The sequence below is a fragment of the Vigna umbellata genome, chromosome 1, assembly GCF_029865625.1.
Source record: "Vigna umbellata cultivar VRB3 chromosome 1, Vumbellata_1.0, whole genome shotgun sequence".
Lineage (NCBI taxonomy): Eukaryota > Viridiplantae > Streptophyta > Magnoliopsida > Fabales > Fabaceae > Vigna > Vigna umbellata.
In genome coordinates, this window is record NC_142165.1 from 71,655,924 (window position 1) to 71,728,012 (window position 72,089).

The 72,089-nt window shown below is 37.0% G+C and overlaps 3 protein-coding genes and 2 pseudogenes across 10 annotated transcripts in view; 3 read left to right on the plus strand and 2 right to left on the minus strand.

Annotated features, from left to right (window-relative positions):
• LOC124845085 (RING-H2 finger protein ATL46-like) overlaps positions 1-380 on the plus strand; it is a 2,358-nt gene extending 1,978 nt beyond the window's left edge. Inside the window, exon 2 of the mRNA XM_047322124.2 lies at positions 156-380. Within this exon, the coding sequence (XP_047178080.2) occupies positions 156-187 (32 nt within the window). The 3' untranslated portion in view covers positions 188-380. The remainder of the gene's footprint in view (positions 1-155) is intronic.
• A 4,574-nt stretch (positions 381-4,954) lies between these two features.
• LOC148206222 (AP-1 complex subunit gamma-2-like) lies at positions 4,955-53,262 on the minus strand. 8 transcript variants are annotated; one of them, XR_015783533.1, is made up of 19 exons: positions 52,914-53,262; positions 51,626-51,928; positions 51,362-51,503; positions 40,056-40,229; positions 38,987-39,166; positions 36,454-36,608; positions 31,301-31,391; positions 31,033-31,196; positions 30,493-30,547; positions 29,984-30,106; positions 29,796-29,891; positions 19,442-19,569; positions 18,162-18,266; positions 17,820-18,055; positions 11,136-11,399; positions 10,883-11,058; positions 9,816-9,864; positions 5,702-5,806; positions 4,955-5,606 (listed from the first exon to the last, which is right to left on the minus strand). XR_015783533.1 is itself a non-coding variant. In XM_088104163.1 (18 exons), exons 1-18 carry the CDS (start codon positions 52,943-52,945, stop codon positions 5,514-5,516), a joined length of 2,622 nt encoding a protein of 873 aa, XP_087960289.1. In that variant the 5' UTR covers positions 52,946-53,261; the 3' UTR covers positions 4,955-5,513. The 8 variants fall into 8 exon arrangements, 5 of the variants coding, with proteins under 5 accessions (XP_087960289.1, XP_087960290.1, XP_087960288.1 ...); XR_015783532.1 differs by having other exon boundaries at positions 4,955-5,609; XR_015783534.1 differs by lacking the exon at positions 4,955-5,606 and adding an exon at positions 10,101-10,692 and having other exon boundaries at positions 5,717-5,806.
• Positions 23,509-24,522, plus strand: LOC148206223 (uncharacterized; annotated as a pseudogene).
• A 3,181-nt stretch (positions 53,263-56,443) lies between the features above and the next one.
• LOC148206224 (uncharacterized) lies at positions 56,444-57,418 on the plus strand. Its single transcript, XM_088107265.1, has 2 exons — positions 56,444-56,589; positions 56,689-57,418. The coding sequence occupies exons 1-2, from the start codon at positions 56,444-56,446 to the stop codon at positions 57,416-57,418; spliced, it is 876 nt and encodes a 291-aa protein (XP_087963391.1).
• A 5,493-nt stretch (positions 57,419-62,911) lies between these two features.
• LOC148206225 (uncharacterized) lies at positions 62,912-63,490 on the minus strand (annotated as a pseudogene).
• Positions 63,491-72,089: the final 8,599 nt, after the last annotated feature.

The following is a 72,089-nucleotide window of genomic DNA, read 5'->3' on the forward strand; positions in this document are numbered from 1 at the left end:
CAATTTCTTGGCACGAGTAGGAAGATTAAAAAGTGAAGTCAAAATTGGGTTTTGCTTTTTGGATGCTTTGGTTTTCTGTGGAGGTTTACTTTAATCAAACATATGGATTAAAAAGAAGCAAAAGAAACAAGAACACACTCTCTCTGTCTCTGTAGAAGCTGTCCTTTTTGGTGGGTTTAGCATTTGATTGCCAAGATGACAAGATCGGTGAAAAGTGAGGTGGAGACATTTTCTCATCAGTTCAGACATGATTACAATTTTTTCCTGTTAGTGCTCCAAATACAATTATTCCACATTTGTCTTTTGCAATTTTGCTAATGATTTCATATCAATGCGTATTTCATAATCAAAGTTACTAGTTTTACTGTTATTAATTTTTCTGTTAGTCGTTGAAATTTATACTAATTATTTGTTCTTATAGTGTAATTTTCCTTTTAACTACGTTCTTGAAGAGAAACTTGAAAGTAGTGAAAAACTGTCGTAAAATATTTGTACCAAGAAAACATAAAGAATAATGCTATCAAATGGCCCATGAATTTGATTTGATTTGACTGTGTGATATTATACTATCTGGTATCAAGTGCAGGTTTCAAAACTACGTTATAAATCATAACTGTATGAAAAAGTGTCGTGAGCACATGATGAAAAGATGTTTAAGTTTTATATCAAGAGCTTGCTACATCTATATGTATTAAACTAGTTCATTTCATAAGTTTAGTTTTATATTATACACTGAGATTTACATCACTGGTTTCATATTTTTAAGATTTTCTCTTTTTTCTCGTTGATATACATTTCATACGTATTATTTATTTTTAATGTGTGTTTCACGCTATTTACGGACTAGTCAAATTAATTTCTCACAATCATCTCATTTATTATTCTTTTAATTTTATTAATATGTTTCACTTTTTCTTAGCCATATATCTCTTTTAAACATGATATCTTTTCACCTTTCTCTAAATTAAAATTACAAAATAATTTAATTATTCATGTAATTAAAAAATATAATTATAAATTTTTAAAATATGTTATTTTATCAAATTTTAATCGTAATATATTTATACATTAAAAATATATATTTGCTATAAAATCTAATCATACAAAATTAAATATCTATTATGTGAAACAGAGAAATTAAAATTCTAATTAGGTTATATGATAATGCTCAATCACTTAATTAGGACCTTGTATTTAAGATTTGAATCTGGTAGAAAATCTTGAGTATTAAAAGAGAAAACAAAATTAATTACATAATTAAATTAACTTTTAAGTTAAAAAATTACAAAAAATATAGATTTTATAAGATTTTATTATTAAAAAAAATTAAAATAATATGGTATTCTGGGGCATAAGATGTGGTGAGAAAACAAAGTCTTGTTTGAAACATAAAATGTTCCCTTAAATAAATTAAAAATATAAAACCAACAAGTTTTTCCACACAGAACCATCTTAGTTGTGAACGAATACAGATTGGTAAAAATAATTATCTGTCTCAGAAAATAACACGTTTAAGACTTGTAAGAAACAGATTAGGAATTGATGTAGAAATGCTTAATGTTTGGAGAAAATATAAACAGATCTTGCAATTTTGTCAACATGTTGGACCAACTAAAGGAAACAAATTAATGGGCCTTGGTGTTGGGCCCATGCAAGACAATTAGAAGGTTTTCAACCACAAAATTTTTGACATATAATGTGCCACATTTGTTAGCTCATCACCAACTGAACAACCTAAAATCATGATTCGACAAAATAGAATTAGAAATTATGACTAATAAAACGAAAGAAAACGACTTAATTTAAAGATCGGTTGTTGGATTTGCTAAATCTAAAACTCATAAAGAGAAGATAACAACTTTGAAAGACAGAGACCCCAAATAATATATATATATATATATATATGGGGTTTGCTAACGCGCGTACGCCTGTTTTTAAGTTGGTACATTTTAGCAATGTGTACCGGGTTTTAGTAGACAAAAATATCCTTATATACCATGGATTATAAGTTTTAAGGTTAAGGGTATTTTAATAATTTTCATTCTCAAAACTAAAAAAAAAAAAAAAAACCCAAACCCTTACTCACCTCTCTCATTCCTCTCAACCCTTTCTCTTTCATCTTTCTCACTCCAATCTTTTCTCTGTCAAACTTCCCAATTGAAAAAATCAGAAACAGCCTACTGTAGCCCCAATTTGAAAAATCAGAAACACTTGTCGTTAAACAATCTTACAAAAAAATGATTTTATAATGAGTTTTGATCTTATAATTTTTGTCTCATCTAATTTTATCCAATTTTCACAAGCATAAAGGAATTGGTAATTGACCTGGAAAAAATCAGAAAGACTTGTTGTTAAACAATTTTTTACAAAAAATGATTTTATAATGAGTTTTTATTTTATAATTTTTGTCTTATCTAATTTTATCTAATTTTCACAAGCATAATGACATCCGAAAGAATTGGTAATTGGCCTGGAGGGTTTTTTTAGAGATGATGATTCAACATATGCAGATGATGAAATTAGAAAAATTAGTGAAGATGGTGAAATTGAAGAGATCTTGAATGAACCTTTGCCTGAAGGTGAATATGTTAATGACTCAACTCTTTACAAAGGCAAATTGTTTAAAGACAAGTGTTTCTGATTTTTTCAATTGGGGCTACAGTAGGGATGATAGAGAAAAGGTTGGAGTGAGAGAGATGAAAGAGAAAGGATTGAGAGGAATGAGAGAGGTGAGTAAGGGTTTGGGGGTTTCTTTTTTTTTTTTTTTAAGTTTTGAGAATGAAAATTATTAAAATACCCTTAACCTTAAAACTTAGAATCCATGATATATAAGGGTATTTTTGTCTACTAAAATCCGGTACACATTGCTAAAATGTACCAACTGAAAAACAAGCAAACCCCATATATATATATATATATATATATATATATATATATATATATATATATATATATATATATATATATATGTTTGTTTGTTAAAGAAAGTTACAGTGTGAAAGAGAATAATATTTGGGAAGTTTGAGGTGGGTGAAGGATAAGCAAGGGTTTGGTTGATTATAATATTTTAAGATATGATTTTTAACAAATTTGATAAATAGTAAATAAAGTATGTTATTTTTAATAATATAACAAATATTAAAGAGTGTGTTGAAGATATACTATCAACATTTCTCGTACGATCATAACACATCAACATTATATTTTAAACTAAAGCATACAGTATATATTTAATATAATACTGAATATTTTTGAAGTAATGATTTTATTTATGGATTTATATTTTAAAAATTACTTGATAGAAATATGAAAAAAGTGTGTAATTTAAGCACACCAGTTCAACATGCAGCTGCATGGGTTTAAATTTTTATAATAACTAAACAAAGTACACTAATATTGTCAATATATTAATTAATACATCCACTTGTATTGAAAATAAACGAGTGTCTTATCAATTAATATTGTGAATTATGACTTGTTTAGGCTGCCAAAAAGAAGAAAATTGGTGTAGAACTATTTATGGGCATATTGAAGAGAGTGGTTAGGTGTTTTTGGTCGAGAGCCAGGTTTTGTATGGTGAGATTTTAAAACAGCAAGTTTAGGAGTAAACTAGAATGTTGGAGTGAGTTATTTGGTGTATTATGACTTGTACATGATGTTGGCTTATGGAAGTTAGAAAAGGTGAAATTGAGTTTAGGTAGCTTAGGCAAGTGATATTGGGTTTTGAATGGTCATTTTGAGTTAGAGATGTGTTTTATAAAGTTTCATAGTGGTTAGAAGATCTTAGGAACCTTTCAAAGTAGTGGAAGAAGTGTACAAAGTTGTCTACAAAGGGTTGGAGTTTCCACTGGCGCCAGCATTGAGCGCCAACCCTTAGGCGTTCGAGTGTTACTAGGCGTCACTTCATCTGTTTTTTAAAGGGGGGGGGGGATTAGGGTTCTGTATATCCGTTTTGGACGTTCTTTAAGTTATTTTGGGGGTTTTGGACCATTCTGAAACTGTTGGTGAGTGTTTCCAAGCTGTTTTCTTTACCTAATTGTGGGTTATAAGATGCCTTAAAGAAAATTGTGTTATTATGTAACTTTTGATGACTTGTTTGGTTGATTATGGTTCTTTGAATTATAATTAGTGATCTTAATGTAAAATGAATGAATTTGTATATAATTTACATGTGAATGGAAATTATGCATATGAATATTGTAAAGAAAAGTTTGTGAATGAAGTGAATAGTTGATGGACGTAATTCCATGACTCGTGGAGAGGTTACATGGTTGTGTTTGTGTTGTTGTTGTATGAATGTATGAAGCTTCAGATTGATGGTCTATTTTGATCCTCTAATGATCATCCATTCTCAATTAGAGAGGGGTGAATCATGTGGTGAGAGTAGCGAAAAGTTCTTGTTTATAAGTTTTGATCATAGCCCTAGACAACTGAAATAGATTAACCTTGTATGGTAGCTTGGTTTCAGCCAGCAGTATTACCATTACAAGTGCACAGACCACCAATAATTCGATATTCATACCAAATCCTGATGAATCTTGTCTATGTTATGACATGCTTAGAATGATTGGTTTATTATGAAATATTTTTAAATTTAATGTTTGAATTTGTTAATATAATATATATAAATTGTCTTGTTATTGACTATGATCATTTGGTGGATGTGAACAAAGGATGTTGAAATATCAGTGAAGTAGACCCTAGTGGAAGGACCACTAACTACTTAATTTTTTAGTTTGTGTGGATTATATAATTTTTGGTTTTAACGTTGTTTTGTATATAAAGTTTATATTATGATGTATTAACTTTATATTTTTGTCTGTCATTCTTGTTTTATTGATTTTTTATGACTCTATTATAGTATTTATACTATATTTGGGACGTTACAAAAGTTGTGTAATTTAATTGATATGATAGAAAAAATGAAGAGGAACAAAAATTAAGTACGAATAGATGAGAATAAATCATACCTTCACCCTTTTAACTAGAAATAATATGATCCTTTGAGTAGAAAAACTGGCTTACATATATAAATGGAGCATTAAAATAATCTAAATTAATAATTGAGATGTCAACAGCATAATTCACACTGACTTCTATGCTAGATATCAACATTACAACCCTTGTCTGATCTTTTACATACATTACAATAGATAGATAAAAAAATATGACTAGTATCTTAAATCCGTATTAGATATTAAACTACATGCAACACTTATAGCCTGAGACGCATTGATCGAACCACCTTCAAAGAAAATAGTTAGCACCTAAAGAATTCAATATGATGCAGATATTTGCCTCGAAACGAAAAAAAAAGATTTTGACTTTTTCATACAGGAATAATCTGTACTAATGAAAGATGTGAAGCCACCAAACAGACCACAACTTGATCCCAAAAAGTGATCCCGATTAATTGCATGAAAGAATAGATCATGAAAATTCCTCAAAAGACTAAAGTGCGGAAAATATAGAAGGCTTTGTGCACAGCAAGAATGACCTCTGACCATATGTCCTCATAACTCACGAGGAAAGTTATTGATTTGTCCTTCTTCCAGTGTCTCTTTGCCATTTATCTTGTACGATACCTTTATGCGCATGACAAGAGACTTCTGAAATAAAATAATTGCTAGTCGTCACATTTTCTCCAAGAAGCATTTGTATATAAAATCATAAGGCACATGTTGTGTATTAGTAAGTCTACCTTTCCATGTTGAGAATTAGTAAGTCTCATATTTTGCGTGATGGACTCCTTTCCACTAGCAGTGAGGATATTGCCGCTAGCCGGATTTAAGTGCAACTGAAGAAACTGAAAATACAAAAAAAAAAAAGTAAGGAGATGGGAAATACGATAACCATGATTTTCAAAATGTAAATATTTAACACTCAAAATTTGGAATAACTAAACACATAAATAGGATATCATTCATAGTGGCATTTTATTGCTAGAAGTTCTTGTTACAGTCATAGTCATAGTCACGGTCAATCAAAAGCCGAAACAATTAAACAGCCCCAAGCTCTGGTTTCTTTATGTTGTGAAGTTCTTATTACAGGTTTTTTTAAACCAGAATGGTAGTGTGCTCAAACATCATTGTGTTGTTTGTCATCCCAACTAGATCTGCACCACAAACAACACCAACTATTTGAAACACCTCAAAATCACAATAGAACAGAAAAGAAAAAAATACATGTGATGTGACGACCAAACTAAAACTCACTATTTAACAAAAAACCAATAACAAGGAAAAATTCTAATCTATTCCTAAAAAACTCTAGAAGAGTAAAACTGAGAATATTATTCCACTAGAAATAACCCTGAAATATAGACCCATAATAGGTAAACTTGTGTCTAGCTCCCCTAAAGATATGAGAAAAAGGCTAAAATGTAAACTCTGCCCAATATAATTCAACCAACTGTATCTAAGTTGCCGAAGAGTTAGTTTACTTTTCCAAAAAGCTTTTATTAGAAAGTGGACTTCAAGCAAAGTTTAACCTCATAAGACCGATTTATAAAATAAAGTTTACACTCTCATATATACTATAATTTGATTATATCTTTAGTCAATGTAGGATTTCCAATACATCTCTCCATGTTAGGAATGGAATATCTCAAACATGAGACTATATATTTGGGTGATATTCAAACCTAACTCAACTTCATAAAATTAACTTCTAAAGTGAGATTTGTACTCACTTATTATTATTATTTAATCATATCTTAGTCAATATGAAATCTCCAACAACTTAAATAACCAACTATGAATCAAACCCAATCCATAAATTTATCCTAACCTTTAGAATAGCTATTTCCAAAGCCAAAATTGCACCCATAACCTCTACATATAAAATATATTGAATTCCCAAATAAGCATACAGAGAACCTACTATAAAAGCTCTATAGTCTCTAAAAATACCACAGCTCTATTATAAAAGCTCTATAGTCTATGAGTCTATAAAAGTACTACTACATTCAGCTCTATTACAAACTTACCCAGACTCCCCCTGAGCAACAAACCCAGGAGGTTGCTCCATGTATATCTCTTCTTTTAGATCACCACGAAGAAAAGCATTTTTAATGTCCAACTGGTAAAGGGACCATTGATGAATGACAGCCATAGCAAGCAAAATAGGAACAATACTGGTTTTGGCCACAGGAGAACAGGTATCACAAAAGTTGAGGCTATAGACTTGAGTATACCCATTAGCTACCATACGAGCTTTGAGACGATCGATTGCACCAGTAGGACCAACCTTAATAGCATACATCCATCTACAACCAACAGGCTTCTTACCAGAAGGAAGAGGGACAAGGTCCCAAGTGCTTGCATTTCATCAATCATGGCTTGTCACCATCCAACATGACCAAGTGCCTCATGAACATTATTAGGAACCTTAATGGAAGATAAGGAGGAAACAAAAGAGAAATATGGAGGAGACAAACGATGATAACTCAAAAAATTATAAACAAGATAAGGATTACGAGTAGAACGAATACCTTTCCGAAGGGCAATAGGCCAATTATTATCTAAGTCAAGAGAGGGTGAGGAGGATGAAGGATCCATGGTTTGGGAATCTGATGGAGGAGGATCTGAGTCTCAAGGATCTTCAGTGTTCTGAGTTTGAGATTGTGTTCGACGTTGATATGTGAGAAGAGGTGGAGGAACAATGTCATTTGCATTTTGAGTTTGAGCAAAAGAAGCAGGAGTAACCAAGGGATCGCATGATGGTAGAGGAAACATTTGTTGAACAGATGAACGGTCCTCCATGGAGGACAAGAAAAAAGGTGTATCCTCAAAGAATGTGACATTAGCAAACATATAATACCTCTTGGTTGAGGGAGAATAACATTTATACCCTTTTCTGAAGGCGAGAGTATCCCAAAAAGACACACTTAATAGATTTTGCAGAGAGTTTATCAAGACCTGGAGAAACATTATGAACAAAAGAAATACATCCAAATATACGAGGAAAGACATGGTATAGAGGGTCATTTGGAAAAGTGACAGAATGAGGGACTTTATTCTCAAGAGAGGAAGAAGGCATCCTATTGATCACAAAACAGGCAGTGAGGACTGCATCACCCCAATGATGAACAGGAACATAGGTATTCAACATCAGAGAGTGTGCAGTTTCAATGAGATGTCTATTCTTTCTCTCTGCAATGCCATTTTGTTGTGGAGTGTGGGGACATGATGACTGGTGTAAAATTCCTTGGAAAGATAAGAATGAAGAAAATGATGCAGAAAAATATTCCTTAGCATTATCACTTCTGAGGATTTTAATTGTCTTCCCAAATTTGTTCTTAATTTCATTAAAAAAGGACACAAGTATTGCCAAAAGTTCATATCTCTTTCATTAAATAAACCCAAGTACATCGAGAGAATTCATCAATGAAGGTTACAAAATAATTAAAACCAAAAGAAGTAACACGACTTGGTTCCCAAATAGGAAGATCTAACATGTTTACCTAACTGGAAAGACTCACAATCTAAGACTTGAATGTGTTTGAGACTTGGAACCATCGTCTTCAACTTGGATAAGCTTGGGTGGCCCAACCGATCATGCAAAAGTTTTGGTGATGAAGTTGCGAAACAGGAAACTGAGGAGTTAGGTTTTAGGAAATAAAGTCCTCGTGACTGATAGGTACAAAGGAAAGGTTTACAGCAGAAGAAAAACTGTATGAGTTAGTTTTTTGTATGACAGACAATTTTAACTGTTTGTAAGGTATTTATTTGTCTGTAATAAGTTACATCTGACTTCTATAAAGTCAGAATGGACAATTTTAGCAGTTACTATCTTTATTTTGTAACTTGTGAAAGTTAGGGAGGGAGAGTCTGGTTCTCTCTAATAACCAGAAACTTGTATGTTGTTTTGGATCCTTTCTTTAGAGGAAGTTCAGTGAATGCTATATAATATTTTACAATTTAGCCAAGTTGATTCATATAAGTCTCGAATACCTATCATTGGTATTCAGAGCCACTTTCCTGGTGCTGTGGTGGTTGTGAGGCATGGTCAATACGAGAATGGAGGCACGATTGGATGGTTTGGAGCGCCTAGTGCAAGAACAGGAACATGAAAAACAGAGAAGGTTCCACCGGTTGGAGGAAATGATTACAGGACTGTCAGGGTTGGTGGAACGTTTCACATCCTCTAATAAATTGGTGTTACCAAAAAATTGGTGATTACGGAAGGGTAGATTGTTCTACAAAGGTAAATTGGTGTTACCAAAAAATTCTTCCAGTTTGTTTACTATAATTAAAGAGCTGCATGAATCTCCTACAGGCGGCCATAGTGGTTATTTTTGAAATTTTAAAAGGATAGCGGGGGTCCTTTATTGGAAGGGTATGAAAAAAGATATGCAATGGGAGATTTGGAAGTTTTAATTAAATGGAAACACCTACCATCCATTGAAAACAGTTGGGAATCTGCAACAGCCATCAATACAGAGTTTCCTGCTTTTCACCTTGAGGACAAGGTGAAACTTCATAAAGGGGGTATTGATAGGTACAAAGGGAAGGTTTAAAGCAGAAGAAAACCTGTATGAGTTAGTTTTTTGTATGACAGACAGTTTTAACTGTCTGTAAGGTAGTTATTTGTCTGTAATAAGTTACATCTGACTTCTATAAAGTCAGAATGGACAGTTTTAGCAGTTACTATCTTTATTTTGTAACTTGTGAAAGTTAGGGAGGGAGAGGCTGGTTCTGTCTAATAACCAGAAACTTGTATGTTGTTTTGGATCCTTTCTTTAGAGGAAGTTCAGTGAATGCTATATAATATTTTATAGCTTAGCCAAGTTGATTCATATAAGTCTGGAATACCTATCAGTGACTCGTGTCCTTCTCCAATCAGACGCCCCGTACCATGTTCCTGTATAACAAAGGAATTAGCAGAAAAGGTTACAGAACAATTTAAGGAACGAGTCAATTGACCTAAAGAGATTAAATTGTAAGGACAATGAGGAATATACAAAACAGAATTCAATTTTAGTGAAGGAGATAAGGAAACTTTGCCAATTCCCTGCGATGCAACCTTGGATCCATTGGCAACAGTAATGAAATGAGGAATTTTCGGAGAGGAGATGGAAGAAAATGAAGGGATGTTACCAGAGATATGATCTGAGGCACCTGAGTCAAGACATCATTAGCAAAAATATCTTGGACCCTTTTCCAAAAGGAGGAGCATGTCTTATAGGGTCTCAAGATATCTAGAACCTCTTGCTCAACCGATTGCCACAAAACAGCACATAATTGAAAGTCTAATTTTTGCCAATGAGATTTTTCTTCATTCGGGACCATAGAAATATCTTGTTCAAGGTGATTATGGTGTTCTTGACCAAGAAACCACAATTCCACAGCAGAGAACCATGATAAATAATTTTTCCAATTGAGTTTTGCCGTTGTAATGATAAGAGTAGCATATAAAGAGGAATTAATTCCAGGAGAAGAAATGGGACTTAGGGTTTCAAATAACGTGAGGGAGGAAACCCTAGGTATGAGCCCAAGCCAACGAAACAGAGAAACAAGAACCAAAACACACTACGGCGACGGCGGACAGCGGCACGACGCGGACAGTGGCGACAACGCAGACAGCGGAGCAAACTGCAGACAACAGAGTATACTGCGGACAGCAGACAAACTGCGACAGCTCCCATTTTTATGGCCCTTTACCCGAAAACATGGAGGAATCTTATTACAGCTGTGTCAAATAAATGAATGAGAAAACAGTTTTCCATAGAAACTAGAAAAGCATGGAGCCATAAGCTAATACAATAATAATAAAGGTCATTAAACTATTAAAGGAAGTGGACAAATATAAACACCCTCAGTATGATGATCTTAACAGTACATGTAGAAACTCTCACTGAACAGCATACTAAGTAGCATACCTTTGGAACTGCAGCCTGAAAAACAAAATCTGTATATACATTTGAGGTCAAATTTGTAAAGGTAGCCCGAATGTTTGTAGTTTGTAAGTTCCCTGGCTGTTTTGAGAAATTGAACACCAACCTCAAGGAGGTACTCTCAAATGCAGTTATAGATGGATAAACCAGTTCATTGTTTTCTATTCAAGACAAGAGCAGAACGAGGAATTAGTACTTGGACAAGGTATAAATCACCTACTTGCTAAACAATGTTTACCTTCTGTTGGTGGGCTGGGGACAAAACCATCTAATGATTCCACTAAAGGAGCAGCTCCAGCATTTAAAGTTGTTCTAAAAGAAGGTGAAAGCGATGCCAGATCATCTAATGGTGAAAGTGGTGCCTTCTTACTTGGTTTGGGGGACAATATGTCTATTGTAGATGAGTTGCCTTGTGCAGGTAATTCATTTGGTGCAGAAGGCGATCCGATTGACAACAGATCCAAAAGAACATCTGTGCCATTTTCTGAGCGCTGAGCAGCATCTAAAAATGCAAAAGTAAATGTCAGAGATAATATGAATATGTTAAATTGAACAATTCACCATAAAGGAGACAAAATGATTTTACACTATTCCACATAAAAATCCAACATAAACAAAAAAACGCATGTCTTGGGTTTTCCTCGGGAAAAGCAAGCTTCACATTTCAATTTGTACTTTACAAATTACTTATGGCTAATGAAACTAAACCCATAAAATAGTAAGTTTCTGTGATATTTTTAAAACTAAACAACGACTAACTTGTTGGGAAATCTCTCATCATCTACCTCATTTATTAGGGAGAAACTTATTTATTTGTTAGACAACTTTGCTTAACGACAATTAGCTTTAAGATGAAATCTACTATGATTACAGTCTATAACTCACTTTGGTAATTGCCTATTGTGATAGGTTCACTTGTTCTGGCGGGCATCCATGGAGGGAGCTTTGGGAAGTCTCATATTACCTAACTCAATTCTTGGGTATTGAATAAAAATAAATAAATACTAAAAGGATTGTGTACACGCTAAAAAGAGTTGTAATTTTCTGTAACAGAAATCCATTTACAGATTAAAAAATTACAATTGTTATGAAGGAAAAAACAAAAAAGTCAGTTTTATAATTGACCATAAACATATCTCTAACCCCCTCCACAAACTCAAGGTGGGTGAGATCCACCACGAGCTTGGATCTAAGAAAAGTAAAATACTTTGAAAAATGAGTTGCTTGGCAATCACTCTTTCTCAAACAAAGAAAATATCAAGTTCCATGTGCTTTGTCTTGCCATGCAGAATGGGATTATGAGAAAGTTTAACAATACTAAGATCGTCACAATAAACATTTGGAGCACAATCAGCGATAGCAAGTTCACTAAGTAACATTTGAATCCAAAGAAATTAAGTGATGGCAAAGGTAAGACTTCAACATTTTGCTTTTGTACTAGATCAAGCAAAAACTATTTGTTTGTAAGATCACAATTGTTGGAGATCGCACATGTCTAGAGATGAGGTCAAATTACAATACATAAGTGAGTGTGTTAGGTTACTTTATGCCAATAACCTAATCAAGACTCTCTTCTCACCACAACTCTCGAATAAAGAATGGAAAAGTATGTATATATGTATTAATGATGAATGAGTGAATCAGAATACAAGAATCACCCCAAGGAAGCCTAACCTTCCTCCTCTGGAAAATATCCAGTCTGAACAAATTCTCCGATTCCCCTCTCCCCCTACTTAGTTTATTATTTATACCTTCTCTCTCTTCTAACAACTATAACATATTACTCTCCTTACACGTGTCTCACACGTGTCTAACTCATTCTCTTTTATTCCTAACATTACTCCCCCCCCTCAAAATCAACCTTGTCCTCAAGGTTGAAGTTAGGGAACTGTTATTTGCCGTAATGCTCCTCTTCCCTTCCCCGGTGATGCCCTCCAATTCAAGTCTGGAGGCTTGGGTGGTGGCAAATCCTCCTCCAATATCTTCCATTCTTCCTGGATTCTATCAACTTCCAACATTCTGCTCCTCGAATCCTCCACCGATGTCTTCCATTCTTCCTGCTCAATCTCCATGCTCAACTGCCACCAATCTACTTTCATTTTTCCCAGGGATGCCAAACAGGTAGCTCCTAAATTCACATCCAAACCTCCCGACTCAAAGAAATAAAGTTTGTCTCTGATTTCTAATCCCTTCATCTCAACAATATATTCATTTCCAGTGCTCAATATGTCCATTTTGCTAACAGACTCACGTAGGCCACTCATCATCGCCCCCCAAACAGTATCCCAATCAGTCACCACATATGTAACATGATCTGGAACTGAATCCTGCCCAAAAAATTTTCGGAGAACCTTAATTGCATGTTTGAGATGACCCGAAGAGCTCCAGCTTTGACCATCTGTGGCTACTTTACCAACTTCTAATGCAATAAGGGCAGGAACCCCAACTGCGTTCCTAACATTACAAAACATAAAGTAGTGACCTCTAGTGTTTCTCCTCGCATTTGTTGCTTCCAAGTAGTCCCCAGCATAATCCCAAACTTCACTAGGAAATTCCAGAACCACTGTATTTAGAGTTCCATAACTAAAACGCTTCCCCGAAAAACATTTCCATTGTGGCAAAGGTGGGTACCACTGTATAGTTCCAGCCTTCAAACTGCCCAGTAAAACAGTAACAAGAACAGTATCACCAAAGAAATCGTTGTTATTTGCTGTAGAAACTTTGATTTTATAATATTGACCAGGCTCCTTGATATCATTTGACACATTTGTTACAATGTGGTTCAAGGGAATTGTGATTCTTTCTCCCAGATACTCAACAACGAAACTGTGACCCCTTATAATCATACCATGATCTCCTCCAAAACTCCTATACACTTCATCGTGATTCCAATCGGAAAGAGAAACATTATTAAGTGAAGCAGCACAATCATGCTCCAAGTGAGTGTAGTGCCAATCCCTAACCCTCCTCTCCTGAGAGTTCAAAATATCCTCATCCAGCTTTCTTTCCACCGAACTGTCCCTTTCGGAATTAAATGGTCTATTTGCCGAATTGTTTTGTTTGGTTTCTTTGTCATTGCGAAAGCAATCACTGTTCATCATTGTCGACCCAAGATCGAACGGATCACCAATCAACGAATAAGTATCTGATCTTCGCTCAATAGCCCCCACAGCCTCAACACCATTTATAATGCCAGCTCCAAGATCGACAGAAACCGAAAATGAGTGATCTGGTTTTTCCGATGCTTGTGGCACCGAATTTCCCAACTCCTGGAAGTCCTTGTTGACGCTTCCCTCCTGTAGCTCCGCTGCCAGCTCCTCACAAACGGTGTCTCGATTCAGTTCGCCGAACCTCCGCGTCAGCGCTTCCGTGAATATCTTCCAATTTGGATGTCGGGTTTTCTTCCGCCAGAAACGAATCCAATAGTAGCTCGCGCCTCTCTCCATACAGGTATATACCAACTTCATCTTCTTCCTCTCCGTCAAGTTCTGTAGATCGAAAAATTTCTCTGCCTTCGCGATCCAGCCCATGGGGTCCACTCCTTCGAATGTTGGGAGTTCAATGCGTTTCATCCCGCTACGTTGCACGTCTCCTCTGTCCTCTTCCGCTTCGTCCTCCGACTTCTCTGGTGGTCGCCGTTTGCGTTCAGCGTTGACGGAATCGCGACTCCCTTCGGAGCTCCGACGCTGGTTCCTTCTTCTCCCACGGTCGCGATTAATGTTTCGTCTTCCACGGTCGCGACTCTCCTTTCGAGCCCTTCCTCTCATCTCCTCTCGAATCTCTTCCAACATGGCTTCCATGGACTCGAACTTTCCTTCCCACCTTTCCTCCAGTGCTTTCATCTTGTTCTCCATCGCGCAACTCCTCCGATCTGGATCCGGCAGGTCGGACCAAATTGTTAGGTTACTTTATGCCAATAACCTAATCAAGACTCTCTTCTCACCACAACTCTCGAATAAAGAATGGAAAAGTATGTATATATGTATTAATGATGAATGAGTGAATCAGAATACAAGAATCACCCCAAGGAAGCCTAACCTTCCTCCTCTGGAAAATATCCAGTCTGAACAAATTCTCCGATTCCCCTCTCCCCCTACTTAGTTTATTATTTATACCTTCTCTCTCTTCTAACAACTATAACATATTACTCTCCTTACACGTGTCTCACACGTGTCTAACTCATTCTCTTTTATTCCTAACAGAGTGTAAACCTCATCTTACAAGTTGATTTTGTAGGATTGAGTTAGGGTTAAAATCTACTTAAAAAAATATGAAACTAAAGAAGGACCAAGATATAATGCTCTAGAAGTGGATTGACGATCATCTACATCAACATGCCAGTCTGCATCACAAAATGTTTTAACCATTATAGGTTGATTAGGAAGAGCAGGAATAATTTGGATACCATAATAAAAGTGTTTCCTTTAAATATCTTAATATTCATTTTACATTAGTTCAATGAAGTTTGAGAGGGGTTGACATAAACACACAAACTTTGTCAACAGATAACCATATTTTCGGTCAACTGATACTGAGATATTGAATATAAGCACCACAGATCTACAAAAAGATGGATTAGATAATAACCAAAAGCTTGTTTAGAGAGTTTACAGCCTGAAAACATTGGAGGAGAAATAGACTCAGCCTCAAGTATGTTAGTCTTGGCAAGACGGTGCTGAACATATTTAGTTTGAGAAATAAGACAAGACCCATTGGATTGAGTTGAACTTCTATACCAAGAAAGTATATTTGATAATGATATTATCATCATACTGATGAGACATGTTTTGTGCACACATTTATATCTTTATTGTACAGTGTGCACACATTTATATCTTTATTGTACAGTGAAAACACTTTAAATATGTTCGCAGCGAAAACACAAAAATATATAACTGATATGTTGGCAGAGAGACAAGAAATATTAGGTGCAGACCCACATCAACTTCAATGGATGCTAATCACAAGCTACGTAAGACTGAAGAGGAACCAACGGTTGACAAAAAGATGTACCAGAGACTGGTTGGAAAACTAATATATCTAGCACACACCATGCCAGACATTGCTTATTCCAGTTCATGAACCGAAGGAATCTCATCTTAAAGCTGCTTACAAGATTCCGCATTACTTAAAGGGAGTTCTATTAAAAAAGAATGAAAGACTTAATCTTGAAGCCTACACTGACAGAGACTATGTTGGTTCCCTTGTTGATACAAGACCAACAACTGAATATTGTACTTTCCTAGGTGGAAACCTAGTGACATGGAGGACTAAAAAACAGAACGTGGTGGGTAGATCATCAGCTGCATTAAGAAATAGGTGAGTTATTATGGATAAAAATTATCTTAAATGACTTGAAGATTAATTTTGAGAGTCCCATGAAGCTAGACTGTGACATTAAGTCTACAATAGACATTGCACATAATCCCATCCAGCATGACAGGACAAAACACGTTGAAATAAATAGACACTTTATCAAAGAAAAATTAGAAGGTCTAATACAAAAGGTCTAATACGCATGTCATACATTCTGTTAGAATAATTACTGTTATATATCATCATTAAGGCTTGTCTGCTAGACCATTAATGAGTCGTACCTAGTTCGGTACCTAGAGGTCTAGTGCAGACTCTTGATGTTCCATGTACTCTTGTGTTTTCAATATATATAGAAGATAATGAGAGGGATCTGTTAAGCCCTCAAGAATATATTTTATCAGTTTTAATCTCAAGTCATTCCTTCCCGGGAGCAGGTAGCTGATGTGCTAAAGAAAGATCTAAATAGCTCAATCTTCTTCATAAGAAAGCTGGGAATGACAAATAGCTATTCCTCAGATTGAGCTTGAGGGAGGGGGGGTCAGAATATGTGGAAATATTATATATTTATTGTACAATATAGTATTTTTGAAATCCCTAAAATTAAGTGATCGGGATTAGGAATTATTTAGCATATTTGCTCCAGATTTCGGATCTTTATTTCAGGAAATTTATTTCCTTAATTAGGATATTTATTCCTTCTTAAATACCTATGCATTATTCCTCAAATAATCAAGGAAAATTATTCCACAAAATAGTTCTCTGCCTACCTCGTTTTGTAACAGGAGTTGGTGGTGGAACGAAACTACAAAACCACCATCAGGATCAGCATTATGGGTTTGCAAAGTATCACCTGAGTAGCTACAAACGGCAAAGAGAAAGGAGGTATAACATTTTCTAAAGGCATCGATCACTGTGCTCTTGATATGATATTTAACGAGAAATTTGATACTAAAAAGAAAATGTGCATGCTAAAAAGAGTTGTAACTCTGTTACAAAAACCTATATATAGATTGAAGAATTACAACGGTTACGAGGGAAAAAACAGTAAAGTAAGTTTATAATTCACAGTAAACAGAAAAGAGAAATATCTCTAACATTGGGTACAATTTATATATTTGGACAACTTTGCTTAAGTTCAATTGGTTTTAAGATGAAATCTAACATAACATTAGTTCTTTTGGCTTTCGTAGAGCCAAGATTTTTGGCAGTGTGTCTTTCCAGTTCTTTGACTTCTTTAACAGGAAAGGAATGCCAGAGTTTTCAAGGGAGCCTTTTCACCTATAGATGACGATTGGGACAGGTATTTTATCTATCCTTTAATCAGATGCTCATGGTCGCTATAGGGATTTTACTTACAAAATGATTGACATGTCCTGTTATGTGACTAATATCTTAGGTTTTAGGTGTCTTGTCATCTTTCTGCATTCTTCTGCTCCTCCAAAAGATTTTTTCAATCTAAGAAAATTGTCAAACCCGTATTGATAAAAAAATAGAGCTACTTACCTTTTATTTATGGAATAATAAACAATGACGGCAATTATTAGGTACAAACACTTCATTTATAGAAGCATTATGATAATTTATAAGATACACTACAAACACTAACCAGACTGCTGAGCTGCCAATGAAATATTGACACCAAGAAGGTCATGAAGAAGATCACCACCTGAAGAGCTTGGTATAGGAGCATCATCTGAATTTATATCAAGGAGATCTACAATAGGAGCCACAGCTTTGGCTACTCCATTTGTAGGTGTTGAAGCTGCATCTGGCAAAGATCCAGCCCTCCTAGCAATGAAAGTAGCCTCATCCAGAACTGGCATCCTCTCTACAAGTGTAGGCCTGCACGATGATAAATATTTTCCCTATATGGATTTCCACTTAAGGGTATAGTAGCAATTTAAGCTTTTGAAATAATATATTATACGTACAAATTGCTTAACCTCACCTAATATTTTGATGCTTTGCCATAATCAAATTGAATTCTATGGATCTTTGCTGCAATTCTAACACAAAGTTCCCTTTGTACTGAACGACTATTTCCCTGATTCTCCTACATATTGAATGGGAACGCTTTCGCGTCAAATGTACAAATACAAGCAAGATTTGAGCTTATTATAGGAACATATGTATTTGATGTGTAGGGGTGAAGATACATGGATGAAAAAGAACCATGTTTTGTTAGAGATGAAAACACAGGCATATGGGATCTGATAAGGCCATAAGTGTTACTATTTTGAGCTAGATCTGCTGGGTTATACTAAAATATAATATAGCATTCATCAAAAGTAAAGGCAGGAAAAAAGTAAAATAAATTACACTCCCCTCCCTTGAGAGAACAAGTATCTATGCCATTGTTCACATCTCTTATAATTGAAATACGCAGTTTAGTTCATTTACCTTATAACCAAAAAATAAATTACTTACAAGATTTTAAAATATTTTTTAACTACATTATAATAAAAAATTAATTTAAAAGTTATCGTTTGTTCACACGATGTCCTAACATTGTTTCCTATCTACACATCAACATTGTTTCTCTTTCCTAAGGCGCTGCAAGCAAAGTAAACACTTTGGAATGACAAAAATGTCTAACTAAATTAGCTGTTAGTACATTGGAGAAAGAATTGAGGACCAGAAATATATTATAAAAACAAAAATAATTTAGTAGCATACATTTTTGTAAAAAAAGTGCGAAACGTGATAGACAATGATTTTCTGATAAAAAGAATATTCTTTGATAGAAACTATTATATATTTTACAGAAGAAAACTGTTGAAAACCGTGATGTACGTTTCGTCTATTAAAGAAGAAAATTATATATCTTAAAATAAGAAAAACGAAAAATGTACCATAAAAAATCTTAAGGTAGGAGATTGTAAAAGATATTTAGGTCATAAAATTGTTTCTAAGGAAAAGTTTCAAAATAGAGTGAAGTGTAATATATTAGGTGTAATAACTTGCATCTCTTAGGAGATGGTCGGGTTAAAAAGGATATTTTAGTAATAAACTCTTTTAATGGAAATTAATGAAACATTAACAAGTTTAAAATAATATCATATAACCAAATATGTTAGGGTAGGGAAGTGTGTATTTAACATAGGGAACGACAATATAATACTCGCATGTCTTACTTAGGAGAAAAAAGTGCAATTTACTCAGAAAATTTCCATTTTAAGGTATAATGTAATAGATATGTATAACCAAATCAACAGAGGAAAATCATACTCTGAAAAGGAAGGAAACCGTGAAGATAGCTTCAATAGGGCAACCAAAGTCATTGCTTTTGTGGTAATATCCAATGAGTGCCGTTTTAAAGCAATCTCTACAACATGCACAACATCTGACTCAGTCACCTGCTTGCATGAAACAAATGAAGGATGAAAAAAAAAACAGTAATATTAGAATGTAATGAAAGATAAATTCTCTAGAATTTTCAAGGTGCTACAATATACATTACAGGCAGAGCGTTTGATAGGTTCAAGGGAAATATTTATATTAGGAGAAATAAAAGGGACAAACAGTTATAACTATCTGTGGATAGCTTTTATTGTCTCACAATTTTATAAAGTATGTGTAGGCAGTTGTTTTTAGCAGTTTTTCATTGTTTTTTTTGTACATTCTGAAAAGAATAGGAAGAGTGGAGAGTTTGGTTTTCTCGAATAACCAGAAATTGTATGTGTTGGGTTTCTCCACATTGGAGGAAACTTGGTACGTTGTTGGAATAAAGATCTGCAGTTTCTAAAACATCTCATTATAGGTATGAAAACCTATCATTGGTATTCAGAGCCTCATTCCTGGTGAAGTGGGGGTGATAGACACCAAACAATAACTGAATATCAAAAGTATTATTTAGAGTATTATGCAGTAAAAAAGATGATTGAGCTGAAAGCTCTACAGCCACAAGGAAACCCTAGAGTACTAGACTCCTCCAGAGGATTACTCTCCTCCTAACCAACTCACAACCTCCTACTCCAGTGCCCCCTCCACACTCTCACTTCTCTCTCCTATAACAGAATTTCCCCATCCCTGGATTCTTGACACGTCATTCCCCATCCTAACTAACTTCTCACTATTTCTTTTCCTAACCCCACTTTCTTTCTTCATACATAAACATTCTATATTTTGGGCCTATCTGTTCCTTCTATAAATTTTCCTTGTTGAGTAACAGGCCATGTGCACTTCCCACCTTATGAACCTTATTAGGAGTCCTATCATTACTCCCTTCTGCAACAGCAGCCTTGTCCTCAAGGCTGAAAGAAGGAAATTGACTCAGTAGTAGCACCTCATCTTCCCAAGTTGTCTCCTTCTCTGATATTCCCTTCCACTCCACTAACCATTGTTTGATGTTGTTATCTTCCTCCTCAAGAGTCAACTTTTTTGGTAAAGTTAGTTCTACTGCATGGTTTTTAATAGCCTTTATTAGTTGGGAAAAAACTAAATGTACTTTGGCTGATTCCGACAACTGCACCCTATAAGACACTTCTCCAATTTCTACAACTACTAAAAAAAACCATAATACCAAGCTGCCCACTTCTGATTAATAAGTCGAGCCATGATTAGGTGTCTATGTGGTCGCAATTTGATAAACACCCACTCTCCCACCTCCAACTACATGAATCAATGTTTTTTTGTCTATAAATGTCTTCATTTACGGTTGAACTCACAACAAGTAATATTTCAATTGTCGAATGGCTTCCTCTTTATCAACCAAGTTAGCGGCTACAACTTCCACACGCTTTTCTCCTTGTGTAAAGCGCACTAATACAAAACATTGTAAATAAGCTTCTAAACATCGGTCTCAGGATGATAAGAAGAACTCATTTTCAGAGTTGCTTCCTTTAACCGAAATAATTCAATTTCCTTAGCAAGCAATTCAGCAATTTTCCTTGCAGTTTTAGGATGTTTTAGCAAAATAAATTGGCCATATTTAGACAACCAATCCATCACTACAAATATTGCTTGAAACCCTTTCAGTTTTGGTAAAGTTGTAATGAAGTCTAAAGAAATGTCTTCCAAAATTCTATCTGGAATAGGCAAGGGCTGAAGTAATGTTGTTGAAGACATGGCTTCATATTTTTTAAATTTCTAACCTGGTAGTTCTAGATATTTGTCTTGCCAAAGGAAACTTAGAGTCATCTCTTCCCAATCAAAAGTAACCTTCCCAAATCTCCGCAACCAAAAAACTCCCAAAATCATGTCTATGTCTTCCAACTCCAACACATATGGCTCCACCGTAGTAGAGAATTCTCCTAGTTGAACATCCAACTTCTCACATTTCCCCGTAGTAGACACCTTGTGCCCATATCCTAGACGTACCCCAATCAGTTTTCTTTTGTTCACTTTCAACTCCAAAGCAGCCACTACATGAGGAGAGATGAAATTGTTACTAGTCCCATTATCAATCAGCACTCCCAGGGTTACTGCATTGAGACGACCCTTTATGCGCAGAGTGAAGGGCGTTCCGACCATCCCACGACACTTCAACCTCTGCGAACAGCTCCATAGAACCACACTCCAAGGTAGGATCATCTTCCTCTTCTCGCATCCCACTCTCGATAACCTCCCCCGCTTCGTTTACTGTTTTGTCATCAGCTAATGCCACCATTCTTAGTTGCCGCTCCGTACAACGATGCAAGGGGTGGTATTTTTCACCGCATCTAAAACTAAGCCCCTGAGCTTTCCTGTTCATCAATTCAGAGTAAGGAAAATGCTTCGTGCCGCGATTCCGATCGGCAGTCGAAGAACGATCACCAGAAACGCAATTGTTTTGTGTCACCGAACGTGACTCTTGAGGGCTCGAACTTCCTACTGATAAGGGTTTAGTTTGGGTGCCCTGTGTTGGGCCTAATCCAATTCCTAATCTTCCTATATTTGGGCCTTGACCCGACCCTGATCCAAACTTCACTCCTTGACCTGTACCCCAATCTCGATTGCTTTTCCAACCCCGTACTCCTCCTCCACATTGAAATCCCTCTCCTCACAATTCTGCTTCCACAGCTCGAGCCAGGCGCATGGCTTGAAGACGATTCATAGGGTTGAAGGTGCGAACCCTCCGTCGAATCTCCGATTTCAATCCTCCAATAAAATAGCCCAGATATTGCTCCTCAGTAAACGAGATACTTGAGATGAGATGTACTCAAACACTGCCAGGTACTCATCTACGCTATCCATCTGTGACAAATCTTTCAACTCCTCGAAAGGATTATCGCTAGTACGACCACCATAACAACTGATCAACTCCCTTTTTAACTTGGTCCACGACAACCCCACTTCTACTTCTTGTAGAAGATTGAACCAATGAATGGTTGCACCTTCCATACTTAATTTGGCTAATCGGACCTTCACCTCCTTCGTTGATCCTTGCACTTTAAAATATGTCTCTACCCTCGTAATCCATCCCACCGGTCAGTACCATCAAATGATGGCAATTCCACCCTCTTTGTTGTCGTCCTATACTCTTCCCCTGAATCCATATCTAAAAATGGAGATTCTCGACGATCTCCCACTTGCTCGTTGCGTAACTTAGTAAACTCTTCCAACAGTAATTGGCGAAATTCCCCCAACATCTCTCGTACTGACACTTCCATCGCTAACAATCTCTCCTCTCACGCTTCAACTCGGTCGGACATTTTGGGTGGCATGGACAACAATGCTAGCTCTTCTTGGGATCCGGCAGGTCGGACCAATGATAGACACCAAACAATAACTGAATATCAAAAGTTGTATCATTCAGAGTATTATGCAGTAAAAATGATGATTGAGCTGAAAGCTCTACAGCCACAAGGAAACCCAAGAGTACTAGACTCCTCCAGAGAATTACTCTCCTCCTAACCAACTGACAACCTCCGACTCCAGTGCCCCTTCCACACTCTCACTTCTCTCTCCTATAACAGAATTTCCCCATCCCTGGATTCTTGACACGTCATTTCCCATCCTAAATAACTTCTCACTATTTATTTTCCTAACCCCACTTTCTTTCTTCATACACAAACATTCTATATTTTGGGCCTATCTGTTCCTTCTATAAATTTTCCTTGTTGAGTAACAGGCCCATGTACACTACCCACCTTATGATCCTTATTAGGAGTCCTATCAGGGGGCATATTGCAGGTTATGGTCAACACAAGAACGGAGTCAAGATGGGATGGGTTGGAGAAGATCGTCCACGAATAAGAAAACGAGAATAATCGACGCTTCCCGCGGTTAGAAGAGATGTTTCAAGGTCTAACAGGGGTGGTTGAAAGCCTGGCATCCTCTCTACTAAGAATCAAGAGGCCCAAGATTCTATTGCCATGGATGGCCGTGAGGATAGTGGGGGTAATGAAGGAGGAAGTTCTATTGGGATTTCTGCCACATGGAGGAAGTTGGACATTCCTGTGTTTGCAGGGGACGAGGCTTATGGGTGGACCAATAGATTAGAACGGTATTTCCGTTTGAAAGGGGTTAGTGAGGAGGAGTGAATGAAGGTTGTTATGGTGGCATTGGAGGGGAAAGCTTTGACTTGGTTTCAATGGTGGGAAACCTGCCATCCGCATCCAACATGGGAAACCTTCAAAGATGCGGTGGTTAGAAGATTTCAGCCAACAATGTTGCAAAACCCATTTGAAGTTTTGCTTGGCTTGCGTCAAACTGGACCTATAGGGGAATATATTGAGCAGTTTGAACAATATGCAGGGTTCATGAAAGGAATGCAACAAGATTACTTGGTGGGCATATTCTTGAATGGGCTGAAGGAAGACATAAAGGCAGAGGTTAAACTTTATGAACCCCATAATCTTGTTGAGTTAATGATTAAGGCTCAAATGGTGGAGGAAAAGGTTAGAGTCACCACCAAGGGGGACTCTCTCATTGTGCAACTTCAAAGTGACACCTATAGACAATTGCCACCTACTTGCAATTACTCACAGGAAGGGAGAAATCTAGTGGGTTTTACCAACTCCAACAAAGGAAGTGGAGAGAGAAGTGGTTGTGTGAGCACCATCAATAGTTATCCTACTGGGACTCAACAAGAAGGGAGACCATTTAGAAAATTGTCCCAAGAAGAATTGCAAGATAAGATTAAAAAGGGCTTATGCTTCAGGTGTGATGAAAAGCCTGGGCCTAATCAAACTTGCAAAAATAAACTGCTCCATATGCTGCTTATTTCACAAGAGGGAATGCAGGAATTAGGGGAATTTGCTACCTGCATTCATAAAGAATTTCCAGAATTTCACCCTGAGGATAAGGTGCACCTTCATGGAGGGAGTACTGATAGGTTTGATACAGTTTACAAAATAAGGAAAAAAGAAGGTAGTTCGTCTAGTTGAAAACATCTCTCACCCATTGAAAACAGCTAGGAAAATGCTACTACCATCAATAAGGAGTTTTCTGCTTTTCACCTTGAGGAGAAGGTGAAACTTCATGGAGGGGTATTGATAGGTTCAAGGGAAATATTTATATTAGGAGAAATAAAAGGGACAAACAGTTATAACTGTCTGTGGGTACGTTTTATTGTCTCAGAATTTTATAAAGTATGTTTAGGCAGTTGTTTTTAGCAGTTTTTCATTGTTTTTTGTACATTTTGAAAAGAATAGGAAAAGTGGAGAGTCTGGTTCTCTCGAATAACCAGAAATTGTATGTGTTGGGTTTCTCCACATTGGAGGAAACTTGGTATGTTGTTGGAATAAAGATCTGCAGTTTCTAAAACATCTCATTATAGTTCTGAAAACCTATCAACGTCTTAAACACATCAATAGCCAATATTCCAATCATTATTAAACTAAGCTACATTTCTTTCATGAAGAAAGGAAAAGACAACGGGAACTCCGTAACTGGCTCATTGGGTAAAATAATCCAACCCACTTATAAACTGATAGATAGGAACATGTATTTATATCTGAAAAGCTAAAGTAACTAAAAGTTAGTTAGGTCTAAGTAACAAACATATAACAAACTAAGCAACTAATATCTAATTGACTAACAGTTAGTTTGCACAGAAAAGAATATTCTAATTGTTCTACGGTTGTACAAGTAAGAAAGGATATAAGGAGTAAAACTGTACACCAATACCCACCCCCACGAAAGTGTTAGCAAAATGAGAAAGCTCATAGGGAGTGAGGAGCAAGCCCTGATTCCATCACTCTGAGCTTGAAACACAAAGCACGAAATCTAGTTGGAGAAAGAGCTTAGGTGAGAATGTTGGAACATTGATCCCTACATGAAGAAGTTGAACAACCATTTTCCAGGCAAAGAAAAGACCTAGCTCATATGCTTCGTTCTGGTATGAGGAATAGAATTATGTGCAAGAGCAACAATGCTATATTATCACAAAGCACAAGAGTGGTGTGAGAAACTTGAAGTTCTGATAATAATGTTTCCAAGCAACTAGCAGTAATATGAGCCAAGCTTCTACATTCTAGTGAAATACTAGATCTAGCAACAACCATTTACTTTTCGGACCACCAAGATAAGAAATCAGGTCCAAAATATTGAAGCATATCTCCTATCATCCGGATCTGATGCCCAATCTACAACACAACATGCATGGAGCAAGTTGAAAATGAAGACCGTAGTTAAGAGCTTCTTTAATATGTCTTAGATTCCCTTTTACAACAACCTAGTGTTGTATAGGTTATTGGGACACAAAGTGGCATACCTTGTTCGGAAAAACTCATTTTAAGACGAGTTATAGTAGCATTTCTATTGTGAATAGCAGCTTATTATTAGGACAAAAATATCTTCAATATCTCCATAGTGATTTGAAAAAGTTATTTCAGGATCTTCCTATTCATTTCAACAAATGTTTATTTCCTTACTTTAAAGAATATGATTATTACAATTAGAGATAAAATGTAATTAGTATGAATGTTATTAATAAACTAATTCTTTATTTGTTTACATAACTCCAGTCGGTACCAGAGCTCCAATCTTAGGAGCCTTGTTTCTGCTGACACATTCACAGTCACTACCAGTGTTGCTCACCATAACTGTTGAAATTAGTGATGGGCCAAAAAGTTATGCCCCACGCCAGTGATCACAATGCCGACAATTGCATCGTGATCAGAGTTGTCACACATCGTTACACACTACCACCAATATTGTTACGTACGTGAGTACGAAACCTAACCAGAACAACCTTTCACACACTCACAACACGAAACAGAACAATGAACGAATGAATTTTTTTTATTGATGGTAATATCTGAATAAACAAAAGTAAACAAAGATAACTGGGAGCATAACCTCCCTAGTCTGGGAGCATAACCTCCCTCACAAGACTGTAGCCGCCTGTCAACAAAACTCAATAATCAAAAGCATGTCCTAGACAATAACATCTAGCTTTATTTATATTAAATATTTTCCTAGAATATAATTCTATTTACTATAATTAACTTATACTGAATATTTCCCTAGGATATAATTCTATTTACTATAATTAACTTATACTGAATATTTCCTTAGAATATAATTCTATTTACTATAATTAACTTATATTGAATATTTCCCTACGATATGGCCTTATTTACTATAATTAACTTATACTGAATATTTCCCTAGGATATGGCCTTATTTACTATAATTATTTCCCACCCATCCTAATTGTTGTCCCAGTTAGGATAGTCACTCTTCAACCGATTGGCTCTAACTCTTTGCCGCCTTCCGTTCGGCTTGCTTCCCCCAGTATCCTACTGTTCGGCTCCAACTCTTCACCACCTTCCACCGTTCGGCTTGCTTCCCCCTGCCTTCTACCGTTCGACTCTAGCTCTGCACCGCTTTCCATCGTTTGGCTCCCTGCCTCCTACCATTCGGCTCCCCTGCCTCCTACCGTTCGGCTCCCCTGCCTTCTATTCTATCACCCAGTATCCTATCATTACACCCCGCTGCAGAACAACCTTGTCCCCAGGGTTGGAACTGAGGAGCTTGATCTCATGCTCTTGTTCAATTCAGGTCTGGAGGTTTGAGTGGTGGTAATTCCTCCTCGTCCTCCGCCAATATCACGACTTTCAAACTCCTGCCCGAGCAGTGGTGACTAGGACCGAACGGTTCCACACACCTGATACACCTTCCTTCCTCTCTCCGTTTTAGGGCTTCTGAATAAGGCATATTCCTAGTGTTTCTCCCATTATTATCACTACCCTCCTTCAGTACTGACCCCACACTCTCGGCGACTCCCGATCGGCCTGGGTTATAGTGATTGGCTTTGGACTGCTCGGTGACTCCCGATCGGTTCTCCCTTGCAGCTTCCGCTCTGCTTTGGTTATGCCGACCGGTCTCTATCCTCGCTACTGTACCGCTCGGTTTCCCCCAGGACTGATTCTTGCTCATACCTCCGGCTCCAGTCTTTGCGCCACCATGAATCTCCTCCACGTCCCTTGCCATTCTCATGGCGGTCATCAGCTTCTGTGGATCAAGCAATCGTACACAGTTACGAATCCCCTCCTGTAACCCTGCCATGAAGTACCCCATAAACTATTCCTTGGGCACTCCCTTCGTCTGTCCCACCAAGACTTCAAAATCTTGGATGTACTCTTCCACGGATCCCGATTGCTTGCTAGCTGCCAGCCTTTCGAAGATTGACCCCTAGTTTCTTCCTCCAAACCGTATCACTATCGCCTCCTTCAGACCTGCCCATGAGCGGTCATTGGTCTGCTCCCTCCAAAATCTTAACCAGTATCCGACACTTCCCTCCATGCTGATGTAGGCTAGGTGCACCTTTTCTTCCTCGGACACTTCTTGCAATTCAAAAAATTTATCAGCCCTATTGATCCAATTTAACAGATCACTCCCCTCAAACGTGGGTAACTCTACCCCTTTCCTCCAATTTGGTTGCTCTTGCGCACCACTCTCTTTCTCGCCTTCATCTTCATCCCGTTGGTCCCTTCTTTTCCCGTTGACAGACCCCTGGCTTCCATACAAGTTACCATCTAGTGATCGGTCTCGGCCCCCATCATCCTCATCAGTTCTTGTAAATTTTTTTGCATTGTCGCCTCCAACGTCCCCATGGATAGCTCCACGTCCTCCAGCTTCAGCCCCATGCTCTGTAGTTGCCCTTCGACTGCATTCATTCTCCGTTCGACTGCATGCATTCTTCCCTCCATGACGTCGTTCACTCCTCTCAACCACATCCAGCAGGTCGGACCAATTGTTACGTATCTGAGTCGAAGACATAATTAATCACGATCACAATAGGTAGAAAAGACAATGAACGAATGAATCTCTTTTATTGATGGTAATATCTGAATAAACAAAAAGTAAACAAAGATAACTGAGAGCATAACCTCCCTAGTCTGGGAGGATAACCTCCCTCACAGCTGTCAACAAAACTCAATAATCAAAAGCACGCCATAAACAATAGCATCTAGCTTTATTTATATTAAATATTTTCCTAGAATATAATTCTATTTACTATAATTAACTTATACTGAATATTTCCCTAGGATATAATTCTATTTACTATAATTAACTTATACTGAATATTTTCTTAGGATATATTTCTATTTACTATAATTAACTTATACTGAATATTTCCCTAAGATATGGCCTTATTTACTATAATTATTTCCCGCCCATCCTAACTGTTGTCCTAGTTAGGATAGTCACTCTTCAACCGATCGACTCTAGCTCTTTACTGCCTTCCGCTTGGCTTGCTTCCCCTTGTATCCTACCGTTCAGCTCCAACTCTTCACCACCTTCCACCATTCGGCTTGCTTCCTCCTGCCTTCTACCGTTCGGCTTCAGCTCTGCACCGCCTTCCACCGTTCGGCTTGCTTCCATTTGCCTCCTACCGTTCAGCTCCCCTGCCTCTTATCGTTCATCTCCCCTGCCTTCTATCCTATCACCTAGTATCCTATCAAATATTGACAAATGTACACCATGCGCCTTGCTCTGGTGAAGCTGTTAAGAAGTTATAGGTATACGAGAGGAGGAATAAAAGAGGAGGGAATTAAAGGCGGGAAAAGAGGTTAGTTAGTTAGTAGAGAGAGAGTATAAATAAAAACAGAATAGGTTGAGGAGGGGATCATGTGATATTCCTTTGGGTTATAGACTGGACATCTTTTCCATTGGAGGAAGGTTGGCTTCCTTGGGGTGCATACTTGTATTTTTCTATACTTTACAGAATCAATAATACATATACATTTTACTTTCATTACTGTTGTTTGAGTGTTGAGGTGAGAAGAGAATGTAGATCAGGTTACTTGAACAAAGTAACCTAACAGAAGCCCACTAGCCTCCAAAGATAAATAGGGTCATCGAAACCTCCTGAGCACATTCTAAGTGGTGTGATGTCTCACTTGGCTGTAGATTCAACTCTTTTGTTCTTTTGTCAAACAGGTTCTCTTTGTTAAGTCTCTGTTTCATGATTTTTTTTTCAATTTCTTGTATGAAAGCCTATAAGGAGGAACTTGAGATATCCTCAGTAAGCATCTACACATTCATTCAAGCAGATTTTATTTGCTTTTTTAGAGAACATGCTTGTTACAAATAGAGGAGTTTCGAATGTAATTAGCATGATTGTAATTAATAAAATATTCCTTTATTCCCTCTCACCATTCAAGTTAAATATTATGTACAACATTTCAAGAAGAAACCATTTACTCACCCTCATGGGATCTTCTACATCAAGCATTCCATCATTGTTGATTAAGAATTCACCATACTCTCCAATGCACCACACTGCAACGCGAACAAGAGTTTCCTGATGAAAGATATTAAACAATGAAATTAAATCAATTGCAGTAAAAGAAAATCAAAAGCATAAACAGAGTTTGTGAAAGCAGAAAAGAGCACCTGTTCAGCTGACCTCTGAAATGCCTTGTATAATGCTCTTACTGTATATCCATGAAGTTCAGAAGCATTACTTATCACAACAATTAAGGCATGCCATACTTCATCTTTCACATAGTTCCCAGCCTACTAGTATAGCATAAAGATCACAATTTGCATTCGATGTGTAACTGAATAAAATGACTTAATAGGAACACTACAAGTATCAAAATAGAAATCACAACACAATACATCAAATTTATGTAGTTGTTCAAATACATGAAATCAGTAGTCCATAATTGTCCTTGTGCAAACATTAAATGTTAAAAAAACCATGTGACAAAATACATAACAAGCTGTCACAGCAATCATTTTCCCATTGATTGCAGCATGCTAATTAGCGATAAGAAAAAAACTGAACCATCCTAAAGAAAAAAAAAATACTAATTAATACCATAATAAACTAGAATAGATGAATTTTTTCCACAAGGAGATGTTAATTCACCGCAAAAGTTTGTTTCTTATATTCATACCTCAGACAGAACCTTGAGCATCTGATCAATGTACCAGATCTTCTCTGAGGAATACCTGAAGAACAAATAAGTACATACTAATAAACCAAATACTTTTACAGATGTGGGGCAAATGACTCTAGTTAAAACTTCTAAACTGAGGAAGGCCAATATATATGATGCCTATGTGAAATCTGGCACATTGCTCTTTTTTAGAAAAAAAAAGGAAAAGGATAAAACTGCACAAAAACTGCAAGGTCTGATGAGATGCTTAATACAGTTAGTGTTACCCAGAAAAAAAGTTTATGATGTTTCTAATAATAATCAATAATTAACAATGATAAAACCTGCTCCACAAAACAAACCATCTTAAAATAATGATATGTCATGAATGTGGCAAAAAATAATTTCATGACAACAAATAAATATTAAAACACCTAATTATAATACACAGGCAACTCTAGCTTGCTAACCCACAAAAAAGCACACAAAGAATACAAATGATAAAAATAATACAAGTTCACTCAAGAAGGAATACCATTGTGAACCTATATGACTCACTTTGAAACTATTGAACAAATTTTTTCAGTAAGGTCTACCCTGAAATCTGGATCACTGACTTCCAGATAGTCTACTAGCTCCTTTGTTAAGGCCTTCACATTAGTTTCATTCACCAGAATACAAACAAGTTCAAGGGCTCTTCTCCGAATTGAAACATCAGAATCCTAAACCAGAAAGTCAATTCACTACCATATCATATTGCAAAAGAAAGCTAAATTTCACCATTAAATAAGAAATAGGGTGAAAAATATGCTCAATTAATAAATACCTTTATACATTCCAGAATTGTTGCTCGATGCCTCTGCACTGCCTGAACATCCGCAGTGACAACCTTCATCAACATGTTTAATCCCACGTATCTGAAGGGATAAGTTTGAAGATTCTAATTCACTTCAATAATGAATACAACAAGAAAAAGCAAAAAATTACAAAGTTCTTTAAAGAATAATGGAGGGAATAAATATAAAGCCTAGAGAATCAATGAATACCATTAATACCATTAAGTTGGAAAATATGTATAGGTAATAATTAGATATATTCCCCATGATTAGTCATTATTAGGTTTCCTTATACTATACTTTAAATGATTATAATTAATGGATTTACTTTTGTAATTAAACACACAATTCACAACAGCAGAGAAATCCTTTATGGTATCATAGAGCTAGGTTTCCTTTTCCCTTCGCAACACTATTCACACGACCACTGTGAGCCTTTATTCAACCCTTTCAGCCCTCCTTTCTTCAACATGCACACACCACCAAAGTTGGTGTCCTCCTCAGATCAGTTCATGACATTATTTATTGATATTAGAGTTTGGGGAGGAGAGAGAGAGAGAGAAGAAAAGACAAATTTGTATTGATTATTTCTATCTAATGAAAAAACAAGGGTTCTCTTTATATAGAGAAAGAAAAGAAACAAAGTTTTAAAAAATAGTTGATAAAACTCCTATAACAAAAAATATATCAAACTTACTACAACACCAATAATTCCCCCCACAAACCCAAGGTGGGTGAAGATTAACAGGAAGGGCCACCACATTGAGTTTGCCCGTATAAACAGAAAAGGCATAGGAGAGAGGTTTGGAAAGAACCTCAGTGGGCTGAAATATATTGAACACGGACACTTGGAAAGAACATTTTCAAAAACAAAGATAAGATCAATTTCCATATGATTGGATCTGGCATGAAGAACAAATTTAAGAGTTGAAAATAAGACTGATTTATTATTCTCAATCATAAAAAATACATTCAAATACTCTCTATTTGTAATAATCTAATTCTCCTAAAAAGGGAAATAGGGAAACTAGGAAAGTAAAATAAAGGGAAATAGGGAAACTAGGAAAGTAAAATAAAATAAAAGATTATATATCTATTTCCTCTAATTAGGAAGATTCTAAAGATAGTATCTCAAATTACAACATTAAGAGCTCAAGCTCAAGCCACTTTGATTATCACAGTAGAGGGCAGGAGGACCATGTGATATGCCAAGTTCTTTAAGGAGAGTTTGAATCCATAGAATTTCAGTTATTGCTTTAACAAGCCTATGATACTCCACTTCTGTACTAGACCTTGCCCAACAGCTTGTTTCTTAAACCACCAAGAAATGAGATTTGATCCAAGAAAAATGAAAGCACAGATATGGACATGTGATCATCAGGATCAGTAGCCCAAACTGCATCCAAAAAGCTTGTAGGGGAAAACGAGAGGTAGAGGTCATAGGAGTAAGATGAAGAACATGTAAATTAGTCCCATTAAGATATTAAAGAATACATTTTAAAGAAATCTAGTGAGGTTCAAGAGGTTGAGTCATAAACTGAGACACTTTGTTCACACATAACTGATTGTAGGACAAGTTACAGTAGCACAATAAAGAGCACCTACAATAGGAAATTGCAACGAGAAGAAAATCATAACCTTCTTTAGAGAGTTTCCATTTAGACTTGAAAAGGGTTAATCTAAATGAGAGAAGGTTTTATTCAATTGATTAATTTAACACAATACATCAGCCTCTATATATAAAGAAATTTAACCCTAAAGTATTGATTTCTGAAAGAACTCTAGAATCTTCTAAGAACTTCTAACAGTACTCTCAATATTCTACCAGAACAAGTTGTTGCAGCTTGACGAGAGTAGGGCGACCCAACTAAGCATGGGTGAGAGAAGTGGAATCTACAACCGAGGTAGCATGAGAAGAGATTCAAAGATGGTAAAGGCCATGAAAGTCACATCTCGTGTCAATCAATCTGTTGAATATAGTGAAAAACTATATTTAGATTAATCTCCCTTGTGTAAAATACACACATAGGGTTCTCTATTTATAATAGAAGAAATATGGGCTAAGCCCAAAATACAAATGAGAAATAATAACAAACTAACTAAAAGATAAAAGATATAATATATCTAACACTCCCCCTCAAGCTGGAGCATACAAATTGTATGAACTAAGCTTGGAATAGATGAACTCAGTGTTGAACTAGATGATTTGTCTTCAGAGTGTGAGGCAAACACAGCAGCTTGTGAAACTTCAACTTCAAAAGTGGATGAAGGAGAGCAATGGTGGACAATGACAAACTGCAAGGACTGATTCCCAATCAATGATGGATGAGTGACGGGATCAACAGTGGTAGCTGAAAGCTAAGAGCTACAAAACTGCAGGGACTACACTAAATCCTCATCAATGATGGATGGGTGACGGGATCAACAGTGGTAGCTGAAATCTACAAAACTGCAGGGACTACACCCATATTTATGTGACTTGCAGTGTCTTGGAAACGTACTCCCCCTTAGTGTGAAGGTGGAAATCTGAAAGATCACAGTTGCTGAACCACTAAAACAAAACAAAATATTAAGCTACAATGCTGAAATAAAGGCATCAAAGATCCAAAGACATGTTGGAGGTCCAAAATTCTTTGCTGGACAACTCCCAAGTGGTGATACTTAGCAGTGTATCACAAGAAGATCGGGCTAAACTCTAGCATCGAACAACGGCAAACAGTGCTAACTCTAGCACCAAACAGCAGCAAACAGTGCTAACTCTAGCACTGAACAGCGGCAAACAGGGCCAAACATCGGGCTAACTCTAGCACCGAAAAGTGGCAAACAGGGCCGAACAGCGGCAAACTAAACGGCGCCGGACAGCGGAAACGGCACCTGGACAGCGATCAATAGTGGCTGGACAGTGGTCAAACGGCGCGGACAGTGGTCAAACGGCGCGGACAGTGGTCAAACGGCGCGGACAGCGGGAAACGGCGCGGACAGCGGGAAACGGCGCGTGGACAGCGACAAACGGCGCGGGGACAGCGACAAACGGCGCGGGGACAGCGGCGATGGTCTGGTTGGCGAGACCGACTCCGATCATAAGTTGGGCAGCCATGGAGAGGGAGAAACCCTAAAAATTCAAAGTACTCTGATTTATGCAACGACCACATATCCAGAAAGAGGGCGAAGAGGCGATCACGGCAGTGCTGATCGGCGGCGGAAATCTCCGGCGACGCGCCGGCACGCGCGGCGGCAGCAGCGGCAGCGGTGACTCTTGCGGCGGCGCGTGGAGGCGCGTGAGAGGTCCGTTCGCCGCGATCTTCATACCACGGTGGTCGCCCGGTCGAGACGATTCCGATGGTGTGGTCGCCGGTCGATTCTGGAACTCCGGCGGCGGCGGCGGCGGTGGCCGGAGGCGGCGACGGACTGGCCGGAAAGAAGCGGCGGCGACGGTGGAGAGATCTGACTGCACGGTGCTGACTGTGGCACAGATTTAAGAGAAAAAGAAAGAGAGAAGGGTTGCCCACTGAAATTTTAGGGGCTGCCGGCGGCCATGGCGGCCAGCCGCCGGCAGACAGCAGAGACACCAGAAGAAGATCAGAGAACCTGCTCTGATACCATGTTGAATATAGTGAAAAACTATATTTAGATTAATCTCCCTTGTGTAAAATACACACATAGGGTTCTCTATTTATAATAGAAGAAATATGGGCTAAGCCCAAAATACAAATGAGAAATAATAACAAACTAACTAAAAGATAAAAGATATAATATATCTAACACAATCATTCATCCCAAACTTTGATCCATTAAAAAATAGAATCTTTATCAAAAGAGATGGCACAATCAAAGGAACTAGCGAGTGTCACAAGTCTAACTTGTCAATGGATGGGGGAACGTTGATGTAATTAGTAAAAAAATGGAAGAATTAAACCAAGAACCACTAGAAGAAGCCATTACGCATTGGTGAGAGAAAAATAACTTCATAGTTGGTGAGAAACCTCAATTGTCTTCGGTTAAGAATGAGACTTTAAGCCTAACTCGACCCCACAAAATCGGCTTGTAAGGTGAGGTATGCACCCACATATATACTCTAAATGTGAGACTAGACATTAATGGATGTCAGATAACAGCCCGACAACGGGTGGAATGATATGCCTAACAAACACAAATCTCACTAGGAGAGGCTTTAACCCATGGTTTTGATACTATTTTAAGAAGTAGACTTTAAGTCTACTTCAATTGGTGAGAAACCTCAATTGGCTTCTGTTAAGAAAGGGACTTTAAACCTAACTCAACCACACAAAATCGGCTTGTAAGGTGAGGTCTGCACCCACATATATACTCTAAATGTGAGACTAGACATTAATGGGTGTCCGATAGTAGCCTAATAGCGGGTGGAATGATAATGATATGCCTAACAAACACAAATCTCACTAGGATAGGCTTTAACACATGACTCTGATAGTGTGTTAAGAAGTAGACTTTATGTCTAACTCAACCCCACAAAAACCAGTTTGTAATGTGAGGTCTGCATTCACATATATACTCTAAATTAACCTTATATCTAGTCAACGTGGGACTTCCAACAGCTTCCAATCATAGAAACAAGACCAAATTGCGAAAGAAGACAATAGACTAAGGCCAGCACCACTGATTGTGGCCCCAAAGGATGTCAGACATGACACCATGGGTAGTGGCTAGTGAACTATCTAGAAGGACACACTAACATGAATGAGGGAGCATCAATGCTTTATTGGATTGGTGATCAAATTTCAGAGGAGATCCCATCGATGGTATCATCGGGGCAGCGACAATGGCATAAGCACTAATAAAAGAGGCCAGAATCGGAATGAAACACAATTTGTGGAAAAATTTTACCGCAATGAACAGTGGGTCCACTAGGAAGGCACACGTCTAATTTAGGCTCTACTAGATAATGTGTTGAGATATATGATGAAGAGACAAAAATAATCTCTCTCTATATGTCTATCAGAGGATCATGTATATATATAAGTGTATCAAATACAAAGAAGATACAAGAGGCGGGCACATATATTAGTTACAATTAATAGCCTTAATTAAAATAAAAACATGATGTTGTACAATTATGATTAATTTATTTACAACTTTTACAGAAAAAGCTTACATAGAAACAAACCTGATATTGTTGTCTCGGTGCGACAAGAACTTTCCTAGAATATTGATGGCAAGAACCCGTAAGCCACCACTATCTTGAATGCTCATTATTGTTTGAACGCACTCATATAAGATGGCATTGCCAATGGTTTTATTTGACTCGATCTTAGTAGCCACCTAAAAGAAATATCAAGTTAAACAAATGACCATAAATTAAAAGAAAAAAAGACTTGGTTGGTTGTAATAAGCAATGGTGAATGTGATGAGGCGAAGTGTCATAAACAATGTATTTGGCTTGAGTGACAGGAAAGGGGAGATTTGCTCCAATGTCAAAGCACAACCAAAATCCCATTTTTTGCTGTTAGTTCCCTCTTTCACTTCAATCTTATGCATTCCAAGCAAACATGCCTAACTCGTGCTTAGAAGCCATGGCAGAAATGGGAATAGGGATTGAATTCAGGTTTCGGGATTTCAAGTTATATGTTAAAGTAGTGAACACTAGGTAAAGGATTAATTCCTCTTATGTAGAAAATACACATAGGTTAATATATTTATAATGAACAATAATAAAAAAAATATGGGCTAAGCCCAAATATATAATATTGTAACTAACAATATCTAACATTCTGGATCAATTATAAGGGATTTATATGTTTATTGTTTGTATTATTATAGCATAGATTTCATGTTTATTGTTTGTATTATTCTAGCATGTTTAAACCAACAAAAAACAGTATTTTTAGAAAAATTGCACTCTAAATCATTTTGTTTCACAAAAACCACAACAAAAAAACACATAGGTTGCCACATCATAAACCTTTGTAATACAAAAAAACACATAGGGTGCCACATCATCAACCTTTGTAATGGAGTTAATAAATAGGGACAAAAACTACCATGTTAGTTATATGATTTGGTTGCATTAAATTGGGAAATATGATATGATTTGTTTATATTAGATAGGAAGATATTATATGGTTTGATTATACTAAATACGGAAATATTTATGAAAGTAATTCCCATTAATAGTTATTGAGTTTATTTTTGTCCCTTTTTCATTATTGCTAAAAAGTGGACTTTAAGTCTAACTCAACCTCACAAAATCATCTTGTAAGATTTGTTTTGAAGTCACTTATATATTGTGAATTAGCCTTATCTCTAGTTGATGTGAGACTTTCATCATACCCTGCTCATGACGAGGCATATACATCTCGTTAATGGGACTAGACATTAATGTGTGGTCTGATAGCTTGTGGAACAATAGACCCAACAAATAACAAATTTCACTAAGATAGGTTCTAACCCATGACTATGATACCATGTTAAAAAGTGAACTTTAAGTCTAACTCAACCTAACAAAACCAGCTTATAATGTGAGATTTGTGCTCAATTTTATATTGTGAATTGGCTTTATCTCTAGTCTACGTGTGACCTCCGACAATTATTAATAAGTGTAATTGTGTAGACAAGACAAACAACTACAACCAACCCCCTCCAACCAGATTTCAAAAATTTGGAGGACTAGAGTGCAAAAGAAAAATCGGAGGACTAAAAAATGTCATAGTTTAAGGGATTAATAGCATATTTAAGTCTATTTTCAATTACTTGATTCCTTAAAATATGCTTTTAGAACTTATTACATGGATCTAAACTAACTATATGGCCTACTGTTTTATAGCTTCCCTAAAATGTGCTTTTATATTGTTGAGGGAGAAATCATGGAATTATTATAAATAGCACATCAGTTTCTGTAGCTTTCTATTAATCAAGATTTTCCCTAGCCACATTTAATGTTAAGATTATTGAACTTTTAAATAATTACATCTTAAAATATGATTAAAAAATCAACGCTTTTGAAAAGCCAAAACCAACTATTAAAGCATAAAACCATTTTAAAGGACAAAATTGGAAGTTCATTTACTTAAAAACCGCTTTTGGCTTATGACCAATCACATAAACTGATCTTAAAAAGTATAATCAGTTTTACAAAACCAAATGAAATTATGAGAAAATATGAGATGGTTTTGATATAAAATGCAATTGACACATATGGTTAAGGTTAGGTCATATGTTGTTAGTAGGATATTAAATGTTCTACTACAAGTTGTTAGATGCTACTAGATATGAGAATTAAGTATAAAACCAAACAATGCTAAAATAAGACTTTGATCCGTAGAAACACTAGGCATTCTGAATTTCTCTTGTTCCTTGTTCAATCTAGTTTTTTCAAACTTCACAAATATCTGGTTATTATCCAAATTATACTTTCCCTCTTTTTTCTCCAGTAAAATTTATGTTTCAATTTAAAAGGTAAAAGAAAAACAAGAAAAACAAAGTTTCCTGCAATCCTTTATTAACACACCTGCATTAGTTTGTCTTGCCACGTAAGGTAAAATAATTTGTTTTTATTCAATTGAATAAAAGTCGAAAAAATATTCAAACGGCATATACAATTTTCAACAAGGTTATTAACAGAACAACATAGAAATGACCTTTTCAATCATTCTGCAGTAGAAAGACAATATAAAACCATAAAATCGACATTGAACACTGACCTGGGCAAGTATGTCATTCATAGAATCACTAGCATCCGAATCACCTTCACCCAATACACGCAACAGTCTAAGCAATCTGATATGCAGAAAAGGGTCCGTGAAACCAGCAACATCATACTCTGGTGAATAAGGATTATTTGCTAAATCCTTTAGAACTCTGACCAAACCATCCGTGCATTTCTACAACAAATTTTCAAATTGTATTTTAATACAAAATTTGACCTCGGCCAAATAAATTTGCAGAGAAGTGTACAAATAAAACACCCTAAGATGAAACATAATGTAAAGTTGTCCATATGAGTCTAGTTTGCATGGCTTTACATAAATAAATAATTCATAGAATTTGAGCTTAGGGCCTAACTCAACCGCAAAAAACTAACTTGTAAGATCATGATTGTCTAAGCCTTACAAGCACAAACTTAGCCCGCATCTACTTTTTTATTGGACTAGGCACATATTTATAGTCGATATGGAATCACAACTACCTAAATATAACTGACATCCTACTGGCACCATTATATAACAATTCACTCAGCTTTTCCTTTTGGTCAGCCCCACTGTATGTAGCCCCCTCTGGTAAGCAATTGGATTAGGTTGCACTTAAGAAAGATTAGACTGATGGCAATTTTTAAGGAATTTTTAAGACTTACATGGAGTAGATTAATTTTTAAGGGCCCATTTACATGCAAACAAATGAATCTTTCAAGGATCCATTTATAGACAAATTTTAAGTAGGGATTTAGCAGTCACTGCACTAATCTTTCCAGGATAAATTTGGGTATTCACTTTATTACAGACTAACTACAACGATTAAAAGTGAAAACAAAACATTTTCTCAAACTAAACAGACCTTAAAATTTTTGTAACAACTACCAATAAGTAAAATAAAAAATATATTGTGTTTAACTATCTGGGACCAACAAGATTGCAAATTAGTGTATCCATATAGATACTGCAGTACAGAATGATTTTGTTGTGATAAGTTATAGTGGATAAAATTACTACATTAGTAGGTGGATGAAAACACACTAGCTAAAGAGAAATAATTATAAGAAAGATTGAAAAGCACCTTTCTAACATGTTCAAGAGCTTCTGAACTAATTTTGCACAAATCTGTACAAAGCTGAACCCCAGTGATCAAAACTCCATGATGTTTCTCCCTTAGTAAGCCAGTAGCAGGACCAACAAAATTTTCGGCCAAGTCTGGAACTTTCTTTATGATTCTTGCAGAGCACAATGCTGCCTATATAACAATGAGTATACAGCTTATCAAACTGAACAATAAAAAGTTAAATGGAAAAGGTGTTGCCTATAACTCAAGAACTCCACATTAAATTACAACATAGGTAGCATTATTAAGTAAATGGGAGGCAGATTTCTACTTAGAATAACAATAGTAGTAGTAGTAGAAACATCCAAAAACACATTGAACAAAGTTTGCACTTGAATGGGGAAAACATTGATGTCCAAAACCAACTAAGATGCCATGATCTCATAATTCTGAAACTACCTTTGGTTTTATAAGATAAGACATAAATATATACCAACAACCAAGCTCTCAAAAGTTGTGGTCAGCTACATGAATTAATTGATGCTATTGTGCTCTACAAGAAAACTAAAATTTTGTGAAATCACTGAACAGGAATTTAGCAATGGTTTCTCTTAAAGTTTCTCAATGACTTCCACTGCCGCTTTAAATTGGACTATCTCCCACTTCTCTCATTAGAGCCTTTGTTGACTTTCTTCCCCAGGTATCACCAAACTTAGGTTATTTTATGTTCTCCTGTCCTCAGTAGATGGGTTGTGATACATTGAAAATTATCTTTGTAATGTCAGAAAGGTGTAGGACAGGGCACCATATATATATATATGGTAAGTGTTATCATTTAATACAACACTTTGAAAGAATATATTATACTCCATAGTCCTTAGTTAGTCATTCCAACATAAAACATCATAGTTGATGTACATTAAAAACTAGTCCCTAAAAATAAAATATATTTGAAATTTGTACTTATCAAACAAAATATTCCTTGGGTGCATTGCAATTTTTCCATTATTTAGGGATCCTCAAGCAGATTTACCCTTTGAAGCCCCAAATTTATAATTATTTTGTGCAAGGAAGGAGACAAGAACAAAAAACCATTCAAAGTAGATTCAAGGAAGGGAAAAAGGATTATACTCCAATCTGTGAGTCGTCATAAAATGACTAATGAAATTGTTAAATATATTATCTTTATCTTTTATCTTTAGTTAGTTTGTTATCATTTCTTATTTGTATTTGTATTTTGGACTTAACCCATATTTCTTCTATTATAAATAAAGGACCCTATGTGCATATTCAACATAAGGGAGATTAATCTCATACATAGTTTTCACTATATTCAACAGAAATGACAAAATAGTTCTAATGTTATATACACACATACATATATATAAACAATTCTTTAGTCCTTTTCTTGAATATAATTTAATATATTTATTTATGTTATGACATTGAAATAATAATTTAATATGTTCATTTATGTTTTATAGCATTGAAAATAAACTTTAATTTGTTGCTAAACTTTTTTAATTTTTGATAACTTATCATTATATACTCTACAATGTTAAGATCCTTTTTAAGGCCTATGGGAGGGATTACCCATGGTAGAGATTGAGGGAGTAATTACGAGGCAGGAATCAAGTTGTATCAGACGTTCATATATGTACCATCTATACAAACTAAAAAGAAATTTTTATTTGTTATGGCAATTGTTTTTTTTTTTGACATATCCCTTAAATATGTGTCAATGTATGTCTTCTAGTTCTTTTCCTTTTGGGAATGATTGGGTACACTCAAGCGGTCCCTTCATCCTCTCTAAAGCCCATCCAGGAAATTTATGTGTGACACATAAAATTAAAAATCACACAAACATGGAGCCAAGTAATTTCAGTACGGTACAAGAACCACTAGTATGTATATCTAATCCCAAAAGTTAAAAAGAACAATATATTTCTTTTATATTACAATAATGAGGTCACGGGACCTATAAAAACATGAGCCAGTTGTTTATTTTAAGAAATATAGAGAGCTAATTCTAAATCCATGTAGTTATGGGATTGTTTTTAAATTCATAATCCTCAGCAAGATACACTTGTAATACAGATTAAAAGTCTAGCGAGGAAAAAATAAAAAACATTCTAAAATACATAATGAGTAGCATAGTTTTGACAATCCCCGCAAGTTGGTGAGTAAGTGTTCTTCATTCCCAGCTTGGATATAATATTTTCAAAGTTCATTCAGTTTAGTCCTTTGGTGAATATGTCTACAAGTTGATTTTGAGTGGACACATAGGGTGCCAATCAAGCCATTGTTTAGCTTTCCTTGATAAAATGTCTATCCACCTCAATACATTTAGTTCTATCATGTTGCACTCATTTATAAGTCATACTAATATCACAATATAACCTAAGTTCATCCCACTTCATCTTCAAGTTTTCCAATATAACCTTCAACCATATTCCTTGGGCCATTGCTCAAAATTCCACTTCAGTACTTGATTTGGTTACTAAATTATGTATTTTTGTTAGGTTCCTGGGTTGGAAAACTAACTATCAACGCTCACAGTAATCAAAAGAACAAAGAAAGAATGGATTTCTGTATTGATATTGAGAACAAAGTACACTGATAGCGCTAATGGAGGCCTAATCCCCCTCTTAACCCTAACGAAGGCCTAATCCCCCTCTTCTGGCCAATGTCCAGATTTACAAAATAATATTCAAAAAACTCCCCTCTAACCTGAAATAGAACTCTATTTATACAAAACCCCCATCCCGCCTTTTCTAACTGCTCTCACCTCCATCCTGCCTTTCCTAACTTCTCTCTCATTTCCCCTTCCTTCTCTCCTCTTACCTTAGATCCTATCATTACACCCTGCTGCAAAACAACCTTGTCCTCAAGGTTGGAACAATGAAGTTTGAGCCCATTGTGATATGGTCTTATCACAGGAAGGGAACCCGCTGGCTACTACATACAACTTCCGGTCTGGAGGCTTGGTGGTGGTAGTATTGAGAGATAAAAATTATGGGTCCATTTTCGTCTCTGCAATACTTCCTTGAAGACGAGGAGCTTCTTATCTTTCCCTGTAAAATAACTTCTTCTACCATTCGGCTCTCTTCTCGCTATCTTTATACCGTTTGGCTCTCTTCTCCCTTTCGTTATGTCGTTCGGCTCTCTTCTCCCTATCTTTATGTCGTTCGGCTCCTCCCCCTGCATTCAACTGTTCGGCTCGCGTTAACAACCCTGAACAGAGTTGCTGCAAGATCTTCCCAGTCTAGATTTACATCTCCTCTTCGTTCTGCTACCGTTCGTCCTTTAATTGCCAATAGTGTTCAGTCGTCGTAGTGTCTCACAACGGGCGTCGTCCCCCTTTTCATTGGTTCATTCTGACATTTGGGGACCAAGTCGTGTTAAGTCCATTTTAGGTTTTCAGTATTTTGTTACCTTTATTGATGACTATTCCAGATGTACTTGGTTGTTTTTAATGAAGAATCGTTCTGAGTTGTTTTCTATTTTCCAATCTTTTTTCAATGAAATAAAAACACAGTTTGGGGTTTCTATTCGAAATTTACGTGGTGATAATGGCCGTGAATACCTTTCTCAATCGTTTAAACAGTTTATGGCTTCTCATGGAATTCTTCACCAAACCTCATGTGCTTATACCCCTCAACAAAATGGGGTGGCTGAGCGCAAGAATAGACACCTTATTGAAACAACTCGTACACTTCTGATTCATGGTCAAGTACCCTCACGTTTTTGGGGGGATGGAGTTCTCACAGCATGTTATCTTATCAACCGCATGCCATCTTCCGTCCTAGATAACAAAATCCCTCATTCTATCTTATTTGCTCAAGACCCTCTGCATCCATTACCTCTTCGAGTTTTTTGGGTCTACATGTTATGTGATAATCAAGCTGCTCTCCATATTAGCTCTAACCCTGTCTTCCATGAGAGAACCAAACACATTGAAGTTGATTGTCATTTCATTCGAGAAAAAATCATATCCGGAGATATCAAGACTGAGTTTGTTAACTCAAGCAACCAGTTGGCAGACATATTCACTAAGTCCTTACGAGGACCTAGAATTGATTATCTTTGTAACAAGCTTGGAACATATGATTTATATGCTCCAGCTTGAGGGGGAGTGTTAGATGTTAAGATGTGTGTTTCTGTTATTTGGGCTTAGTCTATTATGTATTAAGGGCATTGGCCCATATCTTACAATATAAATAAACTACCCTATGTGTATGCTAAACACACAAGGGATATTTTCTCCCAATCTTCTCTATTTCTCATAAATACTAAACAATTTTAAGAGCAGCTTGTAAATGAGCCTCCTCTGGTTGGTGCATAAATTGGCTTACTAGACTCACATCAAAACCAATGTCTAGCCTAGAGTAAGATAAGTAAATAAGTTTGCCAACAGGTCTTTCATACATTTCACTGTCCACTGCAATATCCTCCTATGCACTACTCAACTTCATTTTTGGATCAATTGAAGTACTAGTTAGTTTGTAGGTTGTCTTCCTTGTTTCTTTAAGCAAATCAACAACATACTTTTGATGACATATGAAGTTTCCTTTTTTGGAATGAATCACTTCAAATGCCAAAAAATATTTAAGTCTTCCGAATTTCTTAATCTCAAATTTTGTGGCAAGACATTTGTTGCTCCCTTTTGTCACCCTTAATTATTGTAATATCATCAACATACACTAACAATATTTGTTACTCCCCCTAAACTGAATGTTTGATGAATAGACTATGATTCCCTTGACTTTGTTTATAACTCAAATTTATCATAACCTTGGTGAATCTACCAAACCATGCTCCAAGGAATTGATTCAGCCCATAGAAAGCCTTTGTTTAACTAGCAAATAGTTCATTAGCTACCTATCCTTCATAGCCTGAGGGTAGCTCCATGTATATTTCTTTATCAAGTTCTCCATGTAGCAATGCATTCTTCTCATCAAATTGATGCAAATCCTAGTCATGATTTGTTGCTAATGAACATATTACTTTGATTGTGATCATCTTAGCAACTAGGGCAAATGTCTCCAAGTTATCCACTCCATAGGTTTGACTGAATCCTTTGGGAACTAACCTTGCCTTATAACATTCAATAGTCATTAGTCACATATTCACTGTTTAAACCCACTTACACCTCACTGGTTTTCCACAAAAATATTTCTATGGAGAGGTGGGAAATTACCTTTCACAAGTAAAATTAGAAATTTTAATGAAAGATAAACCATATTATTTTTATTAAATCTCTTAATTTGGTATAAATTAATGATGATTTTGATAAATATTCCCAAGAAGGCTTTTCTCCAACCAAACAAAATTTAGTCATTCCTTGAATTCATGATTGCTAGGTATGAAAAAAGTTCTTTCTACCAAACTCCCTCTAGCATAAAAGAAAAGTAATTGTATAACTATTGGAAGTCCCACATCGACTAGAGATAAGGTCAATTCATAGTTTATAAGTGGGTGCAAACCTCACCCTACAAGCCGGTTTTGTGGGGTTGAGTTAGGCTTAAAGTCCACTTCTAACATGGTATCAGAGCCATGGTTAGAGCCTATCCTAGCGATATTTGTTGTTAGTTGGGCATATTGTTCCACCCACTATCGGGCCGCTATCGGACCACCCATTAAAAATGTCTAATCTCACGCTCGAGATGTATATACCTCGGCGTGAGGGGGGTGTATTGGAAGTCCCACATCGACTAGAGATAAGACCAATTCATAGTTTATAAGTGGGTACAAACCTCACCTTACAAGTCGGTTTTGTGGGGTTGAGTTAGGCTTAAAGTTCACTTCTAACAATAACAAAATTACTATTGTTGTTACTTGATATTAAATGCAATACTGAAAGTTCTTGGTAGGATATTAAATGTATTACTAGAAGTTGTCAAGAGTTGTTAGAAGTTGTTAGGAGGTTCTAGAGATCATGTAATAATTACTTTAGGGTTTGAGTTTTCTATAACTAGAAGTGGATGTATTGTTTCAAATAAATCAACTGAATAAAATCTTCTTTCTTTTCTATTAATTCTTTCAAGTTGGTATCAGAGCTCCCAATCTTGGGAGCCCTGCTTCTGCATTTCTTCTTTACGGTCTTAGTTACAATTCCTTTTAGGGTTGCCCAAAGTGTAGCCAACTTATGGTCCTGTGGTTTGTTGTCCCCTGGAGCTGTTGTCGAACCTTCATCGAACCTTCATCAAACCTTCATCAGACCTTCATTAGACCTTCATCGAACCTTTTTCGAACCTTCATCAGACCTTCGTCTAACCTTCATCGTACCCTTCACCAGAATTTCGCTGGAACTATTGTCAGAGTTCTTGTCGGGATTTTTTTGTTAGAGCTTCCACAATTGCCATCATCAAAATTGTCTATCGCCACCACTACCACATTCAGAACCATCAAAATAGGGTAAATATCTGAACCATCTCCTCAAGTTGGAGCATACAAATTATATGTACCAAGCTTAGACAAACTCAATCTGAGATCTCTTTAGGAACTTAGAAACATCGACTTAGAACACGATACACATATGCTTCAGACCATCCAGAGAGAATGTTTATAAACCAAATTGGACTCACAATCCAGCATAGCCAAAGAGACTCCTCTTGAAACATAGGACTTGTCTTTAAGAGTGTGCAGCAAACAGTGGTCAGTGGATAGCAAAAGTGCAAAACAATTCGGGAAGTGACAACTCACATCAGCTTATGTTGTATAATATTGGACAACAATGGACAACCACAAAACTCCAACTAGCATCATAAACCTTCAACTAAGATGACTTTGATAAAGGAGATTTCCATCAAAAGTAGATGACGGCCAGCCGTGGTAGACAGCAACAAACTGCAGAGACTTAATTGCCATTAAGTAAGGATGGGGCCTGCAGTGGCTAAAAGTGACAAACTACATGAACTGGATTTCCATCAAGTAAAGATGGGGCCTGTAGTGGCTGAAAGCGACCAAACTACAAGAACTAAACTGCCATCAAGAAAGGATGGGGCCTGCAGTGGCTGAAACATAATCCCCCTCACGACGAACGACGAAAATGACGGTGCGTTGATGACAAACTCTGAAGGTGGAAGGTCATAATGGTCTCCTTTATTCATCAAAGCAACAAAAAACAGATTTGACAAGGGGTTGGTGAAATTGTTTGACTAAGATTCTGAATCTTGTCAGAAATAGACTCCCCCTCATGCCGTGAGCAACCTTCAACCCATGACTTTGGTGCTGAAATTTCTTGGTGTTAACCAACTGATAGCACTGACTTTAATTGGAGACTTGTAAATAAATGACATGAGCCATCAGGAACACCACAAGCTACAATATGCAAAGCTAAACACACATTATGAAAGGAGACTAAAAGAACAGGATTGTTGATTGCAGAAAAGACATTTTTTTTTTAAAACCGTCAGTGGCGGCGGCCACCAGCCACCAACGGCAACAAAGACAAAGTAGGAAGAGACTTAGACATCCTACTCTGATACCAACTTGAGATTGAAACTGTAAAATAATTCTAGAGGGCTTGATTGATCCCTTTCATAATCTTCTATTTATAAGAATAAATTAATACAAGAGTACATGATAATTACGGTAACCCTAGACACAATATAATCATGATAAATAGGGTAACCCTAGACACAATATAATCATGATAAATAGGATAACCCTTGACACAATATAATGATGATTGATAGGATAAATATCCTAACAAAATTGAATGTTTGAAATCTCTCATGGAGTCTACCAATAAGTCACCTTCTAGTACTTGCTATGACTAGTAAGAACTTCAATACATCTTTTAATGTTTCTAAAACTTTATGTAAGGATTCTTGGGTACTTGACTCTGGTGCCACAAATCATATGACCCCTCATTCATCTCTTTTAACATCATATGTTTCTTTTTTGGGTAACCACAATACGGTTGGCAATGGGACTCTTATCCTAATAATTGGACGTGGTTATGTTTCCCTTTTGTCATCCCTCAACCTTAAAGATGTTCTTTATGTTCCAAACTTTTCCAATAATCTTATATTCATTAAAAATCTTACCCATGACCTAAAGTGTTCTAACCTTCTTTCCTACTATCATCCTCCGAGTCGAAAGATTTTTACCTCCATGGATGTCACTTTTAATGAAACTAAATCTTTTTATGAATGTCCTCAGCTTCAGGGGGAGAGTTCTTTTGAATAACCTTTTATCCCTTTCATACAAGAACTATCTTGTACTCCTCTTGGTACTCCTAGCACATCTTGTATGGATATCTCTAAAAGTGCTCCTAACAATGGCAACCTTGTTCCCAATTCAAGGTCAACTCTAAAAAGTAGTCATCCAGAGAATTTCTTCCGTATAAAATATCATAGGAGACAAAAGCAACCTAACCTGTTCTAAGAACAGCATCAATCATCTGACTCGGGGGTAAGTGTTCCATCTTCTAACACTATTGAACCTTTGGAAAATTCCTTGAATTTTAATTGTGAACCTGACCTTGATGACTTGGCCATTGTTATGACCACTAAAAACCTATCTATGCAGTACCAGAGTTTCCTCTCTGGCATTGATGCAACTAGAGTCTCTACTTCAGCTTAAGAAGCATGGAAGGATGAGAATCGTTCAAGCCATGAATGAAGAGATGAGTACCCCAGAAAAGAACCAAACGTGGGAAATTGTTAACAGGCCACTAAATAAAAAGGTAGTAAGATGCAAATGGATTTATAATGTAAAGTATAAATTTGAGGGCACATTAGAACATTATAAAGCAAGGTTAGTTGTTAGATGATTTACTCATACTTATGGTGTTGATTATGAGGAGACATTTGCTTCAATGGTAAAGATGAATACAATTAGAATCATTCTCTCATTCGCAACTTATTTTGGTTGGAAATTGCAACAATTTGATGTGAAAAATGCTTTCTTGCATGGACAATTAGAGGAAGAAGTCCATATGGAAATTCCCCCAGGTTTTAGGCCTATTGAAGAAGGGAATAAAGCATGTAGGTTGAAGAAAGCTTTTTATGGGTTCAAATAGTCACCTCGTGCTTGGTTTGGTGGACCGAATTAGGTTATGATCTCCATTGGGCATCGACAAAGTCAAGGTGACCATACCCCATTCATCAAGCATTCCCTTAAAGGTAAACTTACACTACTCTTGGTGTATGTTGATGATATAGTTGTTCTAGGAGATGATGAACACGAGAAACAAGTCTTGAAAGAAAAGCTTGCAATCCAATTTGAAATGAAGGATCTAGAAAAATTGAAGTACTTCCTTGGGATAGAAGTAGCTTACTCGAAGAAATGCATCTTTATCTCCTAAGTATGTTATTGATCTTCTCAAAGAAACATGTATGATTGATTGCAAGACCACTGCAATTCCTATAGAAAAAAACCATACAATTGGGAGTGATTAAGGAAATTCTACTATGAATAAAGCCCATTAACAAAGACTTGTTAGGAAGCTCATTTACTTAGCTCACACTAGACCAGACATAGCCTACAATGTGAGTGTCGTTAGTCAGTTCATGCATGATCCAAGGAAGAGACATTTACAAGGTGTAAACAAAATCCTTCAATATTTGAAGACAAGTCCAGGAAGGGGATTATTGTTTAAGAGAGATGAAAAATTAAAAATGAAAGTTTATACTGATGCAGATTATGCAGGTTTTTTCATAGATAGGAAGTCCACCTGAAGATATTGCATGTTCTTGGGTGGAAATTTGGTTGGAGAAGTAAGAAATAAAATGTTGTTGCAAGGTCTTGTGCAGAGGCTGAATTCCGAGCTATGGCACAAGGGGTGTGTTAATTGTTATGGATGAGAATTATTCTAAATTATCTTAAAGTGGCATGTGAAGAACCAATGATCCTTTGTTGTGATATTAAGTCAGTTATTAGCATTCCTCACAATCCAATTCAACATGATAGGACCAAACACAGAAATAGATCGACACTTTATTAAAGAGAAATTGGATAATGTACTTATCACTACTTACATCCCATCTGGATTTCAGTTAGTAGATCTATTTACAAAAGGTCTTCCCATTGAGCAATTTCATGATCTCACATGCAAGATGGGAATGATAGATATCTATTCAGCAGCTTGAGGGGGAGTGTTATTAGTTGAATATTAAATGCAATACTAAAAGTTGGTGGTGGGATATTAAATGTATTACTAGAAGTTGTCATGAGATGTTAGAAGTTGTTAGAAGGTTCTAGAGATGTCATGTAATTATTACTTTAGGGTTTGAGTTCTCTATATATAGAAGTTGATGTACTAAAAATGTCCCTTCTACCATTAGCACCCTAAGAGTTTCAGTTGATTTGCTACCTGTTGAGTCAACAATTAGTTAGACCCAGTAGCTTTCTGTGAAAGTTTTCTGCACTGTAAATAGCTACATCTTTCTTGTATCATAAAAGCTAAATGTTATTAGTCCTTTATGTTTCGGTGTTGTTGGTACATTTATGTTTTGAAAGTCTCAATACTTTTTGTTTTAAAAGAGTTCATTTTGATCTTTTTCAACCAAAATGTTAAATAGGTTAGCATAGTTGGTTACTTGTCCGTTAACCTATTTAATGTTATACTTAAAAAGAACTAAAATAAACATGTTTAAAAGCATAGAGTATCATATTGAGACTTTTAAGACCCTCTTACTGGACACATCAGCTATTACATATTCAATGTTTTTTATAAAAATAACCAAAATGAACATTTTAAAACCATAAATATTAGATTTAAACTTTCAAAACTTAATATACCTAAATGTAAAACACCAAAACAAAAAGGACTAAGAATTTAGCCCTTAATAAATATAAAACTTCTTCATCCTCTCTCTCTCCCTTCTCTCTATGTAGTGAACTCTATTAAGAAGTTCCAAAACTAATTGCTTTAAGTAAGAACAAGTTATTGCCATTATGTACAGGAAACACTATTAAGCCATAAAAGCATTTATGGTCTGTCTTCCTCTCCTAAGGATAGATCAATGCATGACTCTGAATATCCAATATACCTAAATGTAAAACACCAAAACACAAAGGACTAAGAATTGAGCCCTTAATAAATATAAAACTTCTTCAACCTCTCTCTCTCTCCCTTCTCTCCATGTAGTGAACTCTGTTAAGAAGTTCCAAAACTAATTGCTTTAAGTAAGAACAAGTTATTGTCATTATGTACAGGAGACACTATTAAGCCATAAGCATTTATGGTCTGTCTTCCTTTCCTAAGGTAGATCAATGCTTGACTCTGAATATCCAATATAAGTATCAAGTTTCAAAATTCGTGAAGATATAAAATTTTGTTGAAAGGGTATGAAATATTATGAAAGGTTCACCTTCTTCCGTATATTAGGATCTCGGAAATCCATTAATCTCTCAACCTCTTCGGCAAGATCACGAGCCATTTCGGCTGAACAAATATTTCCTAGAGCACAAAGAGCAAGTCCCACAATATATTGATTTGTGTGATTAAGATCTCTGTGACTTAGCTAAGGGTGCTATATCCCATCATCAATATTGCTAGCTCCCAGCATCTTAGAAAGGAAAGTAAAATTTGAGGAACAAAAAAACAAATGAAATATTAACATGAAATTGGATACTGTTTCAAAGAATTGGTGACCAACATTAGAACTTCTTGTTTTTCATCAAGAAGCAACATAAGACCAAGGTAACCCATTCTCTTCTCCGGAAATCCAGGAGATGCTATCAACTTGAGGCACTCCATTTGACCAAAATAAGTGGGGTAGCCAAGCATGTGGATGAACATTAGCTTGGCCAGATTCCGATGCGTATAGTGTTGCTCATTGCCATTTATAGAAGTACGAATGGCAGCACATTCTTTTCTAACAACAGCACGTTCTTCTGCTGCAGTCTTGCAAGCACGTATGGCCCGAATCATGTCCCTAAATGCAGGGATATGAATTAGATTGTAAATAGATATTGATGATATTTTAATATTTTAAAATATATAATAAACATGTATATCTTTGAAAACGAACTAACTACATGTTAACTGTATTTGATTTACCATATAAAAAACTTTATTCACTTCTAAAAAATTCATTCACGAATACAGAATGACAGAGAAGCACATAATCACAAGGACTTATAGAAAGGGAGTATTTGAGTCGGTGACCACATAGCTGCACTGCAATTCCAACTTTCTTATATAATGTTGTATCGAAACAGCAAAAAGTTATCATAGAAAGGGTGGAGAAGAGAATCTCAATACAAACAAAATAGCAAAAATCAAGAGAGCTGCCCAATCCATCAAGGATAAGCCTTTGAAACAAATTATGAGCAGACAAGGAAATTTAATAGATAAACCTCGTGCAAATAAAAAATTCTTCACAAACATTTGTAGAGGAAAAAAATAAAAATAAAAAGTAAAATGAATTACCGCAAGTTAAAATCAACTCAAGCATTTTAAATTTTACAAAACCTCTATCATCTTACTTCTCCAAAAGAAAGGGTGCATGAACTGATTTTACTCGTGAAAGAAAATTAATTCATTCTATCTTCGTATTTTCTTTTCTCATAAATACTTAGTAATTTATCCAGAGACCTCACATTTTAAACAAAGATAGCATATTGAATGAAGGCCTTCAATTTTTTTGCCAGCCAAAAAACTTAATGGCACATGCACAACAATTATTAAGCAATACCGGCATAGAATCAGGCAAATGGCAATTGGCAATTCCTCAATAGAACTTAATGAAAGGAAGCAAAAGAAGAAATCGAGACACTAAATATGCTAATCAACTTATTCATTTGCTGGTTGCATCAATGCCAAACAATTTCGCAAATTTTGAGGTTCTTCTGAGTGAGCAATGCTTCTTCTTCTTCTTCAAGAAAGAAAAATGAAAGACCTTGATTTGCATTACATACCTCAGACGCGTGGGAGAAGAGAATGCATTCATGATCAGAAGGTCAAGCGGAACCAGTTTAATTGGATTTCGATCTGAGAGTGAAAAAATATTTGGATCTGAGAGTATCGTTTTTGGTGTGAGCCTCTGAATTTTATTTCTCTTTCTTTTTCCTTCTTCCACTCACTCGCAGCGATCGTAATGCAATGCGCTATGCCAACATTGCTGTATATGAATTTTGTGAAAAGGAAACGAAAAAGAAGAAAATAAATGAAGGGGGGACTAGGTTGGTTGAACATTTAGCCTTTAGAAGTCCAACCGTTTTTTTAGAAGGTGCAATATAGCAAATTGGATTTGCATGCTTCTTTGTGAAAACGAATGATTCAATCTAGAAAATATATGATTTCAAATTTTTTAATTTGATCATCCTTTATAAAATAAGTGTTAAATAATGAAAAAGTGTATGTTTTATATGGTGTAGTATAATCGAAAGACGCTTTTGTGAAAAGCTTTTGAGACGGGAACAAATTAATTTATTGTCATAATTAAATTAATAAATTATATTTTCCTTGGCTAAACTAACATTTCTATTCACAAAGTTAGTTATTCACTTTTAATAATCATTTTTTTCAAAAAACAAAATATGAGTAAATGATGTATCATCTAGTAAATTAATGGGTTAAATATGTTTTTAGTCCCTAAACTATTGACCGTTTCTGGTTTTCGTCCCTCTTCCAAAGTAAGGTACAATTTAGTCCTCAATCTTTAAAAAACGTTCGTTTTAGTCGAAAAAACGAACGTTTTGAGGACTAAAACGAGGACTAAAAACAAAATTTTGAGGACTAAAACGAACGTTTTTCTAAAGAATGAGGACCAAATTGTACCTTACTTTCGAAGAGGGACGAAAACCAAAAACGGCCAATAGTTTAGGGACTAAAAACATATTTAACCCTAAATTAATTGATTATATTTAAAAATACAATAATACGTGTACGTGTATAGTATCACTAGTACAATCAAGAGAAACGAAACCGGTCATTTTTGCTTATAGGCACCGGTTTCGCACCCGAGGCATATACAGACGAGGTAAAAAGTCTACCACTTTATGCCTCGGTTCAGAACCGAAGCGTTTGTGGTTGGGTCTTATGCCTCGGTTTGGAGTTTAACCGAGGCAATAGAAGGGTTTTATTTTTTTTTTAATTTTACACCAACACGTTAAGAATCAGAAGCGTTTGTGGTTGGGTCTTGCTGCTTTCGGACTTTCAAGAATCAGAATAACTGAACAACCATTTTGAGTTTGTTTTGTTTCAATTTAGGCATTACTGGACTCACTTCACATTGCAACAACCAAATAAACAGAAATCATATTTTTAAGTAAATTATAACACTAAAAGCATTACTCAAAGCAGGAGAGGGAGAGGGACGTTCAATTATCTCAAAAGAAGAACTAATGGTTGCAGATTTTGGTGCCAGAATTATAGAGTCTGGTGTCACGAATTTTGGATATAGCTTTCTAACTACTGGAGGTGGGGTTGAAAGGTTCCTAGCAGTAGGATTCTTGAAAGTAGCTGCCAGAGCATTAAAGGCTGGAGACCTGCCCCTTACATGAACACGATAATGGCAGACATGCTGCGGGATGAACGCCTCACCCTCCTCGACCCCTTCTCGAAAGTAGCTTGCTTTCTACCTCCTTCTTGAAATCAACCCACGCCTATGAACGCCTCACCCTCCTCGACCCCAACAACAACAACAAGAGCCCTGCCACTGCCCATAAACCTCCATCCACCGCCACCGCCACCGCCTTTAAAGCCCACCCGCCGTCATCCAGCGCTTCCGGCGGCACACTTACCTCCCTCATCCAGCGCTTCTCCACTTCCCCCTCCGCCATCCACGGCCTCCTCTTCGGCCACGCGCAGATCTGCCCTCTGCCCCTCCATTTGCCCAGATCTGGCCTCCGCCACCTCCCTCCGTCGCCTCCTTCTAGCTTCCCCTCCCTTCGACAACGCACCCTTCTCGCACGCGCACACGCACAAGTACCGCGACCTCCAGCCTCCCCGCACTCGACTACAGGCTTCGTGGGTCGTCGACGGATGAAGTTGGCGACGAGAGGCCCACTCGGATGTTCGGCAGTTGGTTTGAGGGGTTTGAGGTTCGGTAGGTGACCAGAAAGGTGGGATCTGATGTTAGGAGCACCAAGGGTTTGGAGGAGTAGTATAAGAAAATGTTGTTTAAGATTCAGAATTTTAGTGGCTTTAGTATGCCTCGGTTAGAGGCAAACCGAGTCATAAATGTCTAATGAAATCAGGTGGATAAAGACCGAAGTAATAGGCTTTAGTGGAGAGCGCTTTAATGCTTCGATTTCGAAAATAACGGAGTCAGTAGAGAGGATAGGCTTCGGTTTTTATTGAACCGAGGCCTATAAGTTTCTCTTAATTACAAAAATGCCACCGTATTTTAATATACTTCGGTTCTATGAAAACTGAGGCGTATTAAACGCGTTAAAAGGCTATTTTTTTACTAGTGTATGATATCTAGGTCCAACGGTTAGTATCGAAAACCAATCGGTCTATCTACTGTAGCAGCGCTCGTCAACTTTATTGTAACAACGCTCGTCAACAAACTCGACTAAAATGATGTTGAGCCACAGCGCTCGTCAAACCAGGTCCAACCAGGTTAAAAGCTATTGGACCACAATTGGGCCAGCATTTATATTATTGGATAAAATATCTGATTAAGGATATTCATAAAGTTGTTAATGAGCAACTGACCAGATTTTAAGGTAAGTCTGTTTATATTTTATTAAGCTTGTGTTAATCTATAAATACAGAGCCAAGGTTAAAAGCCAGGGACGCTTGACTATATTTCACTACTCTCAAATACTCAAACAGTGCTAACCATTCACTGAATATTTCATTAAGAGCTAAAGCACTTCAACAGCACCTCTAACTTGAGCGTCGGAGTGCCTTTTGCAGGTACCCTTTCCCTCGGCTCGGACTTTAAGAACTTGGAGCAGGAGATTCAGGGGTCAGAAGAAGGAAGGCAACGACAGAAAGGTGTGTTTCTCGGCCCTGCATAGTTCCTACCGAAACATATTGGCGCCCACCGTGGGGCCGAGAGCAAGCAGACGAAGCCCAGATGGTGACCACAAGGAGCATGGACGAGCAACAGAACACTTGAGATCTGATAGCACAAATGCAAGAACAAATGCAGGCTCAAGCACGAGCCATGCAAGAACAATTGCAAGCTCAAACGCGAGCTCAGCAGGAGATGCAGCGAAAGCATGAAGAAGAGGTCGCAATGCTAAGAACCGAATGGGCTAATCGGGTACAATCTGAGCAGCACTCGGCGTCGTCAGCCCAAAAAGCTCATAATGGTGAAAATAACCATGGAACCCGCCATAACCAGGAGTAGTCTCACCACACCGACCCGAACAGTAATACCGGTGGTAATACCAATCTGAACGGTAATCCGAATGGGAATCCGAACGCCGACCAAGGAAGAAGAGAGCCACCACCTCTGCAGACCATAAGACCGATTGGTCTATTGCCCTTCATGACGACAATCATGCAAGCACCCATGCTGGAGAAAGCTCCTCCCATGTTTGACAAATTTGATGGCTCAACCGATCCAGATGATCACATAAGAGCATTCGTCAATGCAATGGCGTTTTACTCCAACAGTGACCCAGTCCTATGCAGGTCCTTTTCATTGTCACTCAAGGGAGAGACATTGTCATGGTACAACACTCTTCCACCGAATATAGTAGATTGATTTGCCACTGTAAAAACCCTCCTTAGGAGGCAGTATGCATCTAGCCGTGTGCAAGAGCTGACAGTAGTAGAGTTGGTGAACACCAGGCAGAACAAGGATGAACCTCTGAAAGCCTTTATGAAACGGTACAATGAAACCGCACGACGAGTCAAAGATGTTAACCATACTTTTATCATCAGCAATTTACCTTCTTGCTTGGAGGTGGGATACTTCTCAAAAAGCTTGTATGCCCGACTGCCCAAAAATATGGACGAACTTCAAGAAAGAGTAACGAAGTTTATTCGTATTGAGGATATAAGGCAATCCAGAAAAAAACAGCAACAGGAAACTTCGGGAGGAAACAAGAAAGATGGAAAATCGTTCAACGGTAACGGGGATTCCCCTCAGAAGGATCCTATCTGTCTCCCCAAATTTAATCATTATACCACCCTCAATGCACCGAGGGCTAAGGTTCTTGAGGAAGCTCTCAATGTTGAACTTCTCACACTCCGAAGGAAGGCAACTCCAACGAACACATACGGGAGGAAAAACTGCCATTTCCACCAAAACTGCGGCCATACTACGGAAGAGTGTATAGCACTGAAAGATGAAATAGAAAGGCTGATCCGAGGAGGCCATCTGCAAAAATACGTAGGAGAAAGGACGTCTCCACCGAGAAGTCCTGAACGGTCAGGCATAAAAGAGGAACGAAGACATAGGCGAAGTCGTAGCCGCAGTCATAGCCCTTACCGCTCAATTCGGGGTCGTATCGACTAGAAAACATGATAAAAAGTCTTCCATAACATTTGGAATGCGACTCATCTCAAGTTTGCTTTAGTTGAAATTTGATGTCACGTTAAATTCCTTTGATAAGACTTATGTTTACATCGTTAATATGAATAAAACCAGACAGTTTCCGTACGGCCATTCGGCCACACAGGTGCTTGACTGTTCGGTCTCATAACCGTACGACCATTTGGCCTCACAGGTCCTCGGCCATTCGGCCACACATAGGTGCTTGACCGTTCGGTCTCACAATCGTACGGCCATTTGGCCTCACAGGTACTCGATCATTCGGCTACACAGGTGCTTGATCGTTTGTACGACCATTTGGCCTCACAGGTACTCGGTCATTCGGCCACACAGGTGCTCGACTGTTTAGTCTCACAACCATACCGTCATTCGGCCTCAATTGCTCGGCCATTTGGCCTCATAGGTACTCGGCCATTCGGCCACGCAGATGCTTGACCGTTCGGTCCCACAACCGCACGACCATTTGGCCTCACAAGTACTCGATCATTCGGTTACACAGGTGCTTGACCGTTCATACGACCATTTGCCATCACAGGTACTCGGCCATTCGGCCACACAGGTGCTCGACCCTTCGGTCTCACAACCATACCGCCATTCGGCCTCACAGGTACTCGGCCACTCGGCCTCACAGGTGTTCAGCCACTTGGCCCTCACAGGTGTTCAGCCACTTGGCCTCAACCGTTCAACCTTCCATGGCCTCAAGAGTTCCAACATTCGACCATTCGACCTCACAGGATTCGTGTACTAGGAAATTCTCCAGGAACTCCTGGGCCACGGACAACCAATTTCGTCTACTAGGAAGTTCTCCAGGAACTCCTGGGCCACGGACGATCATTCACGTCTACTGGGAGGTTCTCTAGGAACTCCTGGGCCACAGGCGGTCATTCACGTCTATTGGGAGGTTCTCTAGGAACTTCTGGCCCATGGACGGTCATTCACTTCTACTAGGAGGTTCTCCAGGAACTCCTGGGCCACTGACGGTCATTCACGTCTACTGGGAGGTTCTCTAGGAACTCCTGGGCCACTAACGGTCATTCACGTCTACTGGGAGGTTCTCTAGGAACTCCTGGGCCACGAACGGTCATTCACGTCTACTGAAAGGTTTCTCCAGGAATTCTTAGGCCACAGATGGTCATTCACGTCTACTGAGAGGTTCTCCAAGAACTCCTAGATCGAAAACCAAGAGCAAAGGAACAATCACCCTAATCTGAGCATCTTCAACCTAGAGGTCTCCCCTGCTTGGCTATTCGACCTTATAAAAGGGGGAAACAGTTCTAAAAAGAACTCCCATCATTTATCGCTCGGCCTATGGCAAAGTTCAAAAGGAAAACTCATAAATCCCACCGTTCGCCTAGAAGCACGCTCCCCAATACAGCAAATACAACCTCCCTCAAACTCATAAGTCCAACAGTTAATCATGGCTAAAGTCGAACGGTTAACTCAGACTTGGGGGGCATTATGTATAGTACGATATCTAGGCCGAACGGTTAGCATCCAAGATCGATCGGTCTATCTACTATAGCAGCGCTCGTCAACTCTATTGTAGCAGCGCTCGTTAACAAACCCGGTTAAAATGATGTTGGGCCACAACGCTCGTCAAACCAGGTCCAACCAGGTTAAAAGTTGTTGGACCATAGTTGGACCAACATTTACATTATTGGATAAAATGTCTGATTAAATATTCATAAAGTTGTTTATGAGCAACTGATCGGAATTTAAGTTAAGTCTGTTTATATTTTATTAAGCCTGTGATAATCTATAAATACAAGGCCAAGGTTAAAAGCCAAGGACGCTTGACTCATATTCCACTACTCTCAAATACTCAAACAGTGCTAACCATTCACTGAATATTTCATTAAGAGCTAAAGCTCTTCAACAACACGTCTAACTTGAGCATCGGAGTGCCTTTTGCAGGTACCCTCCCCCTTGGCTCGGACTTGAAGAACTTGCAGCAGGAGATTCAGGGGTTAGAAGAAGGAAGGCGACGACAGAAAGGTGTGTTTCTTGGCTCTGCACAATTCTTACTGAAACAATACGTTTTTATAAAATTGATTATCTTTGTTTCTAGTCCATAAAAATAGAGTTTTAAGAGATGAAAGTAAAACTGTGATTTGGTCCAACAAAAAAACATAATGCAAAAAATGAAATGTAAGCACAAATTCAATTCTTATTGTACTATGTGGTCGAGGACCTCAATTATGTAACCATAGTCTTGAAATGAGTTAAAACAATATGATACTCTTTATTGAGTATCTGGTGTTAAATAACTATGACAAAAATGTAATATCCTAATTTTGGAATGTCATATGTTTTACAAAAGCGTTTAAAAACTTAAATATGGTATTATCATGGGAAACATATTAAATAAAAACTTCAATTTATTATAATTGATTTTAAGAAATCCTTTCTGGTCAGCCACGTGTGGTGTGGTGTCACATTTCCTTTCTATATATTTTGTTTAGCCATCTTTGGGTATTTTGTGGAGGTGCATGCATTGTTTTTATTGGATTGACATTGGATGGTAAGATTGAATGTTAAGGCCACTAATACTTATGGTCATTCTGTGTTTTGTGCTTAAGATGTTTTTTCTTGGGTTTAATTACTTTCTTTTTCCTTAGTTTCGCTGTGGTGTGTCAAGTTGGTCCTACCTTTTAAAAAAGTTTCAATTTCTTCCATACTTAGTAAAATTTTCCTCAATCAAGTCTCTTTTGTTCAATATAAACAAAGTCAACAACTTTTTTTCTTTTCTTTTGTACCCATATGTTTCTCTCTCTTCTCTACACTCATCTCTTCTATGTTCAGTTAAGGTTAAATCCCTTTAGTTGTCCCTATTTATGTGGGTTTTTCCTAGTACGATCCCCGATTTATTAGAATCCTCAATTAAGTCCTAAAAAGTGCTAATTTGAATCAATTGAGCCCCTGTTGTTAAATTAGCTTAACGGGGTTAAGTTTTTTATGAGGTGCGAGGTTGACGTGTCAATTTTTTTAAACATGGCATGTTGAGAGTTGAATACGTGGAATTTGGCAACTTGTTAGATTTTAATAATATGGATTTGTGAAATGGGATTTAGGGTTCAATGAAATTAAATATGGGATTTCATTCCTCATTAAAAATCTAAGAGGAGTGTGCTTGTGAACCTTGCGTGAAGTCCTTAGTGGAGACCCTATTTGGTTAATTAGGGTCCGTTGTTGTTGAAGATTGGAAAGCAGTTGAAGTTTTGAAATAGGAAAGTGCGAAAGCAAACGACACAACAATGTTTATGGGTCATTCGTGTTCACCTTCCACTTGCAATGAGTGTCGAAGAAAGCAATTTCGGTCTGTGAGCTCTGGTAGAGATGGAGGGTGGAACAGGAATGACGCGTCGCTGATTTGCCATTGTGGAGAGAAGTCTGTGTTGAGGACTGCGAAAACCAGTAAGAATCGACGCAAACAATTCTGGGGTTGCCCTAGGTATAAGGTTGGAAGTGAAAATAATGGATGCAACTACTTCAGATGGTGTAGTGATTGCGTAATTGACGAAAGTGTTAGCTGTGAGGTGTTGGAAGCAAATGATGAGAGGTTGCTAAAGAGTTTTGAAAATGAAAGTGATAAAAAGATAGTTGGTGTGCAGAAAGCTGTGATGGATCTTGAAAGGTGGATGAAATTTTTGGTTGGGTTTGTTAGTGTTCTATGTGTAATGAACATCATTATATTTGCAATGTTGATGGGAAGGGCTTGATATTGTATGTGTAGGTGTAATGTAGGTGTCTTTTGGTATTGTAGGCTTGATAATGTTCATGTAGTTCTATTTAATGTATTAGTTGCAATGTATTTATGTTTTCTGTAATGAAGATGTATCACTTTCAGATGTTTAATGAAATGAAAATTTGCATACAATGAGTACAATTGTTGTCTCGTTATGGTATCAAATTTATGTCAGCAGTTGCCCTATATATAGCATAAAATATGCATAGAACCTGTAAAACAGTGCTCAATAAATTTGTGTTCAACACTTGACAACACAACTACAAACATACACAATACATGAGTAAAATAATAATGCTATCTTGGGACCTAGATAAACCACTGAAAGAGGAACATGGACTAAGGGCATAATGAAGATAAATAATAAATTTTCAATCTAGTTTCAATCAAGAAACTGCAAATGTCAAACTGAAGAGTTGAATACTAATACCAACATGTCCTAAGATGTTGTATATTAATACCAAAAAGTAGTCATCCATTGTTCATAAAAATACCAATATATAGGATACTGAAACATAAAACATTGTTTATAAAACATGTCTGTAATGTATTACATGAAACTTTGATCTATTACATTTGCAACCATAAAACATAAAACATTCTTCAACTCTGAAGTGGTTCTTCTCCATTTTGTTGACCCTCAGGCAATGAACTGGGTTCTTCTCCCTCTTCATGCACTTCGTTTGTCTTGGGGCAGCGTTTTCTGTTGTGACCCACTTCCCTACACATGCTACATCTCCTTAGTAATCTTCCTTTTGACATTCTGGTGCTACTTTTCTTCAACTCCCATTGCTCTAACCTCCTTTTCTTCTTAGGATGACCAAGCATATTTCTTTTTTATGGAGTCATGACATCTGGATATTAGGTTACCTCCCAAAGGTTGCTTCCATTAATGGGATAGATAATGGATGAATAAATTTCTTCATACGTTGACTTTTGAAAGCATACAGGTATGTAGTCCTCTACATCTATGTTGAGAAACATCATTGCTGCCAATGCATGAACACAAGGTATTCCATTGATGCTCCATTTCCTGCAAGAGCATGAATATTGATCTATATCCACCACAAACTTGTCCCCACTTTGGGACACATGTTTGACTTCAAATAGCCTTTGTGCAGACCAACTGTGAACATAAGCCAACATTAGTTATATGATACTTGGGATAACATAATCAAAGAAATACATATCTCATAATTCTTGGATACTTGAGAATCCAATTCTTTGTTAGTAGTGCCTCTTTTTGTAGTTTACTGACTATTTTTGGACAAATTGATGACTTAAATGACCTTACCCTTGACCTATTAGTGGCCCATCTCTTCATCATGTAAAGTTTGATTTCCTCCAACATTGTAATAATTGGTTTTGTCCTCGTTTGAACCAAAACACTATTAAAGGCTTCTAACATGTTATTTACCAAGGTATCACGTTGTGTTGTGCTTGTGAACCTTGATCTGGACCAAAACCTTCAATGAAGATGTATGTCATATAATGACTATGTAAAATAATCAGAAAGTAAAAGATATGTAAACTAAAAGTAGCAAACCTTGGAGAAATAACTATCAAGTGTCGAAAAGCATCTTGGTTCACCTCTTTGATACTTCCCATCTCCTTCTCCCATTTTTGTGGGTGGGTTGTTGTGGATGCCCTCCACATAAGCTTCTTAAGATTATTTTTAGGGAATTTCTTCCTAAAGTTGGAATATAAATGCCTTACACAAAATTTGTGTGCAACTCTAGGAACAACATCTTGTACAACTGGTAACAGACCCTGTGAATGAGTGATCAAAAAGTTAGCTGATATTGATTTAAAGTCATTTGCATAAGATAAAAGACAATGAATATAATGCAATTTACCTTCTGTTGATATGATATCAATGTAAGTGAAGAACACACCTCAGGTCCACCTAGGTCTTCAATCAGTAGCTCCATAAACCATGTCCAAGTCTCCTTGTTCTCGACCTCTAAGATGGCATATGCGAGTGGCAACATTTGGTTGTTTGCATCTCGAGCAACAGCAGTTAACAGCTCACCACGATGTCTGCCTTTCAAAAGGGCTCCATCAAGGCCAATGATGGGCCTGCATGAGAGAAAGTTATCTTTGCATGCCTTTAGGCATGCGTAAAACCTCTTGAATATTGGTTCTCCATCATTTTGCTCAACTTTCACCTTGATTGTGGACCCTGGGTTTCTTACTAATAGCTCATGAGCATAATCATAAATTCTATTATATTGCTTATTGAAGGATCCTTCCATTTCGTCTGATCCATAGGCTTTGGCCTTGTAAGCCATATTCTTATATATTGCTATGTTCCATTTCCTACTAATTTTATCTTTAATATCAACTCCCTTTACATTAGGATTCTCTCTGATTGTTGTTTCCAATATTTTACTTAGTCATTTTGCATTGAACAGGTGCAACTTGTGTTCCCTACTACATGTATGCTTGTCAACCACAATCCTTAGTTGCCATGATTTTACTGCATCCATGAAACCAAAATATGTCACCCATGAACATTCTCCTTTTGATCCCAAACATTTAACCCTTATTCTTTTTTTATCATTTTTAACAAGTTTCATATTTTTCTCATTCTTTACTGCATAACTTTTGATGGCATCCAATATGTCTTCTTTATGCACAAAATATGTTCTCACTTCCCAATTGAAATCAAGCATCTTTTTTGGCATACTAAATGTAGAAAAATTCCCATAACCCTCTTCATCTTCACTTTCTTCATTACTTATGTTAAGAGAAGTTAAGTCCTCAGATTGTCATTCATAATTGAACAAACTAGAATCACTAATCTCATCTTCTTCCATATTTGACTCAGACCCAAGTAAAACAGATTCAACCTCAACCTCCATATTACCAGAACTTTCACTAAAGTCACACTGCACATTTATGTTTACTAACCCATCCTTACTATTCACCTCACCATCATCACCATCATGTGATGTACTCCAATCACGGACTTATACTTCTATATATCCTCCAAGTCTTCTACTTCTATTGTGTAAGCCTCACCATCTTGTACTTCTAACATATCACCCTCACCATCCTGTGTTTCTGTTCTCTCAGCCTCACCATCACCTATCTCAACTTTTATCCTTTCATCCTCAACATGACCTTCATCAACTTCTATCCTTAAACCCTCAACTTCATTTGCTTTTGTCCTCTTAGCCTCACCATGACCTTCCTCAACTTCTATCCTTAAACCCTCAACTTCATATGCTTCTGTCTTATCACCACTACCTTCGTCAACTTTTATTCGCTCCACCTTAACTTTATCTGCTTTTGTCCTCTCAACATCACCATCATCAAATTTTTTTCTGTCACCCTGAACACCATCTGGTTTTATTATCTCAGCCTGACCAACAACAACTTTTATCCTCTCACCATCACCACCTACCCCCTCATACAATTGTTGTCTGACATCATCATCTATAGCCTCACCAAATTGTGCACCCTCACCACCCTCATTCACCTCAGGTGCAACTTCGTCCCCTTCTTCATCAACATTGTATTCAATCATGTGAATGACATCAGGTTGAGACATAGTGTGCACAACATATAAATGAACTTGTCCATTTAATTGAGCTAAAGTGACCATATGCATGGCACCTACGTCATCACACAAGGCTTCTAGCCTATCATCTAATACAGCACCACATCCAACTGAAAACCACAAGTCCTTAAATCCATCGTACCCAAGACTTTTGACTACACTGACTACAATAAAATAACTCTACAAGTCAGGATCAAAATACATTGTATCACTCTCCCCTTCATACTTCAGGCAGTCGTCATTGACGAAATTTCCCCCACGGTGAATAATAACCTCTATATCATCGTCCATCACAAACAACACAATCAAGAATATTCTACACCTAGAAATAACCCTAAAACGATAAAAAAAAACTGCTTATTAAAGTGATAATGACAAAACAAATGAACTGTAACTGATAGGCGAAGGCTTAAGCTGAATCGGGAGACAACGTGAAATCTGGACTTGATCGATCTGAAGAACCGGGAAGCAGCGGAAGAAACGGATTTACTCGAGAACCCTAGGTTTGATGTAGATGTGGAAGCAGAGACGAAGATGTGGTTCGGTGGATCTGGCAGACATGAGGAGTTTGAGATTCTTAAGTGAAGAATCTCATGAGAAAAATGACTCGGAGGCTTTGCTCATGAGGAATTTGTGAGAACGAGATGTGAGGTTTGTGGTTCGCATGTGAGGAAAGGCGAGAAGGAAATATGGCTGATAAGGTTGACGACGCGACGAGAAGACGTATGTCTGCGACGGAAGCTGATGCGTGCCAAGTGTATCAGCTAGATGAAGGAAAAGTGATTACACGGAGGAGCAAGAAACTCAGGATGGAAAATGAGATAATGGATGATGTGAATGGAAGGTGGCTAGAGGGGATCCTTTGGGATTCTCTAGCCTTGATTTTCAAGGGAATTAAATTATGGAGTTCTCTCTACAGAAAGTTTAATTCATTATTCTCAAAAGTGTCTTACAAGAGCTTGTGACATGTCTATATAGGACTAAAAGTCCCTCCTTTCTAGCACATGCCTAACACCTTTTACACATGCTTTAATAAAAGTAAAAGAAATACTACACTAAACTAATTGGGCTTGGGCCCGTCTATTATCCCCTCTCCCTTGAAAAGGATTTGTCCTCAAATCTAATGGTGCTTCTGAAGACTTATTTTTGTTGGCTTTACAAAGGTTCCTCCTGGGTCAAATATCCATCTGCAATAAGCATCAAACATATCTCTAATTAGTTTTCTTTGACCAAATAAGATATATAAAAGAATATGTGTAGAAGAAGGTTTCCTAATTTTGAAATTTTTAATTTTAATATAACAAAGCAACCTTTCTTCATTAGAAATTTTATTTGTATCTTGAGTTATTGGTAACCACAAAGGTAACCATAACCCAAGTTGTGACTTTGCATGTGTTGAAAGTGATAACATTTTTAAAGATTGAGTGGCAAATTCTTTGAAAGAAAAGTGAAATTTTGGAGATTCAAATATAAATGGAGAAAAGTGAGATGATAGAAAACCTTCCCTTTAAGAATCTAGCTTCTAGGGTAGGAGGAGATGTTGCCCTTAATTGCTTTTTCTTTTCTTCCATTTCTATTCTTTCAACTTCTTCCTTTTCTCTTCTTTGTGCTTCTTTTCTCTCTCTCTCTCTTCTTTTCTCTTCTCTTTCTTCCTCTTCTCTTCTATTTCGTTCTTCCTCTTCTCTTCTTTCTTTTTCTCTTCTCTCTTTTTCTTTTTCTCTTCTCTCTTTTTCTTTTTCTCTTCTCTCTTTTTCTCTTCTCTCTTTTTCTCTTTTCTCTCTTACTTCTTGCTTTTGTTTTTCTCTTTTTAATCTCTCAATTCTATATTTGCTTGTCTCTTCCCATAGCCTCTTAAGGTTTTCTAGAAACTCACTTTCCCTACGAGAGAACCCACTTAAATTTTGAATTAATGACTCACCTTCTCTAATAAGCTCTTTCATAAGTTCTAAGTTTCTTTCAATTTCTCGAGGCACAAACTTTCTTCTCATACAAGCTTTCAATTCATTCCAATCATGAATGGAATATTTTCTACCTATCTTAACATGATATTGCCTATCATCCCACCACTCTCTTGCATGCTTTTCAAAACTAGAAGTGTAGAGACTAAGAATATAAGATTCATTATCTCTAGAATAGAAGGATTCAGATTTACTTTTTCTAACCATGAATGAATGCATGTCGTCAATTTCTTTTTCCCAAGCTAGGTATGTTAATGCACCTTTATCATCACCAAAGAATGGTATATTTTCACTAGCTTGTTTATACAAATCATCTTCAATCCTATCAAATTCATAAAATGAACAAGACTTCCTTCTAGCTTTATCATGTTCTCTTTTGATGTCTTTGTAACTAAGTTGCTTATCAAAATTAAAATTCCTAGAAGACCTATATGAATAACAAGACATCTTTGTTTTTTAAAAGTTTTTCTAGTGTAAAAGATATACAAGATTCACACTTAGACAAGTCCCAGGTAAGAGAGGTGAGTCATGAAGACTGCTTAAGTACCATGTCTTGCCTTGCTAGAAATGTCTTAGGTTACTACTAGTTACCCTTTAAACTAAAATCACTTTTAAAATCAAAGGACACAACTCAAACAATCACAACAATTAAACATAAAAGACGACTCTTCGGACTCTAATGTGACAAGGCTTAGAGTTTAATCCCTTTTAGCCTAAATCACCCCTAAACGTAAGACACAAAAATTTAAACACAAACAAGAAAAGTTTTGCCAAGAGTTGAAAGAGCACCAAGGACTCCTCCAAGACACTTGGACTTTGAATGGCCTTTTACAATGAAATTAAAAGAAATCTAACATAAAAACCTATTACACATAAAAATGAAGAAAACAATTACAAAACATTCAAACAGCTTCCACGGTCTGGTCCAAACAGTTTATTACTGGATGTCTTTTCTTCAAAGCCTTTATACGCACTTAGACTTATTGCTTCTGGACAACTTTGGGGTCTTCTAGTTCTTGGGTTCAACTCTTTCTTGGGATGGTACACTTGATGTAGAGAAAGGTTTCTATTGACTTTCCATTACAATGTGTTGCACACAGAAAACCTGCACATATATTCAGACCACCATCAACAATTCACACATTACAAGTAATTACAAACCATGACAAGAACAGTTTAATCAAAGCAGAAGCCATTTAAGGCAAAAGAAACTCCCTTCAGTTCAAAGCTTCCACATGAAGTGCTTAGGTTGCTATTTTCTCAATAAACATCTGCTCAAACTAAACTCTCAAACATCAGCTCTGCACACATAAATCTCAACACAATCCAGCAAGTGCAAATGGACAGTGAATTAAATTCAGATTGGATGTAATTCAATGCAGAAACTAACCACCTAATTAATTCAACCGCCAAGTTAAAACTAGAAATTAGGTGCTTTAATCACTTCCTAAAACTGGAGAATGAATTGGCAATTAAAAACAAATTGATGCACAATTGATTATGACAAGAACAGCCTTTTCCGAAAAATCAGTGAATTACACTGGGCAGAAACAATGAACCAAACTAGTCAAGAACAATGTCCTAAACTAATTCAGAAATCAGTGGACCATGCTAATCAAATAAATGGACAAAGAGTAATGTGAGGAAAATCAGAAATTGGCAGTTTTAAAACAGTGTTGTTGCCCTTCCAGAAATGCTCATAAAACAATCAACACATTATTTGCAATTCCTATGCATCTACCAAGTTCCCATAGGTCTTATCAAAACAGCATCAGCATTCAACATGCCCAATTAAACCATGAAATCAACAATTCACTTTCAAAACAGTGATTATATCAATGAATTCAGAAAGCAATGTTTTAACTAAAATGAATGCAATGACAGTTTAAAGATTCACAAGCACAAATAGCATTACCAGGAAATCAATAATCAATTAAAACAACAGTGATTACAGTTGCAGTTGCAGTTGAAACAAATCACAGCTACTCCAATCTAATTACTCCAATTTCTTTTCCTGCACAATGAACACAGTCAACAAATGGTTAATTGAAACTGAACTCTCTTGCAAATGCCAAGGAATTTAGGCTAAATTAGCCTTACTAAGCTCACAACACTAAGGTTTCTCTTTAAAAAATTTAAAGCACTCAAATGAAAGGTTAAAAAGAGAAATTTTCAGTTTAGGCCAGAGAATCCTATGGATCACCACCACCTAATATGCTACCATTCACACTTACCTTCTTTCAAATCCCAAAAACCAGAATGAAATCAGATTTCTCAATTCAGGAAAATGGTTAGGCTAAGACAAAGTGATGGACAAACAGGACAACCACTCAAACAGCAGAGCAGACTCTAACCAAGGAAACTCTAGACTAGATGAAATAAGCAATTAAAAGCTTCAATTAAAGATTGGCAGAATAGATTTCACATGCATTGCAGACAAAACTAGATAACCAACAAAGACAAGCAAGAAACAAAGCTATCAAGAAGGGAAGCACTCAAAAATGAACCTAAGAATTGCTCTAGAGGGAATTAAGAAAGCAAGAAAAACAAGCAAGTTAGAGTAGAAACAGTTAAGTGACTCCAGTACTGAATTGTACAAAAGCGTTTGATAAAATGCCCCAACAAAAATTAGTTCATAACTGATAATGTTTTTAGTTTCTGATTTGGAGCTTGTCTTAGTTGGATTGCACAAGGTCTGAATGCTTTTTAAACTTGTATAGATATTCTTTTTCACTTGTTTTGATTTCATTCAACAGACCCTAGCTCTTACTACAATCCAACTGAATCATAAATGCACAAATCAGAATGTCAGTACTGCACTATACTTGCTTCATAAAAAAAATTGACTTTAAACGGTGGTTTCAAAAGGTGAAAAACGCATAAAGGCTGATATAACTAGAATTAAACTATCTCAACATGTTTAAAACATCAAAACAAGCTTGTTTTGCATTAAAATTGGATGCAGAACATAGTAATTCGAAAATTGAACTTGCAATAGCCAATTATGCAATCAAACAACTCAACCACACCACCACTTTTAAGTTTTGATTGAGTCAATTGACAAATTATTGATGAAAATGACTTTAAAACAGCAATTTGAAGCTTAAACACGACACGAGGAAGTTAATGCAAGATTTCCAGCAAGATCTATATGCCAGAACTAATTTTAAAACAAAAATTAGACTCAAACAAGACAATGCAGATCGGTCAACTGCAACTTTGATACTGTTGGAGTTTTCACAAGATGCCACCAAGCTATTTGCTTCAGAAATTCATGGCTTAAATGGTGTGCACCTGATACGAACTCATTCAAGCCTTTTATCATCGAAATAATATGTATTGGCCATGACAATAAACGCAAATCAGAATACACATCAACAACACGTTAAATATGAGATTAAGGTCACTTTTGCATGCACCCGAGGTCACAATGACTGTATCATAGCTCATATGGTGTACAACCACTATCATATAATCCAGAATCTCAGAAAACAAAATCAAATACAGCTTTGAACACAGAATTTATGACATTTTAAGCAATTAAACATAACTGTAAACATGACAAAATATGATTCATCAATGAAAATGACTCAAATTAACAAATGGACCGATTAAAATGAGGAAAAGACTCAAAGTAAAGCTGGCACACACAAATTGACTCAACCAGAACCTACTGTAAGCAACAATTGATGTACAGAAACCAAACAATGAAAAAGACAAAGTAAAATACTCAAGACATTGCACGAATGATAATCAACAACACGAAAAAATTTGAAAACAACCAAACACACAGATTGAATCTCAAGAATAGAGAGCAGATCGAGACCGAAAATTTGAGAATCGACGAAGAGTAAAACTCAGATCAGAGAGAAACGAGATACTTAGCTCAAGCGAACGCGCCTAACCTAGGCTCTGAATACCACATGATAGGCGAAGGCTTAAGCTGAATCGGGAGACAACGTGAAATCTGGACTTGATCGATCTGAAGAACCGGAAAGCAACGGAAGAAACAGATTTACTCGAGAACCCTAGGTTTGATGCGGAAGCGGGTTTGAGCGAAGGACCAATGATTTAATGGGAGAAAGGATCTAATCGGTGGAGAATGATCGGTAAGTAGAGACGAAGATGTGGTTCGGTGGATCTGGCAGACATGAGGAGTTTGAGATTCTGAAGTGAAGAATCTCATGAGAAAAATGACTCGGAGGCTTTGCTCATGAGGAATTTGTGAGAACGAGATGTGAGGTTTGTGGTTCGCATGTGAGGAAAGGCGAGAAGGAAATGTGGCTGATAAGGTTGACGACGCGACGAGAAGATGTATGTCTACGATGGAAGCTGACGCGTGCCAAGGGTATCAGCTGGATGAAGGAAAAGTGATTACACGGAGGAGCAAGAAACTCAGGATGGAAAATGAGATAATGGATGATGTGAATGGAAGGTGGCTAGAGGGGATCCTTTGGGATTCTCTAGCCTTGACTTTCAAGGGAATTAAATTATGGAGTTCTCTCTACAGAAAGTTTAATTCATTATTCTCAAAAGTGTCTTACAAGAGGTGGTGACATGTCTATATATAGGACTAAAAGTCCCTCCTTTCTAGCACATGCCTAACACCTTTTACACATGCTTTAATAAAAGTAAAAGAAATACTACACTAAACTAATTGGGCTTGGGCCCTGTCTATCAGTAACTATGGGGGACCACAAGTGCAATATGCAAACATCACATTTTCAGACAACCCCAACCCCACATTCAAAAAGCATGGCCAGATAACAACTAAAACCACCGAATATTAAATTCATATCTATCTATAATAGAGATACTAACCTTCCACCAAATTTCACTCGAACCACATCACGCACACGTTGAATGACTTCGCGATTCACATCGAAACTCTAATCACAAAGCTCCAAAACCTTAATTAAGTATGTATCGTCTCCACTAAGGACTTTGCGCAAGGTTGCAATACACTCTCCTCTCAGATTTTTAATCCCAAATTGAATCCCAAATTCAATTTCATTGAACCCTAAATCCCATTTCAAAATTCCCTAATATTAAATTATAACATTTTACCAAATTCCACATATAAAGGTCTCAGCATGCCACGTTTAATAACACAACATGCCACGTTTAAAAAAATTGACACGTCAATGTCGCAACCGGAATCGCGACGGGACGACGATCCAAAAAAGAAACGGGTTTTGAAAAGAGATTTGGAGTCGCCACCATAGTTTATTATGGAAAACTATGGAAAAACCTCAAAACGATAAAGCACGGTCCACGAAAAACAGATTATGGGTTCGGGAGTCGGTTACGTGTAGGGAAGGTATTAGCACCCTACAACGCCTGCCCTAAGGCAGTACCTTTAACTAA

What these genes read in the sequence shown, in the direction of transcription:
- LOC148206222 (XM_088104162.1), bottom strand. Translation starts at nt 52,945, where the DNA reads ATGAATGCATTCTCTTCTCCCACGCGTCTGAG. An exon ending in CTCTTGAACATGTTAGAAAG is followed by an intron (nt 39,167 to 40,055) that starts GTGCTTTTCAAT and finishes AATTTGTTGTAG; the next exon opens with AAATGCACGGATGGTTTGGT. An exon ending in ATTTGTTCAATAGTTTCAAA is followed by an intron (nt 30,548 to 31,032) that starts GTGAGTCATATA and finishes TTTGTTCTTCAG; the next exon opens with GTATTCCTCAGAGAAGATCT.
- LOC148206224 (XM_088107265.1), top strand. Translation starts at nt 56,444, where the DNA reads ATGACGACAATCATGCAAGCACCCATGCTGGAGAAAGCTCCTCCCATG. An exon ending in AGTGACCCAGTCCTATGCAG is followed by an intron (nt 56,590 to 56,688) that starts GTCCTTTTCATT and finishes AACCCTCCTTAG; the next exon opens with GAGGCAGTATGCATCTAGCC.